This window comes from Acomys minous (genome assembly GCF_964271855.1).
Source record: "Acomys minous genome assembly, chromosome: 2".
Lineage (NCBI taxonomy): Eukaryota > Metazoa > Chordata > Mammalia > Rodentia > Muridae > Acomys > Acomys minous.
In genome coordinates this window covers 126576248-126648336 of record NC_140484.1, presented here as the reverse complement: position 1 = coordinate 126648336, position 72089 = coordinate 126576248, and the positions used below count along the sequence as shown (strand labels likewise).

General features: G+C 36.6%; 1 pseudogene across 1 annotated transcript; it reads left to right on the top strand.

Moving 5' to 3' along the window:
• The first annotated feature begins 38504 nt into the window (after window positions 1–38504).
• Window positions 38505–53133, top strand: LOC311578306 (queuine tRNA-ribosyltransferase accessory subunit 2-like; annotated as a pseudogene). Its single transcript has 5 exons — window positions 38505–38548; window positions 40052–40191; window positions 47575–47609; window positions 51998–52322; window positions 52542–53133. The product of its transcript is annotated as a queuine tRNA-ribosyltransferase accessory subunit 2-like (transcript).
• The last annotated feature ends 18956 nt before the right edge of the window (window positions 53134–72089 follow it).

The following is a 72089-nucleotide window of genomic DNA, read 5'->3' as shown; positions in this document are numbered from 1 at the left end:
AATTACAGTTATAAAGCAGCAAGAAAAATAATTTCATGATTGAGGTCAGCACAACATATGGAACTATATTAATGGGTCACAGCATTAGTAAGGTTGAGAACCCCTGAATTAGCTAAAAGAAGGAAAGGAACAAACAAAATCTCCAACTTTTTATCAGGAAACACCTTCAAATACAAATAGGTTGAAAACATTTTATGCTATTCACTTAATTATTATTATTATTATTATTATTATTATTATTATTATTATTATTATATTTAATATACTTGCTATATTGTTTCTGTGTGAGAGAAAGAGACTAACAGACAAAGATATATAAAAAGGAATATTAGAACATTTTGAGGGTAAGAAACATACTATCTCTACTATATATTTTAGTATATATTTCACAAGTTTGCAGCTATGTCTCCATATAACCATATCTTTAATAAATATCAATGAATTTAGCAATAATGTTAAAAGACTATTAATTACCCTACTTTTCAGTTTGTTATTTGAGCAAATAATGTACTTTATCTTAATTTTGTAGGAGCTTATCTAGTCTAGAGACAAGGTTTAGTTATCATGCTATCTCAACAAATGCTTACTATCACTTTAAGAACGAAAAACTGAAATCTAATTTGATGTGAAAATAGATTGTTATCTACCATCAAAACCAATCATGAACAGCTATATGTTCATCTCTCTCACATATACAGATACAAAATATACTATATATATATAAAATTTAATCTATCTTCTATAATTAGTATTATATTTTCTCTCATATATATCCTCATGTTCTGTTGACCCTGAATCATAAAAATTATTTTTATTTTTACTTCATAAATATAACTTTTCTACTCTTATAAATCCCAATATAAATACATGTGTTTTCAATGGTTTTAAGTAACCCCTGTGAAGAGAAAGATGTCAGGTGAGACATGGAAGGAATTGGAGGGAGAAGATAAAGGGTGTGAAAGCAATATATACATGAAAACAATGTATGCATACATGTGTGAAGTCTCAAAGCCTTTAAACAATGCATGTGTATAAATGAAAACAATGTATACATACAAGAATGAAGTCTCAAAAAAAAAAAAGCTGGAAAAGCATTGTTTAAAGGCCTTGAGAAAAATAGAAATAAAAAGAAACTACTTCTGCTCTAGAGAGTGAACTCATGCAAAACCTAGCTGGCATTATACTCCAATGGGGTAACATGGCTATTGCCTACTGGACCCTAAGTGATGGTAAGGCGTCGTCAGCTCTCTTTACCTTTGCTCGGTGTACCTTCCAGCCCATGCCAGAAAACAAGGAGAGCAAATAAAGGGAATGGAATGTATTTTAGAGAGAAATAAGGCTCCATAATTACCTAGATAACAAATCCTGAGAAATCTACAAAACAAAACAAATGAAGTGAATGCCTAGTTTGAGAGTTCAGCAAGATGTCTATGTATTGCGAATGGACAAAGGCTAGCGTTCTTCTCTACACTAGCAATGAAGATGTGAGAGCCTAAATTTAGAACAACAGAAAGCAAAATAATCATGTATATCATTTATAAATTACACACAAAATTTACATCTGACAAATTACAGTTGTAGTTACTAGAGATACAAAATAGATACACATTGGAAGATCAACACAAAAAAAAAAATCAAGAATTGCTCCTAAATTGTTATGCAGTTTAATAGTATTTCTTTCAAATTTTTTGTGGGTTATCTAAGATTATTTGAAATTTTATATACGGCAAAGGAACAGGTAGGTCAATGCAATTTTAGGACATACCGTGTTGAGAGGAATCAAACGATTGCTTTTCAGACATCATATAGCTTCAGTACTCTGTAGTATGAGAACCAGTGGACACACACACACACACACACACACACACACACACACACGAGTCAGTGAAGTAGAATGGAAAATTAAGAAGCAGACCCATATAAATATGCGAATGCGAAGAGATTCTTGCTTTCCAGATCAACATAGAAGTTAGTACAGGACACAGATGGGGAGGTGGGGGAGTATAGAGAAGAGTAATTTATCAAACCTCTATGATCAAGTCAATGGGCTTATATATATCAACACCTTCCTATTGCCAGTGAGGACTCACTGGTTAAAAAACAATTCAACAATCAAAGTACCAGTCCTACCACAGAAAATAAAGTGTTCTATTTATTCCTTCTGGATTATAGATGAGTCTTCAGGAAAGGCAATCACAGATCCTTGTCAAGTCAGCAACTTCCTGAGGCTAACCCTCCCAGTAGTACCCAAACATACTGGGAAATACTACTCAGCTATTAAAAACAAGGAATTCCCGAAAGTGGGAGGGAGGGAGGAATGGGAGGATACAAGGGATGGGATAACAATTGAGATGTAATATGAACAGATTAATAAAAATATATATATATAAAAAATCATACTGGGAAAGGATTAAAGTGTTCCTCATGGGGATGCTGAAGAGAGATGAAGCCTAGGTCTTTGTGGTTCTTACACTAGATGTTACAGTCCTAAGGCCAGGCTGGATATAGGATCTCTACACAATTGGATCACAGGTCTGCAAGGGCACAGCAGGACCACAAGGTCCTCCAAGCCCTGCTGCTGCTGCTGCAACTTCAGTACCTGCTTTGAGAGTAAAACCATGAAGCTCCCAAGGTTCTCAGCCTCTGGCAAGGGCTAGAAGGCTCTGTGCACATAGTGTAGAGGGTGGAAAAGAGGGCAAAGAGGCATCTTTTTGCAAACGTCCTCTCCTGGTTCCTTGTAATTATATCCAGAAGAACCCTGGAAATACTTGCCTTGCATTCAGAGTCATAATCTTGGAAGGCCTGCTATTTTTCTTTATGAAGTCCTCTCTCCATGCAGCCCCTACAGCACTGCACTTCCTTGTAGAAACATTGAGTTCATGCCTTTACCTCAGGTGGAAAGAGAGAAAATGAGGAATGGGCAGGCAGGCCTCCCGAGACATAATTAACTCCCTGTGTACCCTCTGTATTGAGTCTTTGAAAATGTCTCACGTATTTTTCTTTGGTGGGAGGGGGCATTGAAAATAAATTCAGTAGGTGAAAAGTCTTTTTTTTTTTTATTGGTGCTAGAAGAAGTAGAAATAAGCTGGAAAAAAAAGAACTTTGAATGAATGTCATAGTTGTGTGAAACCCAACTCAAAATAAATGAAGTCCTAAATCTAATCTGTAAAAAATTCTTACAACAATGTAAATTTTCAGGGTTTGAGGGAGACAAGATCTTTAGAGCCTGACAACAAAAGCATAACAGGGAAAAAAATGGGAAATTAATATAATGAATCTTCTCTACATTTCATTAAAATGTTGGCATTTAAAAACAACCTAGCAAAATACATCATGGAGTATATAATACTTAAAGTGTAAAAATATCAAAGATACCAAATATAGAAACAATAAAATTCAATAGTTAGCAAATAGCACAAGTTAATGATAGGAAAAGAAAATAAAAATATTCAGATCTGGAATTCAGGTATCAAAAATGTCACAAAGTGTTATGTAAAAGCATCATGCCTTTATGGAAAGGAGCAAATTTAAACTAATGTTTCAACATGGCTAAGAATGATAATAGGGGATCAACTAATACGGGTTAGGATCCAGGGAACTTGGGTCATTTGTATTGCTGTAGGATTATAACACTTGGCAACGGTCTAAAAAGTAATTTTTCAGTAAACAATAACAACAACAACAACAACAACGATGCATGCAGCTGTCATCAGCTCTCATCTGGCATAGTAAATGAACTCCAGGACATCTACCAAAGGAATGAAAACTAACACTTACATAACATCAGTATGTAGGGTGTTCATAGCTGACCCAATCAGGAGAGTCACTGCTGGAAACAACCAAGCTATGTCTTAATATAATAGTTAACAATTAAAAGAAACCACACTGTGTTAGCATTGTATTATGATGCATTTGTTATCACAAAGTGAACAAAAATACTGTGTAATGTGAAGAATATTTTTTTCTAAAGACTTGCTGGTTCTTTTTTTTTTTTTTAAAGAATATAACATTTATTTATTTTCTTTTTTTTATTAATTTATTCTTGTTACATCTCACTGGGTATCCCATCCCTTGTATCCTCCCATTCTTCCCTCCCTCCCATTTTCCCCTTACTCCCCTCCCCTATGACTGTTCCTGAGGGGGATTACCTCCCCCTGTTTATGCTCATAGGGTATCAAGTCTCTTCTTGGTAGCCTGCTATCCTTCCTCTGAGTGCCACCAGGCCTCCCCCTCCAGGGGACATGGTCAAATATGAGGCACCAGAGTTCGTGTGAAAGTCAGACCCCACTCTCCACCCAACTGTGGAGAATGTTCTGTCCATTGGCTAGATCTGGGTAGGGGTTTAAAGTTTACGGCCTGTATTGTCTTTGGCTGGTGCCATAGTTTGAGCGGGACCCCTGGGCCCAAATCTGCCTTTCATAATGTTCTACTTGTAGGTTTCTAGGACCTTCTGGATCCTTCTACTTTGCTATCCTCCTATGCTTCTCTCATCTAGAGTTATAATAGCCAGAACATGGAAATAGCCTAAGTGTCCATCAGTAGAAGAATGGATAAAGAAACTGTGGTACATATACACTATGGAATACTACTCAGCTATTAAAAACAAGGAATTCCCGAAATTTGTGGACAAATGGATTGAGCTAGAAATGACCATAATGAGTGAGTTAACAGAAGCAGAAAGACTCAAACGGTATATATACTCACTTATAACTAGACACTAGCCCAAGGGGCATGTCCCATGAAAGTCTTCACTTACCAGGAAACTGGGACAGAGGAGAGGACATCCTGCTGGTTCTTTTAACTAAGACTGATAAAATCTAATCTTAGTCCATGTCCTAGTTAGGGTTTTTGTTGCTGTGATGAACCACTGTGTCAAAATCTACATAAGAAAGACAGTTTATTTGTCTTGCATTTCCTCATTGCTGTTCATGACTGAAGGAAGTCAGGACAGGAAATCAAACTGCAGGCACGTGGATGCAGGAGCTGACGTATAGGCAGGCCATGAAGGGGTGGGGCTTACTGGCTTGCTCCACATGTCTTACTCAGCCTGCTTTCTTATCGAACCCAGGAGATCTAGTCCAAGAATAGTCCCACTCACAATGACCTGCGATCTCCCACATCAATCACTAAGAAAATGTCCAATAGGCTTGCCCACAGGCCAATCTTATGATGGCGTTTTTCTCAATTGAAGCTTATTCCTCTTTGGTGACTATTGCTTGTGTCACATTGACACAAATCTAGCCAGCTGACTACTGTCCTTCTCAACTTGACACGTAAACACATCCTTGCTAAGCTACAACCTTTTCTTTCTTGTTCATCCCAAGATCACACATTAACATGAGTGGCAGGATATAAAATATTTTAGAAACTTAAAATGTCCCACAATCTTTAACAAATTCAAACACCTTAAAATTCAGTCTCTTCAGAAACCATTTTTTTCAACATCTTTTGAAAATCCAAAATCTCTTTTAAAAATTCCCGAGTCTGCAACTGGAGGTGCCTATAAAATAAAAATAAAAAATAAGTTAAACATTCCCATACTTCAAAGGGAAAGAACCAGACCACAATCAAATCTAAACAAAGTAAAAGCAATGTCCACTGGTGTAAATGACTCAATATCCAACGTCTGGGATCCACTTAAAGTCTTCTGGGCTCCCTGAAAGGGCTTTAGTCATTGCTCTGTCTCCATTCTCTGCAGCACCCAGTTATTTGTCTTTGAGGCATCCATTGTCCCATTAAAGCTGTTTTTATTTTAGTGGCTCTGGTCCTTTGTTAACTACAGCTCTAGCTGACCAAACCACTGATTATCCATAGAAAAGGCCTGGTAGAATCTTTGCTTCTCACTGAGACTTCACAAGCCAGGCTTCCATCTTCTGTATTGCTCTCAACACTTTTATCTTCTAAGTTCCCAAAGAACAGCTCTTCGAGCTATGAACACTTAATGGTTTTTCAAGCCTAAATATTCAGAGTCCCTCTATAATCTTCCAAAAAAACACATGGTCAGAGCTGTCACAGCAATCCAGTAGAAATATAAGTCCTAGTTAGGGTATCTAGTGTTTCAATAAAATACCATGGCCAAAGAAATGGCAAAGGGTGGCCTTATTTGGCTTACACTTCTACACCGCTGTTTATCTCTGAAGGGAGTCAGAAAGGGAACTTAAACAGAACAGGAAACAGGAGCTGAAACAGAAGCCAGGGATGATTTCTGAACATTGCCTTGCTCTCCATGGCTTGTTCAGCCTCCTTTCTTTCATTAAAAAAAACAAAAAACAAACAAATAAACACAAACAAACAAACAAACAAAAACCCTCCATCCAGGGGTGGCACCAACAATGGGCCAGGCCATCCCCTCATCAATCACCAATTAAGAAAATGCCCTACAGGCTTGCTTATAGTCCTTATAGAGCTATTTTCCCAATTGGCTCCTCTCCAGTGACTGTAGCTACTAAGATGACATAAAATTAGCCAGCATAGTCCTGTAATACAAAACACATTCAACATCAGAATCTCTTCATTCTCTCATCCTCCTCTTTCTTCTTTGTCTAACCCTCCTCTTTCTAGTTCTTCCTCCATCCAAGGCGTATTCTACCATGAAGCCCAAGGTGGCTTCCAATTTATGACTATCCTGCCCTAGTTGCCCTAGCGCTGAGACTGCAGGTGTGGCCCACATCTGCCCTATATACAGTTTCTGAATGAGATCCACCCAGTTTGGGGGCTTTCTGTTTTACCCTATTAGTGAGGACCTACCCACGTACATCCTTCTTTCATCTTGATTGTGCTGAAACAGGTTTTGCCATCTTGGAATATAATTATCCCTCTGTGTTTCTTCTTCTCAATTTTTAAATAACAACTCTACATACTTATTTTACATAATATTTATGATTACTACAGCAGCACACAAACTTGTTAGATTTATAAGTAGATTTATAAACAAATGTAAGGGTACATACACTTAAAATGTGAGGTCATCTTTAGTTAAGAAGAATGAATATCTTTCAGTTTCTTCAAATTACTTTTGTGACTTTCTGGAGTGTCTGATAATTCTTTTTAAAAGACATTTTTACTAACTTTGTTCACGAAAATTTTATTACTATTCTTATTATTTAATCAATTTTATTACCTAACTGTATACCTAACTGCATGGGAACAGTTCAGCTTTAGATGATAATATTGCATCCTGTAATCTTATTGGATTTTTATTTTTAATATAGCTTTATCATTTATTCTCAATAGCTTTCTATGTATACTATCATGTCATCTGTAAATTAAGTTTGCATCTAATTCAAAACTATCACACTTGTCCTGATACAACTTAAAATGAATAATTACCTAGTGTGGCATTAGAATGTTATCTAAGATTTTGTTTAAGAATAGGTACTGAAAGGTATCACTTCTTTCTCTCCAAATAGAGTGCATGCACATGACCATGTGTGCATGTGTGTATGCACTGTGTATCATTATCAAGACTAGATAGCAGTGTAATGCTCATATTATTTAAAGTAAGTCATAAGTTTAACTTGGCATATTCTGGAAAATTTTTATAGATTTAGATTTATTGATTTTTCTTTCATATGGATGAGTGTTTGTCCTCAAATGTGTATGTGCACCATGCAATTCCTGCAGCCACAGGAAGAAAACATTGGATCTTTTGAAACTGTAGTTAGAAAATGTGGTCCACCATGTGGATGCTGGGAAACTAAACCTTGTCCGTCTCAAGAGCAATAAGTGTAGTTAACCTGCTGAGCCCTCTCACCAAGTCTTTCTTTCTTTTTTTTTTTTTTTTTTTTTTTTGGTGTGGAGGGGTTCAAGACAGGGTTTCTCTGTGTATCCTTTCCTGTCCTGGACTGGATTTGCAGATCAGGCTGGCCTTGAACCCTCAGAGATCTGCCTGCTTCTGTCCCAGAGGGCTGGGATTACAGGCGTACACCACCATGCACAACTCTCCAAATCTTTTTAACATTACGCTGGAAGCTAAAAGACACAGCAAATTACATAAAAGGTATAAAGTTTGAAAAATAATGCATTAATATTAATAGCATAATGATAGCATAGAAAATCACAAATTATCAAAAACAAGTTCATGACTTAATAAGAAAATAAGTAGAGTGTCAGGCATATGTATTTAAAATTTAAGTCAAGAGAGTTTTAAAATTTTAGAACATAATGAAATAAGAAGTAAGTAATAGGCAAAACCACCCGTTATATTAGATCTAGGCTAAAGGGATGAAATAAAGTTACTGTGGACTAGAAAGCTAAATATTGTTCATCTACTTATCTGATAGATTTGATGAAATTTCAATAATAATCATTGACAATATTTTAATAAGAAATGGCAATCTAAAGCTAAAATTAATAAGGAAAAAATAGTGACTTAGGGTAACTGTGCTTTAGGCTGTGTGTGCTATAGAGAAAATCTCTATCTGTTCTAAGACTCTTCTTATCCTAGTACAGCAGATTGCAGGAGGCCCAAGGAGGACAGGAAGGCTTTCAAGAATGTGGACACACCTCTCCCTCTCTCTCCCCCTATCCCTCTCCCTCTCCTTCACCCTTTGCCCTCTCTCTGGAAATTGTAACCAGAGATAGACGTGCATTTTATTCAGCAGGAAATATTTGTATTTCCAGATCAAAGTTGGGAGAGTAGAGCCTCTCATCAAAGAAGTTAAATTATATATACATGTTAAATTTTGAAGCAAGCCTTTTTCTTTTACTAGTAAGAAATACTCACAGGTTAAAAAAAATGATGAACAATTTTTTTTTGTTTTTCTTAGTATGATTATCAATCTTTCCTACTGGTTTAAATTTTTTGCCTATATTCTATAATATTACACAAAAATTTAAATTCTCTTATTTGCATACGGATAACGTATCTTCTCTATTTTACAATAACTCATATATCGGCATTGTTATTTCCATGGCACAGCAACTGTCCCATCTTCTGTAGCACGGTCCATACTCTGATAAAATGAGTACTAATTCCTCCACATGTCTAACTGAAGTCAATCATGGTGTTCTCTGACATTCCTTGGTGGGGTTTTATCACATTTCCAAAGGCATTTTTTTTTTCACTTGGAAGGGCAGAATGTTTTAGAGAAAATAATGCTAGGATGAGATTGTTCGATATGTGCACTAGTGAAATGGCAAGTGAATTTGCTAGATTAGGAAACATGCCATTTGAATGGTTTTGTGTACAAAGCTAAAAATAAGTTTTAATTTTTATTATTTCTAAGATACTTATTAAGCACCAACCATATGCCACACATTTTGCAACTGTGCTGGAAAAGGAACTAAAATAAAGCCAGAAGAAAAGTGCTTTATATTATTAAAGGTTATGAGAACATCAAAACAGAACAGTGTAAGAAATATTGACCAGAGAATAGAATGTCCTTTATATATATATAATCTACCCAGTAGTACTGTAATAAAACTTTATTGTTTCTCATATCAAGACAGACATTAATCACTAAGGTGTCAGAAAACACAATTTCTGAGTTCAGTTAGACATAAGGATGAGTCAACAGTCATATATTTAGATCAGACATCAGGGTCAGACATCTACAGTCATCATTTGGGACAGACCACATTACCATGAAAGTTAGATAGGAGAAATCCCAAGGGTAGAAGTCCTAGAAAGAACTGCAAGCACCCACAAATCCTGGGGGCAGGAAAAGATTCTGTTGCTGGAAATCAGGGAGTAAGTCTCATGTGCAGAGATTTAAACTTCAGGGTGAAAGTTAAGTTACTAAATGAAATGAGAAGTAAGCAATAAAATTCAGTCAATAGTGATGTTGTCAGTTTTCTATTTTTAACATTGTCTTCATTCAGTAAAGATTAATTTCACAATGAGAAAGAAAACTAACTCATGTAAATGGGATGAAAAATGCCACTGTTCACATTTGAGAGTACGTACTCATACACAAAACACAACACACCCCATATGTGTACACATGGACAACACACACAAACACACACACACACACACACACACACATATGTATATATAATTTACTTACCTTATTTATATCAATCTAGCTGAGTTTCTCAAACATGAACTTGAAGTGCTTCCTTTTCTTCGTGTTGAGAACACCTCAAAATTTGTTTTCTCACAATCACTCCAGTGATCTGACCTCACACCAGTTTGCCAAGGTCATTCACCCTTACCGATCTCCCGGCTTGTCCAGTGTTGCCCAACACCTCAACCCATCACTCCTCTATGAGTTTGATTAACATTACCCCATGATTGAAGGCTAGCTCACTGGGATTGACTTTCATTACTGAATCTCAGTTCTTAGCCCCTGGTCTAATTAATGTGTGACTATTCAGTATCAGACTGTCCATAGAATTATGCTAATTTTTGAAATTTGGAATTAATTTTTTATTCTTTATTTTTCATGTTTTATTATGTTTCTCTTTAGCATATACATTTATATTATTACACATAAAATAAATTGCATACTGCGATAAGAAATAGGATATAATCAGGAATTATATAAATGTTACATTCATAGTGATTTCGTTATTTGTATTTGGCAACCTTGAAGAAAATATTTTTCTATTTACCTGAGTGTAAAATTCTGAATGAAAAAAACAATATCTAACATATCTCATCTTTATTAATTTAAAACATTTACCTAGATCTAAAAACATCTTAACCCCTAACCAACTAAGCTTAATTGTAAGGCTAAACTATCTGGTCTTTAACCCCATCAGAGACTTGAGAAGGAATAAAACTTAGTTACCTGAATGAACCAGAAGTACAGGTTAGCTTAAAAAAAAAAAAGATAGAGGCAGTTTCCTGCCTGAACAGTCAACCAAAAGTCTCTATAATGTTGGAACATCATCTTCAGCCTTTGAGCCCAATATATCTAAAAGACATATTTGTGAAACAGGCACTATTGAGGACTTGCTTACCTTGTCTTTGCAGCTTGGCTGTTGACTCTACCTTCATACAAGCTTGCCCATTTTTAGACACAATTCTCTCTGTGGAAGAAACAAGGACTTTCCCCCCAGTGATTGGTTTGCCACATTTCAAGCCATCTCCATAAGGAGGTTCTTTGATGATCATCTTCTTTGAGGTAGGCTGGGTGTTGACAGGAGCTAACTTGTCTTGCTGTCAAAGAATCTTTAGAATAATAAAAACATTGTTAAATGCCATATTCTGTTGGCCTCTGAGGCTTTTTGAAGATCTTATCTATTTTATCTTATATATCTATAAAATCATATCTATCTGTTAGACCTAATATATATATTCTTGTGATTAAAAATAGACTAGTAAACAACATGACCATTATTTGCTCAACTAAAAATTACCCTGCATTACTTAATTATACTAAAAAGTCTGTAATAGCACTTTCAAGGTATTGGGAGTAAACTTTGTATTATAATTGAGTTGGATGGATACAATAACTCATATTAGAGTAGAAATATATGTTTGTGAAGAATAATCTAAAATTTGAAATCTATACCAATGTATCAAAATTACATTTATTTTGCACCAATATACAGAATTATATACCAAGTAATTGAAAGTAACCTTATTTGTGAGTAACAATAGAGGCTTTAAGTTGAGGAGTAGATTCAATAATCTACTTTTTGTTCTATCATCCCTATATATTTCTGTATCCCCTTCTCTCTTTTCTGATCCTCTCTCCTTACCTACAAAAGAAAGATAAAGGAAAAGAGAGACATCCCTGCAAATTACTCACTCCTGACCTGGGGTGGTAGTGACAAAAAAATAACAATACGGGACTCTTTCAAGTCCCTGTATTTTGAATGAGTCCACTTTAAATCCTGGAATTTATGTTTTAAACATACTGTCAATACTTCTTTTAAAATATTCATCCTGCCCCCTCTTCTCTCTCTTTTTCTCTTCATATGTGTGTGTGTATGTGTGTGTGTGTGTGTGTGTGTGTGTGTGTGTGTGCACATGTGCGTGCACCCCAGTACCCACTGAAGCTGTAAGAGTGTGACAAATGCCCTGCAGCTAAAACTACAGGCAATTTTGAAAGCTCCACTGGTGCTGGGAACTGAACTTGGGCTCTCTTCAAAAAACACAATTCCCATAGGGTATCAAGTCTCTTCTTGGCCCCTCAGTCACAGTCATGGGGGAGGGGAGTAAGGGGAAAATGGAGGGAGGAAGGAATGGGAGGATACAAGGGATGGGATAACAATTGAAATATAATATGAATAAATTAATAAAATACTAAAAAAACACAATTCCTCTCAACTGCTAAGCCACCGCTGCAACCCCAATGTTTGCCAAATATTTGCAGATAAACAAAGTGTCCACAATTTTATTTTGAGCATGTGTATTAACTTAGAGGAGATTTACAAAGTGCTAAAGCACTTGCCACCTGTCTTCTAGTCCTTGAAGGGAAAGGTTGTTTCTGTTTATCAAGGCTAGATGTTACCGCAGTTCGTTCAATAGAGTTTTGTTGATCTAGACGAAAATGCTTTTGCTTTTGTTGTTAAATGTGTTTTCTTATACTTTTGTGCTGCTATCTTTACACATGTAAAATTGGCATATTCTTTACCTACTCCTGTCATTATTATTTTGACAATATTTAGCATTTAACTCAGTGTTTGGTTTTTTTTTTTCTTTTGTTTCTGTTAGGAATGACCTTCAAAGTTCTCATGCTCAAGAGGCAGCACTCAACCCCTCAACTTCAGTCCTGGTACTCTTCTTAGCTGCTTTTCATGACAGATGCCACCATTGTCCTCGCCTTCTTTTCCTTCATCTGTCTGCTTTCTACAGTGGTGTTAGCCCACCAGTAGAACGCTAGCTTACTGGGTGGAGGATACATGTACTTATTTTGTGGGTCGCATGGGATTTTCTATTTAATTGAAAATAGATTTTTTTTAAAAAAATACAATATATCCTGATTATGGTTTCCTGTCTCTAACCAGCCCCCAATTTCCTATGCCTCTCCTTCCGTCTGGATTCTACCCTCTTCTGACTCTCAGAAAACAAACAAGGGTTAATAAATAATAATATATAATAAAAACCAAACCAAAACATATTGGATTTAGGTCACAGCAAGCAAACAGAATGAAAAGTGCCCAAGGAAAAGCGTAAGAGATTTACTCTCTTGTAATCTCAGGAATTCCATTAAACATAAGACTGGAAGCCTTAGTATCTACATAAAGGAGCAGTAAAAGGGAAATTAGAAAGAATAAAATTTTAAAAATAAAAATAAAGTAAAATTTAAATAGAGAAAAGAAAAGGTCCTGACAGGAAATTACGAGACAAAAAAAAACCACTGAAGATGTAGTTAAGTTCATTTTCTGTTTGCCTTCTGTTGATTGGCATGCAGGGCACCTGTAAGAGTAGTTTGTTTTTTAGTGAGACTCATTTAAAGAAAATTAAATTAGCACTGCAATTTGAGAATGCTTTTGTGTTATACATATAAGGATGTGTGTCCACTTTTCTTTTTAGCTCTAGAACCCCATCTGATGTATACCTCTTCAGGTCTTGTGCATGATGCCTCAGTCTCTGTGAGTTCATCTGAGTAGCGGTCTTGTATTAGGAGTCTTTGTTTTTCTTAGTGTTCTCCATTTCCTCTGGCTCTTACATTTTATGCCCCTCCTCTTCTGCAAGTTCCCTGAGGACTGAGGGAAGTGAAATCTGCTCAAGTTTCTGGTGCTTAAGAAGTTGGATTGCAGTAAGGGCAGTATCGTGATTCTCAGATGCTATCCAAGGGTCCTTTAAGGAAACAAACCATTGTGACTTTGGAGAAGAGCAAGAAAGTGTAGATGGGAGGATGAGTGGAAGAAAAGGAGTAATGTTGTAATTATAATGTCAGCATTTTTAAAAATAGAAAACACAAAAATGGAGGGAAAAGATATTGCTTAAAATTAAGTCACCATATTTTCAACCGATGAAGGCGAGCTAAATCTACCAACACCAAAACGTTGAAAGGGCACATCCGAGCCCCCCTAAGTGTCTCAGACTCAAGGAAACAAAAGCATCTGTGCTCTTAAGAAAAGTTCAGGGATTCCACACCTGAGAAATCAAAGCTATAATGACATTTCGTGAAATTGCAAGGCAGTCTGATGTATGAAAAATCCTTTGTAGTAAAAGCTGCTCTGACTGACTGAAAGCAAAATGACACCCCTTTCTGATGAAAAACACTACTCTCAGCAACATTCATATTCCATTCATGCAAAATACCATGCATTCAGTCTCTAGATCACAGACTGCACCCTAAAGAAAAAGGGTCAACTTCAGAGGAAAAAGAAACAGCAACAAAAAGGAGAAAAGGACAGATGATACGTACATACACATATATGTACTTACATATATGTGTACATATAAATGTACACATAAATACATATAATCATGCATATATTTATATATAATACATTAAACAACTATTTTGAATGTAAAAGTTTTACCAGTAAAGGATAATGTGAATAAATTGCATAAAATGAGGAATTTTAAAGCTTACATATGCAGGCTAATTCACAATATATAATTTTAAAATGTCATACATCATTGGAAAAAAATTCCAAGATCATATTAAGTAATTTATTATTCATTATGAGAATTTTTCTAGAACGAAGCACTGGATGAAGCAGGAAATTATAATAAAAAAGAAAAGCACATGAAACATGTATGGAAAAACTTCTCTGCTTGCTTAGTTGTTTGTATGCTTATGCTTATGTGTGTAGGGGGTTCTATGTGCAAACATGTGTGTCTGTGCATGTGGAATCCAAAAGCTGAGGTCAGGTGTATTACTCAGTGGTTCTCCACCTTATTGTTTCAGAAAGTCTCTTGCTGAACCTGGAGCTTGCTGGTTTCCCTCAACTGTTTGACCAGTGAACCTCTGGGATCTTCTAGCCATTGTCTTTCTTTTTTTTTTTTTTTAAATCTGAAGATGATAGAATTGTCTATTTGAAATGATGAGAATGGGGGAACTCTTCACTAACTTCAAAACTGTACAATCACGTCATATCCAAGTATATTATCTATAAAAATAAGAGAACTGGTTTCTGATTACTCACACTACAAGGTATATGATGCTGAGCATAGATTGTCATATTGAGGAGGGAGGGAAGAATGGGAGGATACAAGGGATGGGATAACCATTGAGATGTAACAAGAATAAATTAATAAAGGAAAAAAAATAAAAAAATAATTAAATAAATAAACAGGACTTGGAAAAGTGCATAACTATAAATTTTGTTTAATTTTCTGAGAATTTATAAGAATAGACATCTGACATCAAGGAAAAGCACTGCAAGTGTTACCAGATTTTAAGGAGTTAAAAGTCACAATTGCAGGGCTAGGAAGGTGTTGTAGTTTACTTTTCAGGGTAAATTGTTCTAATTCTCCACAGTATTGTGAATTCACTAATATAATTTTAGGATACATGATTAAGATCTTAAGACTCAATAGAATTTTCCAAATGAGTTAAAAATATAAATTTAGGACAATGTACTGGCAAATAAGGAGACAAAATTACTTAATACACAAAATGAAATTGCAAAATGGTACAAAACCTACATATAATAAAATAAGATCAGCAATAGTTTTCAGTAGGAGTTGAATAAATATTAAAATAAAATGACAACTATTTTAACATGCATATATGTAGATATAAACTCCAATTACATTTGCTTATTGATGGCTATAAGATATACAGGATAAGTTCATAAAAATATATCTGACATAAATATTCACAGAGCATTATTATGGTTATATAATGTCCAGTAATGAATGTTTTAGGAGATATAAGTATTACTGGAGATAAGATACTATATATTAATAATTTATTTAAGGTTAAAATATATAATAATATATTGGTATGTATCCAGGAACATAGATTCTTCCATCAAGCAGCATCAATATCAACTGATTTACAAGTAGAAAATAAATAACAATAATAAGTGTAGATTTTAAAAGACTACATTTTATTTTAATGTGTGTGTGTATGTGTGTGTGTATGTAACACCAATGTGCACACAATTATGTCAGGGCATACAAGTTGATGGTATGAAATGCACATAATCATTGGATAGCACACATATGAAGATCAGAAGAAAATGTTGATGATAGTCCTCTCCTTCCAACTAGGGCTTTCAGACTTCAGCCCTCTTGCCAGTCTTAGAATAAAGTTGATATTATACTTTGGTCCCTTTGATTCATTGATCAGAGGAGAACAAAAGACTCCCAATACAATATGTACTGTTGCTGTTGACCTTAGTTTCTTAGTTGTCAGAGCTTGGAGGTGGAACACTATTGCTGAAGTTATCACACACTTTGTACACCGAAATTGAAGGAATTGAACTAGAGCTTTGCTCTCATAATGTCTCAATGTCAATGCATAAGCTTGCAAGGAGGAAAGCATTCAACAGTACTACCTGGCTGCAATGACAGTAAACAGTAACAATAACCAGCATGGAAGAATATCCTCACGTGTTCCATAGTGGCACTTCTGTCTTGGGAACAACTAACAGCTGTCTAGTTGTACTTAAGGCCTGTTTTATAGGTGGCAACTGAAGCCTTGTGCTGCAAATCTAACAAACTACCTTTGGGGTGCAGGCAATGGATGGTAAGTGATGGTTACTGAGAGAGGGATGTTCAGCTTTCTCCAGGGATAAGGCCCTCAGAATATTTATGTTACCCCAACTGGTTATATCTAAGCATATATACATAAGAGCAACTGTAATATTTTTTAAGAGGACATGAATTTGTGGTGGGGCAGAGGAGGAGTTGGAGGAGAGAAAGGAGTCAATGATGTAAATATAATCATCATGTGTGAATTTCTCAAAAACGTTTAGAAAAGCATACAAAAAGTAACAAACAAAAATAGACATCTAAAATTTCAAAAATGTAATACTAAGCAACTATGGTAGAGTGATCTCACACAGTATTAGAGATGAACAAAGATAGACCACTGATCTACTTAAAAATGGAAATCTCAAATAAAATATTAAATGAAACAAGTATATATATATATATATATATATATATATATATATATATATATATATATTAAAAGATAACAATTGTCAAAGGACTAAAACTGTGGTTACCTCTGGGTATGTGGCAAAGGAGTATAGACAGAGACATAACTAGATGCTATGTATATATATCCATGAGTGAACTAGAGATATGCAAACATTTGTGTGTCTTGTACTCTATATGTATACACTATAACCCGTGCTTATTTCTTCTTTTGCATTTGGACTTTATTTTTTGATTCATAATAAACTACATACAGTAAGAACAACTCTGAAACAACTAGGAAAGCCATATTTGAAAGTTACATTCAAAACGTTTAGCTCATTTGTATTTGGCAACCATGAAGACACTACTATCTATCCATCTAGGTGAATCCAAAGTTTTCTACCTAATCCTTCTCTGTCATGTCTTGTACTTATCAACTTAAAAGACAAATTTCTAGAACTTAAATCCTTAAATCCTAAACAACTTAAGCCTAACTGAAACGATAACTATCTAGTCTTCACCTCCACTGGAGACTTGAGAATGAATAAAACTACTACGTAAGTAGGAAGTGCAGGTAAGCTCCAAAACTAAGTGAGAGATGACAGATGAGTTACCCATTCTCTCTCTATAACCTTGGAGCATCATCTTCAACCTTCTGGCCCAATATATCTGGCAGACGTAACTATGAAACAGGAAATATGAAGGACTTGCTTACACTGTTCTGGCAGAGTCTGGCAGTCAATTCAGCATGTATCCAAGTCTTGTCCATTTTAGACAGCATATTGTCTGTAGAGAGAGCTGGGGCAATTTTGCCCAGTGGATAACTTGCCATTTATGAAGCTATCTCCAAAAGGAGATTTTATGATGCTCATCACCTTCCATGTGGTATGCCTTAAACTAATACAAATATTGTTAAATATCATATTCTCTATGTCTTTGAAGTTTTTTTTACAAGTTTTAATTAAATATTTTACATATACATTTATATTATTATACATATATACAATCAACTACCTACAACAAGAAGAACCATGAAACAATCAGGAATTATATAAATGTTACACACATAATGTTTTGGCTATTGGTATTTGACAGCCTTGAAGAAAATTTCTTTCCTATCTTGGTGAGTGTAAAATTCTGAATGTAAATCAATATCTATCATATTTTATCATTATCAACTTAAAACATCTATCTAGACCTAAAAACATCTTAAACTCTAAACAACTAAGTTTAATTGTAAAAATAAACTATCTAGTCTTCAACCACATCAGAGACTTGAGAAGTAATAAAATTAATTATCTGAGTATACAGGGAGATGCTAGGACACAGAGCAGACAGGTCATTGAAGTTTTTGAGGACCATCTAGGTATCCATTTACACAGTGTATAATCACATCTCTCTATCAATCATCTATCTATCATCTATCTATCCACCTATTTCTCTATCTATTATCTATCTATATATCTATCATAAATCTAAAGAGGGAAACATTGCTTGTTTCTAGATATGTATTATCTGTTCAACTTAGGGTGTATATTTCTGTGAGATGCTAGATTAGTATCTGACATGGCCACGAGTCTCATTGATTAGCCCTCAACTTGTGTAAGTTAATTATCTTAAACTGTAGCTAGGCTGCCATGTTTGCCCTCAGGGGAGGAAGATTCATTTGGTCTTGATGTAACTTTATTTGCTAGGTTGGGGTGTGTGTGTGTGTGTGTGTGTGTGTGTGTGTGTGTGTGTGTGTGCGCGCGCGCGCACTATTCTGAGGAGAAGGGGAAATGGGAAAAGAGGAAGAGGATGGGAAAGTCAGACAGGGAAGAGAGGAGGGAGGAACTGAGGTCAGATTATAAAGTGAAATGATAAAAACATCAATATACTAAAAAAGAAAAGGGGTAAATATAGAAATATGATATACAAAATATATAGAAATGTAGGAGAAATGATAGATTATTGAATCTGCTCTTCAACTATAAGGCTATTTTTATTCTCAAATATTTTTAATTCATTGGTATAGAATTCTATATATTAAAACAGAAATGAGGTTATTATGATACGTGAGTGTAGAATTTTATATATTGATTTGACTTTATTTTTGATAAATAAATGTATGTATGTTTCTACTCTGGTATAATGTATTAGACCTATACAACTCATTTACAAATGTAAGGCTTACTTCTGGTACTGTTACAAGCTGCTATTGCATGTGATTATCTTATACATCCATACAGAGATGCAGGAAATGGAGGTACCTGAAATTCGCAGGAGATATAACAATCAACAAAATATAATTCCATGTTTGTAGTTGGCGGAATTTTCCTGCTATAGTTGCTTTGCCTTTTACCCATCTTCCTTTCTTTTATACACACTCTTCAAGACCACTGAATACATTTTTGCTCTTTCTCTTTTCATAATTTAAAATAATTGAATCATTGAAGACTACCAAAGACAATAGTAGCCACTGGAATTGCCATGAATATAATTAATAGCTCATAATAGTTTCTATTTTAATACATATGAACAGTTTTTTTCTAAAGACATTGCATACATTGCCTTTTTCCTGGAAATATTTAATGACACTTACATATTCAAAATAATAACCTTGTTTCATAAAAAAGCAGAAAGGCTAGGATCATTTGCCATTATTATGTCATTGGTACTTTACATAGGAGAAGAAATAACTGGAATAGTTGACACTCTTTTAAATGTCGATCATGTTTTTGAAAATACAGTAAATCTCAACATATACTAACCTTAATGAACAAAATAATTTCAGCACTGACATTCAAACTTGATATCAGTTCCCTCACAGCCAACACAAAGCAGTTCATAATTCAGAAACTAAATATTTCTACTAGTCAAAGAAATAACATGCTTTGCATGACTGAGTTTTAGTATATTTCTTATGTGTGATTTTATAGAGAGAATCTCACTGTTACAATGTCTGCAGTAACAATGTTATAGTTACTAAAATAGTACCTTTGTGTTGCTCATTTAGGTAGTGACTTTCAATAAAAGTCAAGGACTTATCTTTAGAAATGGAGCTTGATGAAGGTAAATTGCCTTAGCTTAAACTTAAAACCATTTGACAGACCATGATAGTTGAAAGGGAAATTTCTGAAAAAGAATCACTGGACACTTTTTTTCCTTAAATATTTTTGTTTAATTAAATCCCCAATGTTACTTAAGCAGTCAGACTCATTGTTAATTTAACCTAAGTCATTGAATAAGAAAATGTATGCAATAGATGTATGACCCAGAGTGAGTTGGAACCTAAATAGTCACAGTTAATCAGCAAATAAGTACATCAAGAAATAAGTAAATCTGGGACTTGGAGGGTAGCTCTGTGATGAATATGCTATTCCCTAAGAATGGGGACATCAGTTTGGGTCCTTAGATCATATAAAAAACTCCATGTTCAGTAGTGCTTGCATGTAGCTAAATCAATGATTATCACAGCTCTTAACCAAAAGCCAAGCTTTGAGTCTCATCTGATCTGATCGCCAGCTGGTGGAGTCTTTCATAATATATCTATGTTGGGCTAATATCCACTATAAGTAAACATATACTATGCAAGTCTTTCTGGGTCTGGGTTCCATCCATTTGCCTGCAAATGTCAAGAGTTCCTTGTTTTTGATAGCTGAATAGTATTCCATTGTGTAAGTGTACCACAGTTTATTTACCTATTCTTTGATTTAGGGACATCAAGGTTATTTCTAGATTCTTGCTATTATAAATAAAGCTGCTATGAACATAGTTGAACAAATGTCTTCATTGTATGGTGGGGCATCTTTCATGTATATGCCCAGGAGTGGTATAGTTATGGCTTTAGGTAGCAGTATTCCCAATTTTATGAGAAAGAGCCATACTGATTTCCAAAGTGGTTGTACAAGTTTGCAATCCCACCAGCAATGGAGGAATGCTCTTCCTTCACCTCAACCTTGCCAGCATGTGCTCTCACTTGAGTTTTTGATCTTAGACATTCTGATAAGTGTAATATCGAAGCTCAGAGACATTTTGATTTACATTTCTCTAATGACTAAGGACATTGAACATTGAAGTGTTTCTCAGCCATTAGATATTCATCTATTGAGAAATTTCTGTTTAGCTCTGTACCCTATTTTTAATTGGATAATTTAGTTTGGTGGTGCTTAATTTCTTGATTCTTTATATATTTGGGATATTAACCCTTTGTCGAATACAGGGTTGATGAAGATCTTCTCTCAGTCTGTAGGCTGTTGTTTTGTTCTGTTGACAATGTCCTTTGCCTTACAAATACTTTTCAGTTTCATGAGGTCCCATTTGTTAACTGTTGATCTTAGAGCCTCATCTATCGGTGTTCTGTTCAGGAAGTTATCTCCTGTGCCAAGTTCAAGGCTCTTCCCCATGTTTTTGCTAAAAGTTTAGTGTGTCAGGTTTTAAATTAAGGTACTTAATCCACTTGGAATTTAGTTTTGTGTATGGTGATAAATATGGATCTATTTGTATTTTTCCACATGTAGACGTCCAGTTGACCAGCACCATTTGTTGAAGATGCTATCTTTTTTCCATTGTATGGATTTGGCTTCTTTGTCAAAAATCAAGTGTCTATAGGTATGTGGATCTTTTTCTGGGTTTTCTCTTCAATTCCAATGATCAGCCAGCCTATTTCTATGCCAGCACCATGCTGTTTTTATTACTGTTGCTCTATATTACAGCTTGCAATTGGGATGGAGATTCCTCAGGAAGATCTTGTATTGTACAGAATTGTTTTAGTTATTCTGTTTTTTGTTTTTGTTTTGTTTTGTTTGTTTGTTTTCCATAAGAAATTGGAAATTGTCTTTCAAGGGCTATAAAGAATTGTGTAGGAGCAGGGCATGGTGGCATACGCCACCACTCAGGAGGCAGAGGCAGGCGGAGGACAGCATGGTCTAAGCTGGCTGGCTAGCATGCCACAGGCATTTGCCTTGTGCTGTTCCTACAGTATTGAGGCTACAAAGACATGACATCTAAGCACCCTTTTAAAATATAGGTTCAAAGGCTAGAACTCAAAGTCCTCATGCTTGTCTATCAAGGATGTTACCGACTGAGCCATCTACTAAGCCCATACAATAATGTCTTCATGAGTAATTAAGAATTGTGTGGGTTGGGGAGGGGTGGACCACTTCTCTGAGGAGCAGGGGAGGAGGAAGAGGGAAGAGGGACGAAAGGGGCTGCAATTGGTATGTAAAGTGAATAAATAAAGTATTGAATTAAAACAGAATTGCATTTATTATACTCAGCATCAGTCCATTGGAGAAAATTTATTTCCATTTCCCAAGAGCTATCCGTTGCAAATGGTTTCTTAGGTAAAGGTAGAGCTTTGTGTCTACTTATCATTCTCCATGTTAGGATCTTGTCTAGTTTTAACTTGTGTAGTTCTAATGCATGTTATCACAGCCTCTGTGAATCCATGTCTATATCCATGCTGCTTTGTCTAGAAGATTCTTGGAGTCATCCACTACATCTTGCTTTTATAAACTTTCCTCTCTTTTCTGTGTATATCCCTGGACTAGCACGGTGTGTACCTACTCATAAGTGGATGTTAGCTGTAAAGTAAAGGATCACCATGTTGCAACCCACAGACCCAGAGAGGCTAATTAACAAGGAGAGCTCCAAAATGGATACAAGGAATTTCCTGGGAAGGGGAAATAGAATATTCTAAGTAGGCTGAGGCAAATAGGGATATGAGCAAGAGGGATCATCCTAGACTGGAGAAAGAGAATGGGGTACAGATGACTAGATTTGGGGGGACATTTTAAGAAAATGTGAACACCTGGTGCACTGGCAACTCTTTAGAATCTAAGAGTTTTGTAATGGAGAATATAGACCCTGAATCGGTATCTTCTGTAACCAAGCAAGGCTTCCGGTGGTTGGTCTGGGACACCAATCCAGTCACAAAACCTTTGAGGTACAATTTGTTCTTCCTTCAGCACGTGCTTGGGTAATGGTGACAGAGAAATTTTGGGAGCAGGAAAGCAATGACTGGTCTAACTTGAAGCCCATGAGAAGGATGGGATGTCCAACACTGCCTGGCTGCCAGGAACCTGAGACTAGATAATGCAGAGCTCTAGAATAGAACCAGCATGACTGGCAAACAACAACAACCAAAACCAAAACAAAAAAAACAAGTCAATGAAATCATTCCAGATGATATTCTGCTATATTTATAGATCAGTGTGTAGCCCAATTGTCATCAGAGAGGCTTCATCAAGAAACTCATGGAAGCAGATGCTGAGACCCACAACCAAATATTGGGTGGGAAGGAAGGAATGTGGGAGACTGAGGGGTTGATGACACCAGAACACAGCCCACAGAATCATAGGGGTTCACAGAGACTAAAGTGATAATAGCAGGGTCTGAATGGGCCTGTGCTAAATCCTCTGCATATATATTATGGTTGGGTAGCTTGCTGTTCCTGTGGGTCTCCTGACAGTGGAGACTTTTTTGCCTACTCCTGGGACCATTGTCCTCTACTGGAGGATTTGTGCCTACTCTTTTTTTTTTTTCTTTTCATTTCTTTTTCCAGATAGAGAATCTCTGTGTAGCGTTGGCCTTGAAATCACAGAAATCTGCCTGTCTCTACTTCCCTGAGTGCTGGGATTACAGGCAAGTGCCATGTGCTTCGTCTTACTGTAACTTGTCATGCCAGTAATTTTCCTGGGAGGCCTGCTGTTTTCTGAAGAGAGAAGGAGGAGGAGTGGATCTGGAGGAGAGGAGACGTGGATAAACCGGAAGGAGTGAAGTGAAGGGAAACTTCAGTCTGGATGTGTATATGAGAGAAGAAGAAGGAAGGAAGGAAGGAAGGAAGGAAGAAAGGAAGGAAGGAAGGAAGGAAGGAAGGAAGGAAGGAAGACGAGAAAACAACTCTCAAAATAATTGCTTTGCTATTGGTAGTTTTTGTTAGACTGTTATTAATATTAACATTTCTTCTTTTTAACTCTGTTCTTCAGAAGTAAAACTATAGCGTTAATGGTTACTGTCGTCTAACATGAAACCTGTATTTAATAGGGAAGAAAAATATATATTGAAACACCTGTGTATTAATTAGCTCATGCCATTTTCTCTTAAGCTGTTGACATTTAGACATAATCATCTTTTCTCCAGAATTACCCAAACTGTTTAATTTTAAATAGGTCAACAATCAAATAAAAGATGTATTTTTCAGTTGTGCTTTATGTTTTGATACACTTGTTTTTTAATGAAAATCTACATTTATTTATTAATTTATTTTATGCGTTATTATTGTGGATGTTCCTAGTAAGGATCTAAGACAGGAGACAGTTCTGTTCTTCCACTGTGTAGGCTCTGGGTGTCAGGCTCATGCTGTCAGGATTGACTATAATTGCCTTTATCCACTTAGCCATCTCACAGAACCCTCCCTCTCCTAGAACAGAAGCTGCAATGGAGTCAGTTTTCCTTTCCTGATTTTCCATAGTGTATCCCTTCCATAATTGTTTATAATCTTTTCAGATGCAGAAGGTGAATCATTAATGAAGAATGGATGGACAGAGGCACAAGTGGCACATAAGTTGATAGTATTTTCCTAATGAACGGGCTTGAGCACTCTGTAGAAAGATATGCCATTAAATCTAACATTTCCTACTGTTAGACATTTTATGGAATTGGGTAGATATGTCCAGCCTGCATGATTTTTATTTTATTTTATTATTTTATTTTGCTTTGTTTTTTACTTATGCCAAGGATCTGACTGGTCACTGGAAAAATTCTTCATTTCCTTTCTGATCATTTAGTGTTATCCATTCTTAACCTCCAGAAACCTAATAAATGTAACAAAGGTATTTAATTGTTAGAATATATTCAAATAAAGTTTCTCATTTTGAGTACTCAAGTTTGAGTCTCTCATAATGAAAAGATAAAATATTTCCATGAAACACGTTTGATTTTCCTAAGCTAGAATGTTGAGCCATTTGTCTAGACGTGATTAAACTAAGGCACATCCACAAACCCATTTATATAGGGAGAGAATTTCACTTATAAATATATACAAACAGCTTACTTTCACATTCAGTATAACATTTTAAAGAAAAGGTATCCAAGAAAAAGTCTGTAATGAATAGAAATGGGCTATGTGTCTTCTACCTAAGAAAAAATATTTATTTTAAGTATAAAAATACAAATCAAACTAGAAATTTGTCACATTGTACATGACATAGGAAATAGTGTGAAAAACCAAGTATCAACATGCATTGTTGATGAAAGTGAAAATTAATACAACTTCTTTGGGAATGTTACTTATATAAAAATAATGATACTTGGATACTGACCCAGAAAATCCACAGTATAATTTTTCACTGCCAGATTGTTTTAAACAATCAATTAATAGCTATAATATCTGTATGAATGAATAAAAATTGTTTAACAAAACTGTGTTAAGTTTGTACATGACTAATTTTAGACTAATGAATACAGATAATTAAATTTTTTCTCACAGTATTCTGTTTCTGTTTTGTCTGTTAATCTCATGCTTTGCTTTAGCCGGTGACTTATGAGCAGAGTAGAACTCTAACTGCATTTGTGTGGTTATGTAACTTCCTTTGTGGTAGGTATACACACCATGGACAATACTCTTTGTCATCTCAGACACCTGAATAGAAACTTTGAAGCTTTTTGAACTCAACTACTAAGTAATACTCAGCGAGAGAAATGCTGAACGGTTTCACTTTTATGTGAAATCTGAACATATTTGAACTCATAAAAGTGAAATGTAGAATGGCTATTATTATATTCTGGGGTCATACAATTCATATAACGATATAGTCAGCTATGAGGACTGGATTCTGATGAGCTATGGTACAGCATGGTGAAGATATTAACAATGCACATTTCGCAATAGTTGATATAATAGATTTCAGTGCACTTGAAGTGGTAAGCAGCGAAATTATTCTTAGTATATTATTCCATAATGAATTCAACATACAGAACTATGTAAATAAAATTACCACTAGCCAAAAAAAAAATTAAAGTAGAATTTCAGAATGGTGCACCCATAAACTCAGTAATGGTAACTAAGTGATTAAAATTATAAACCACTAAAACCTTCTATTATGATTTTATAGCAGTAGATCAATGTTTCTTTTCTCTCAGTGGTCAGACTGATATTCTGGTTGAACAGTGCCTATATGATTTTTTGCTTATTTGTTTGTTTATTTGTGAAACAGGGTTTCTCTGTTTAACCCTGAATATCCTAGACTCACTTTGTAGACCAGGCTGGTCTCAAACTCACAGAGATCTGCCTGTCTTTTCCCCCACTCTCCAATTGCTGGGATCACAGGTGTATGCAACTGTGCCCAACCATTGACTATGTATTTAATAAAACTTTACATTCCTATGAATATAAAATACAATTAAATATAAAAAGAAGGTAACTTATATTTCCAGTGGAAATGTTATAATTTATTTTGAGATGGTAAAATACGATAGAGTGGTATATATCCTTATTTCTGAGTGTTCATTTTTGGATAAGGAAAATTATGCTAATATAGCATGATTCCTGAAATAAATTATTTTGAGATATCTTAATTCAATGGCAATGTTGGTTACTCCTACACTATATTCACACTAACAATAAAATTATATATATAGATATAGATATATCCACTTCAATAGATAATGTATCAAACAAAAAACGCATGTTAAGCACTCTGAAAAAATATATGTCTGTGTGTTTCTGTGTGTGTATTACTATACAACTGTATGTAAGGAATTCCCAAAATTTGTGGACAAATGGATTGAACTAGAAATTATAATGAGTGAATTAATCCAGAAACAGAAAGAGTCAAATGGTATACATTCATTATATCTGCACACTAGCCCAAGGGGCATGTCTCATGAAAGTCTTCACTTACCAGGAAAGTGGGACAGAGGGGAGGACATCCTATTGGGACTCCAGGTGAGAGAAGCATGGGAGAAGGGGGAAATAGAAGGATCCAGAGGGTCCTAGAAACCTACAAGAAGAACATTATGATGGGCAGATCTGGGCCCAGAGGTCCCTCTCAAACTATGGCACCAGCCAAGGACAATACGTGCAGTAAACTTTGAACCCCTACCCAGATCTAGCCAATGGACAGGACATTCTCCACAGTTGAGTGGAGAGTGGGAACTGACTTTCACACAAACTCTGGTGCCCCATATTTGACCATGTCCCCTGGATGGGGAGGCCTGGTAGCACTCAGAGAAAGGACTTAATACTCTATGAGTATATACAGGGGGAGGAGGTCCCCCTCAGGAACAGTCATAGGGTAGGGGAATAAGGGGAGAATGAGAGGGAGGGAGGGATGGGAGGTTAGAAGGGATGGGATAACAATTGAGATGTAATATGAATAAACTAATAAAATATATTTTTAAAAAGAATAATAATCTAATAAGTGTAAAAGTGGCTATAAACTTGAAAGTGAGGAAAGAATGGAGAGGTTTAAATGGTTTATCTGAGGGCAGATAAAAGGGGGAATGTAAGGGGCAAAGTGATGTAAATCTATTTCAATTAAAACATTAATTTTTAAAAAAATCCATGACTTATTCATTCAGTAAAATACATAATATTTCAAAGATAAATTGAGAAATTAAAAGTAATAAGGTACTCAGCTTGGCCAAGAATATTGTGAAATGTTTAAAAAATGCTAATTTTAATAGGATAATTAAAATAACCCATGATACCCTTAGATTTCATTTTATAAAATAACTTGTTACAAAGCAACTCAGTTTAGATGGTTTCCTGATTCCTCTTCATTAATAGGTAATAGCACTTGACATTTATTGAAGAATTAATATGAAGCAGGACATTTTCAGAGTACTTAATATGCATTATCCTGTTCCATACAATACCTGCTGAAGTGGTTGTGTGAATAGCTACCACTACACATGGTTCTCAGTTCTACCACGTTATTCAGACATGCTCAACAAATGACAAATAACCATTGTGCTTCTGGATCAGTGCCTCTACAGCTTCTTTTCTGATTAAGCTAACTTATGGTTAACTGTTTTATTTTTATTTTTAATTTTATGATGCCTTAAAAATGTGCTTGAAGGTAGAAATATCACTGAGGTCTGCATACCTATTGCCTAGCAGTCACATTGTTTGATCCATTGTCCAGAGCAAGATACATCCCAGTATTACAGATTCCAGGAACTGCTGTGCCCTGTTTACACTCAGTTCATCCACATTGGATGGGCTTGCCACAGAAATGGAGCTGCCTCCCTTCTTTGCAGTCTACTGAAGTTCATAAATACAAAACTGTCCTGTTCACGATACTTTCATCAGTCTGATGAATTCAGTCATTGTGCTTAGACAGTACAAATTGTCTAAGGTGAAGTTAGATTCCTTTGATTTTCTTGTAGTTAATATGCATCTTGTAAGAACATTGCTTTGAAGCTATGTAAAAAAATCACATCCTGTACCAGTTTTATCATCACTTACCAAAATGCTACTGATGCAGTTATTGTAGAATGAGGATTCTGTCTTCTCTGCTCCAAGTATTCAAACTCAGAGCCTCCCTTTTGCTAAGGTAGCACTCTCTACCACTCCACTGCATCCCAGCCCTTGGTTATTGTGTCACTTATGGGTTCATGTAAAATTACAGACTTAATCTGTCCTTAAACTCACTTCACATCTGACACTGGCCAGCAAACTGGGGTCCTCATGTATCTGGACCTCCCCACATGCTAAAATCACAGAATTGCTCAATCACATCCAATGCTTTTTCAACATAGTGAAATTCACATAATCTAAAATTAGTCATGGTAAAGAGAATGATTTGCACAGTAATATTTACATGGCCACAGCAAGCTGAAAGCAAATTTCAAAATAGTTCTCCAACCTGCCATAAAACCCCATGTCCATTAGACAATGGGTCCCCTTGTCTTCCTTCTCCATCTGTTCGGAATTGTTTTTCTCTCTCGGTGGATTGAACTATTCTACATGCTTTATGCATATTGACTCATGTAATGTGTAACATTTTGTATGTCTGCTTTCTTTCTCTTGTTAAAAAGTTTTCAAAGGTTAGCCATAATGAATTATTTGTAAGCATACATTATTTTTTTACTCCTGATGAATCATATTCTATTGAATCCTCATTTTATATTTTGTTTCTCTTTTCTCCCTTTGGCAAGTACAGTAGTACTGTTATAAGCATCACCATAAAATATTTGTTTCAATTTATGTGTTCAGATATTTTATGTAAGCACTTACGATCGGAATGTCTGTGTCTTTATAGAGTTCTGTCTTTTGGGGGGAACTGCCATTTTGTTTTGTTTTTAAGGAATTACTAACTTGCCACAACTGCATTTGAAAATAAAGAGTGAAGTTTCCAACTTCTGACTTTCCTTTGATGCAGTTACTATTGCTTGCTTCTTTCTGTTGTTTTGTTTCTATGTGTATGACCTGGTATCTATTTGCATAGTATGTGTTTCAGGTGGTGATATACTTGTGTGATGAATGTGCTTGTGACCGCAGGGTTACACATCTGTGCATGTGGAGGTCAGAAGAAGACATCAGGTGTCCTCTTTTATTATTCTTATCCTTATTTCCTTGGGACAGGGTCCGTATTGAGCCTTGATCTAGGTTTGTCCCTGCAAGCCTCAAACATCTTCCTGTGTCTGCTCCTCACAGTGCTGAGATTACAGGTATATGAATCCATATATTTTAAGTGGGAACTAGAGACCTAAACTCAGGTCCTTATGTTAACACAACAAGTGCCTGAGCTCATTTTCAAACCTCTTTTCAAAGTTTAAATTTGCATGTCTCAAATTTAAAAATGTTGAAAACTTTGACCACATTTAAGATATTTGATGCCATTGTTAACCTGGAGACTATGAACTATAAAGCCCTTTTTCTAATTGTGGTATGGCTTAGTCTTTGGTCACAGAGCTTTCTGTTTACTGTAAACAAGTAACTGTGGTGTGGCTCAGCACTAGCACATGCCATTAATACAAGAAAATTCTAAACAGGTATAAATAAATATAACCCTAGGTCAAGAGGCTGAGCAAGGGGAATTAATCTGATGGGGATTAAACAGATAGGAGGGTCACTGAGAAAAAAGGGGTTTTCCTTCTGGGCTGTGAGTTGAGGAGCTTTGGGGAATGTAAACTGAGTAGAAAGGGCTTTTCCTTCTGGGACATCAGCCAAGTAGGAAGGTCTGCTGGGTGCTTTCTCTGCCTCTCAGAGCTGACAACTTTTCACCGCAACATCTGGCTTTTATGTCTTTATTGGTAAAATAGAAAGATTGTGATTTAGTATTTAAAGCAATGCATGTTATCATTTCTTAATTTTCTTTGGATAAGTGTCCCTTAAGGTTCCTAGTATGTATATATTACCTGGGGTCATTTGCCTTTCCATTGTTGAAATAAAAATAATTTGTGTATTCTGGATACTAGACTTTTAAGAGATAAAAGTATTTTTGTTCCACTTATGTTTTAATTTTCTTAATAATGATGAAATTTAACTCATCAATATTTTATCATTCATTGTTTAAGCATCTTCTGCCATTTCTAAGGAGTTATTGTTAATTCAAGATCATGAAAATTTAGACTTAATTTCTTGTTATTGGTTTGAACACTTACATTTAGGAAATCCATTCATTTTCAGTTAATTTGAGTATGTATTGTGAGGTAGGAGTATATTTTGTGCTAAATTATGTGTATAGTATAATTTCACTAGTTTGCTAATAGCAGTTCAATGTCATTTAGCTTAGATTGCTCTTTATCTGGTGATCAATTTTAGTATTTCTGTCTGAAATTAATATCTGGGGTTACTTTTAGACACATTGCATTATTGCTTTAAATGTCTGTGTTCAAGAGAACATTGTTATATGTCAATCTCCATAATAAGCTTTAAATAAGAATAATTTAGAAAACAAACAAAAGAACAATTAAAATAAGAACCGTTAGCTTGGTAGATGGTTGAGCCATTAAGAGCACATGCTGCCCTTGCAGAGGATCTGGGCTCAGCTCCCAGTATCAACACTGAGTGGCTTTCAGTTCCCGTAGTTTTAGCGGCAGGTGATGCAGAACCCTTTTTAGCTTCTGTGGAAACCTTAACTCATGAACATCCCCTCCCCTATACAAACTTTACTTATCTGTCATTATTTTAAAATGAGGTGCAATTATTACTGCCCTCATTGTTATGACAGTCTTGATGGTTCCAGAACTTTTCTGTTTATAGGAAATTCAGCGGTGACTGTGTTTGGGGCCAGCTTTCTTTTCATACTTCAGTAGTGTACAACTAAGTCCAGTAGTTCTTAATACCTTTATTTATTATGAATTGTGCATGTATTCAGTTTACTGGCATGTGCCAGTTGACTAATTGCTCTGTGCGCTTAGCACATGATTCCGAAATGCCTTTACCAAAGCTTGAGTAAATATTTATTTTAATAGACCGATCTTGATAAAATTGTGAAAAATTAGTACTTAGACTACAGAAATGTGTTATTTCACTGTTTGGAGGCTGGAAATCTAGAGTCAATGTGCTCGTAGGTTTGTCTTCCCTCAAGGCTGCTTTCTTTTGTAGACAGGTTGATTTGTTTTTCTGAATGTGCATCTTTGCTATCTCTTCACCCTCTACAGACCACAGTTATATTTAATTAGTGCATGCACTAGGTCCTTCATTCCAACCCAATCATGTTTATAAATGTTTCATAACCAAAGGTTTGTGCTGTGATTGCCATAGATCTCCTCTGGATCATTCCCTCTATGACTGGATTACTCTGTTGGCCGTTTGGCCAGAAATTATGTGTGAAAGCCATAAATGGGATCCATGACTTGGGGGAGGGGGCGATGACAGGTTTGTTAAAAAAAAAACTTTATATTGCTATCTAAGGATATACATTGAAATGATTAGAAGGAGGCAGGGAGGGGTAATGTAAGAGCTGGGGAGTTGAAAGTTAAGAATGATCTTAAGAGGTGGGAAGGATACTGGCAACACTTACAAACGGGATCTTTTGGGTCATATGGCACCGCAGATTTTTCTTCCAGGCATACCATGTGTATTCCTTTCTACGATGTAGCAAAAGCTGCTATGTTGACCTGGAGAGTCATTAACTAATAGTGATAACAATGAAATAAAAAGAACAATACACGGAAGGCGAGGGTATGGTAGTAATAGAACTTCAACACTTCTTAGTGAAATAGACAAGGAGGCAGGGTTACAGGGCAGTCATTTATCTCTCCTTAGTCAAGCTGCGCGTGATCTTGTAGTAGAGTGTATGGGAGAAGGAAGGTGAACTGAAGGCTGAAATCTTCAGTGCAGCTTTTATGACATTTTAATTCAAGTGTAGTACTTGCAGCAATGCAGCTGTTCTGAGTTATTCAGTAATGAATCAAGGAAACCTGAATTTACCCAAGTTACCTTTGATTGGATCACTTCTTTGATCCATCCTTGATGCTGTATCTATTGATGTATAGTTAATATTGATTATCAACTTGACAGGTTTTAAAATCAGCTCAACAACAAGTCCCTGAAAATGTACTGTTTGTCTAGACCAAAGAGGTTCTATTCCCTGGGCTTGAATCCTGAACTTCATAAAAAAGAAACTGAACAAGAATAGTCATTGTCTCTTATGTACTAAATATGTTCTCTTTCCTGATGCTTCAGGGACCCATGCCACCTTGATTTTTCCATTGGGATAGATGATGTCCTAGAACTGTGAGCCAAAATAAGCCCTTTCCCCCATAAGTTGCTTAGGTCAGAAATTTTACACAGTAAGGAGAAAAGTAACGGGATAGTCCATGTGAAACAATGTGGATGTATCTGCAAGGCAGTGGAAAAACAAAATAGCTTGTAGGGAAAGAGTGAAACCGTCCACTTTACATTTTAGAATTCTGCTCACACCAAGTGTGGAGGATGAAATAGCTATTAAATGTCGGAAGCAATGTTAAAGGCTTGAAGTCATGCAGTTCTGCAGATAGACCAGAGTCCCTCTCATTGATATCAAAGCAACGTTTAGCCTTGCATTATATTTTATATTAAGTAATGGCATGAGAAATATCTGTGAATATCAAAAATGTGGGCACTTATTGATCAAATTAGGAGTTATATATCTAAATAAATGTTTCTATGTAGTGACCTGTGCAAGCACGTGTCTATTTTATCCCAATCTCACCTGTCAGTGTGTGTGCTTATCTTGATATGTGCGGGTTGTCTAATAAAGTCATCTATAAACTATATTAAAGCATTTTCTAAGTTATTAAGTTATATGTAACAAGTATTTAAAACATATGATTTGACACACTGTTCAAAATTCTGTTGCCAGTTTCCTGAGATGACCTAAAGGAATGTGGTTGACCTCAAAAAAGAAACCCCTGTGTTCTAAAAATGCACCCATTCCCTCAGGTGCTTGTAAAGGCAGCTTTATGCATAATCTGTTTTTTCTTTTCCTGTCTTAACACCACACGCTACCCCTTTTATTCACTTGATTCATTTTTGGAACCTTCTATGCGCCTGATTTCCTTGGTTACTCTTATTTTCAGGAGCCCAGTTGCTCTCGTACAAAAGAGTAATCAAATTGAATTTTAGGATTTGCTGTGAGGACTCATGAGTTAATGATTGTGCAGCTTACTTTAGCTTGGTGAAATTAAAAAATATTTTAGGAAGCTGAGAGTTTTCCTCCACCAGTAAAATGCTTGCGGTGCAAGAATGCGAACCTGAGCACCCACATTAAAAAATGATGTAGCACATACTTCTTAATGTTTTTTTTAAAAGTTTTAAGGGGAACAGGATCCCCAAGGTGACTGGATGGCCATCCTGGATCTAACATGCGATCTTCAGGTTCCAGTGGTAATTCTTGTCTCTCAAAGTAATATGGACAGCTCCCGAGATACAACACTCGAGGATTCAAGGGTAACATCTGGTGTTTACACACACACACACACACACACACACACACACACACACACACACACACAAAACTAATTGTTTCAGAGGAGGAAATGAATAATCAGATTGAATTATTCAACTTCTTAGTTGACCGAGATTGGAAACTTAGAATGGTAACAGGATAGGAAATATATATTGCAGCAGTAATGTTATGTTATGTGATGTGATGTGATGTAATGTCACATTCAGGTAGGTAGAGGGTTCATTTAGGGGCACAGAAATTCTGCAACACACTCCGGGTTTTGATGATGACCAGTGTTTGTCTTTCATTACACTTCATTCTGACGGAAATTGGAAATAGCAGAAAGCAAAATTTAATGTATCTTTAACATCAGTTAATACATTTATACTAACAAAAAGATTTTTCTACCAGAAATTCACAGAATACTTTATATTGGAGCAGTTTTTATTCTGACAGCTCATTGAGGACAATTTTTTGGTTCCAACTTCTGCTTCAAAAAAGTGACTTTGCCTCTATAGAACGAGGTAAAAATATCTAGTGGCTTATATGCAGCTGCCATCTACCCTCTCAACCTTTCCCATGATTCCTTGCTCTTCTTTTTCCTGTTCTATCTATTCTTTCTTTCTTAATATCTAGAACTATTGAGAAGTCTCTTGTTACATAGATATTTATATAGGACTATAGGATGGCTGCAACCTGGATATATACTTTGCCTTGATTAAAAGTTGCTCAACTATTTTTGTCATTAAATTAATTTTAGTAGTAGGGTATATTTTTCAATGGGTTAATTGCTTGGTACACAAATGTGAGGGCATGAGTTCAAATGTCCAAATATGTGGTAGCATCTGTCCATGATTGCATCATTTACTATGGCATGTGAGATAGACAGTAAAACACATTGAAATTCCACAAACCAACTACTCTGTTATAAATATGGAGGGTTTTGCTCTGAACTTGTCCTGTAGCACAAAAGTATGTTTACTCTCTCATATAAACATCTTACACATACATTAACACTTCAAAAAACAACAAACACAAATAAAAATAAATTTATATTAGATTTCTACCAATATGTTCCATTGATGGAACCAGGAGAACTTTACATTAGATGCTCTGCACATAGACATGATAATGCAGACATTTTTTTCTTGGTGCTAGGGATCAAACCTTGAGTTCTGCATATGATAGTCTAGTATTCTTTGGCTGACCATATCACCAACTCAATCTCAGACCTGCCTTAGAATTATAAATACATAGACTCTTTAACATTTGGTAAGATTGCCTTTGGGATTGGAACAATCCTAACTTTTGAAATATTGTTTATATTTATACAAAACTTCCTTTCCTGGTTTCAAATCTTAAAATATTTCTAAAAGCATTTCATGGCTTACAATACATTTTAGTAACCTTTGAAGATTCCAATGCTTATCTCTGATGATACAAATGAGAAGAAAGGGAAGAAACCAAATTTCATAAGTATAAGCAGTGTTACAAAGAGAAAGTTCTAGGATGAATTAACTAGTTTGAGTAGTTCTGTTAGTCAGGGTTCTCTAGAGGAGCAGAACTTATAAAGTGAATATATGAAGGGGATTTATTGAGCTGGTTTAGAAGCTGTGGTCCCGGCAATTCAACAACAGCTGCCTACTAGTTGAAAGCCCAAGTATCCAGTAGCTGTTAAGTCCATGAGGCCAGCGTCTCAGCTGATCTTCAGTATACACAGGAATCTCAAGGAAGTAAGTTCTAATGACAATGAAGGAATAAACTTTGCAACCAGAGCCAGGACAAGCAGGTAAAGAGCAAGAGCTTCTTCTCTGTCCTTTGTACAAGCTGCCAACAGAAGGTATCACTCAGATTTAAGATGGGTCTTCCCACCTCAAGAGATCCATATTTAGGATGAGTCTTCCCATGTCAAACCCCTCTCATATGTACTCATCCACTTGGCTTTTAGTTCCAGATGTGTTAAAGTTGACAATCAAGAATAGACATCACAATAGTCATATTTCATACTAAATATCATGCCTCCTTAACAAGTCTATGGATACTGAATCATAAATAGACAAAGACTGGATCTTCCATTTCTGTATTACTAACATCTGTGAACATTTGACTTCTGAACACCGTCTTCATTTTATTTTTATTTTTATTTTTTCCATTTTTTTATTAATTTTTTCTTGTTACATCTCAATGGTTATCCCATCCCTTGTATCCTCCTATTCTTCCCTCCCTCCCATTTCCTCTTATTCTGCTCCCCTATGACTGTTCCTGAGGGTGATTACCTCCCCCTTTATATGCTCATAGGGTATCAAATCTCTTCTTGGTAACCTGCTGTCCTTCCTCTGAGTGCCACCAGGTCTCCCTCTCCAGGGGACATGGTCAAATGTGAGGCACCAGAGTATGTGAGAAAGTCATATCCCACTCTCCACTCAACTGTGGAGAATGTTCTGACCATTGTGTTCCAGATCAAGAAGTTTTAACACCTGCTATGAGTCAATAATCATTCAACTTTAATCACTTAACAAAACAGAATTTAAAAAGTTTTGAGTACAATGTTTCTCTCATTGTTTCAGGTTTTTGTAATTTTTGTTTTGTTTTGTTTTTGTTTTAAAACTTTCTGTATGTGTAATGTTTCTTAAATAAGCCTCAGAAAAAAGAGTATATGTTTTCCATGTAAAATTGTGGCACTACCGCAGCGTTCCTTTTGCTTCATCACCAGATACTTCTATTTTTAATAATTTATAATATAGTTATTAATTTTTAGTGTTTTTTGGCATCGACAGAAGCATAATGAGTTTGTGGATACAAGTTTGTCCATATGAGCTTTCTTCTGTTTAAAGGGTCGTGTTTTCTTGGCTTCCTCCATTCACTCGTGCTCTTTATAGTTCTTCTGTGGAGTCACCTGAGCTCTGAGGCTACGGATTTCTGGAGACTTCTGATTTAGGGCTGAGCGTTCCCAGATCTATTTCTCTGTCTCTGTCTCTGTGTCTCTGTCTTTCTTTCTGTCTCTGTTTTTCTCTCTGTCTCTCTCTCTCTGTCTCTGTCTCTCTGTCTTATTCAATTATGCTCAAAATTTAGGCTACTTTATGACATACTAATAAAAAATATTCATATAAATAGCCATTAAAACATAATATAGGGTCTGAAGTGATAGGTCTGTTAATAAGATATTTGCTGTGTAAGTATTACAATCTGAGTTTAGTCCCCAGAATTCATATACAAAATGAGACATGATGGTCCATGTTTATATTCCCCAAACTGTGGCTGCAAACTGCTGAGCATCCCTGGGATTTGCAAGTCAACTATCATAACCCTAACATACTTTGTAGGCCACAGGCCAATGAGAAACTCTGTCTCATAAAACAATAAATAAAGCTACTAAAGAAAGAGAACCAAGTTTGCTCTCATTTCTATATGCACACACATGTATGCTTTAATGTACAAGAACACATCAGCATACATATACAATGAAATATAGCAACATCGAAAACATCTTTATTTTCCAAATCACTATATAACTGTTGGATATTAATGGGTGGATATAGGTTGCACATTAAAATAACTTCACAACTTAAAGCACTTTAGCAGACTGTATTGGAGGATGTGAAAAAGAGAATTGTTTTCTCTTATCTTGATATCCAGAAATGTCTTTGCTGAAATGGCAAAAGTCTTTCGTGAGGGGAAAATGGCTCAAACAAAAGTCATCTTTTGCTTTCTGTGTTGGTGGGAAATTTTCTGGTGTTTCAATGTTTTCTCAATTTGTACAATGTGAGAAAAGTGGTTTGATATTGATTTCCTTTGGTTGGTGATATTTCTGCTACAAATAAGAAGTTTTGCAAAAGCATAAACGACTAAGGATGATTGTTGACTACGTGGCACTGTCAGCCCCACTCTGCTTCTTGAGAAAAGATTCCTTGTCCTACCCATAATCCACTGAGAGTGCTCTGATGGTTTTCTTGTCTTTTCTAATGACAGGAGCTATGTGCTAGTTCAAAGTCTGTTCTGGAAAGAAATCCAGGTAGAATATTGTTTATAACAAGACAAAGTTTAATATTAATAAACAAATGAGTTAATAGTGATTAGTCTCTGATATTTCGAAAATATACTGTTTAATAACTAAGACAATTTTTTCTGAAATTAATTCTAACTCAACAAAAATATATTTAATCAATAATTTGTGTTTACTAATATAATTGAAAAGTTTTCTTATTCCTTAGCTAATGAAAGAATATGAGCATTTTTCTTGACATAGGCTTCACTGTTATTTCATCTCTTATACAAGTGAGGAAAATACAGTGAAGAGAAGCACTCAGATTGGACAGTGGGCTGGGTCATTTGAAACATCTCTGGCACCACATACCATAGCACAAAAGAAAGGATTCCTCCTTCCAATACCATTTTCAGGTTGCCTTTCTAATTTCAAAGACCCTAGACAGCCCATACCACTTGAGTTGGGCCTTTGTTGCACTTTATAGCATTTGATTTTCCAAGTTTCACATCTTCTACCACAAAGAGTCATTTCCTTATGACAAAGCCAGAAATACTTAGAAAATTGCAGTGACGGAAACTTATGGTGTAAGTACATACATGGGTTTAAATAAAGTGAAGGTCCCCATTGTTTTCCCTAAGTATGTCTTCTTTAGTATTGTTTTTTTTTTTACACGTTTTGGTGGTAAATATACTTTCTCATTCCCGAAATGACTGTCTTTGTAGTCTTTAACGTAACATATCGACAAAGAAGGTAAGCCTTCAGTATGTGGATTTTCACCTCTGTTATCCACCTAATATTTTTGGTGACTGTGGGAGCATTCCTGAAAGAGAAAATGCCATGAAAGATATAATACATAAAACACAGATCTAAATGTGTACATTGCTCATAGGAGACAATTGTCAATGTTCTCAATACATAAAACAAAAGTTGAAATGTGGAATATAATATTCCTTTATTAGTTAGTTTTCTGTTGCTGTGATCAAATACCATGAAAAGAACCAAGTAGGTGCTCAGGAAGAAGAGCAGCAGGTGGCAGGCATCATGATAAGAGCAGAGGGAGGAGAGATCACAGGAAGGAGAGAGGGAACTGAAAGTAGTGTGAGGCTTTTAGCACTAATAGGCCACGCCCAGTGAGGGACTCCTCATAACCTCTCCAAACAGTGCCCCAACCGGGGACCAAGTCTTATTAAAACATTTTTCTTTGGTTCTAATTCTTTCATATATAAGATCCCAACAGCAGTTTCTCTCCCTTCTTTCCTCCCAGTCCCTTCCCCCAACTCATCTCTCTCCACTCCCATCCACTCCTCCTCCTCCTCCATTTCTCCCCAGAAAAGGGCAACCAAACATGGCACATCAGGGTCTAGTAAGAGCAGCAATCTCCTTGCTTAGTAAGGCTGGAGGAGGCAATACAGTAGGAGGATAAAGGTCCAAAAAAGCAAGCAAAAGAGCCAGAGACAGTCCCTGTACCCTCTGTTCAGAGTCCCACAAGAAGACCAAGCTACACATCCATAACATATATGTAGGAGGCCTAGGTCTCTATGGTTGTTGGTCAGACACTGAGATTGACAGTTAGTAAATGGGAGCTGATGAAAGGGACCAAAATTTTAAATTCATGAGCATACAGGAGATATTTCTCACTCAGACAACCACAATCTCTTACATTTTTTGGTTGTGAACCTAGCCTTTGATGGTTGAGCCAGCTCATCATCTCAACCACCACAATCTCTTAGAATCTGCTTTTAGAATCTGCTTTTGTTGCTACTGTATCTGGACCATTTTCCATTTTTTTCCTTCTTGGATATTGTGTGTAGAAAATGATCCTATAACACTACACATTTTGAAAAAGGAATTAGGAGATCCAAGATGGTGACCGGGATCTCACACTGTGTCTGATCACTGGGACAACAGTGACTACTGCACAGTGACCTAAGGAACAAACTGAGAACTACAGAACACCAGTGCTGGTATTTCCCAGGTGGAGGGGTCCACATTGTATGGAACACAGCTGGGTGAAGGAGAGATAAACATGTTTTTGTTTAGATCCCCAGTGTGGGATGAAGAACAGACTTGTAAGAGAGCAGGTGATGTTTATCCCCTTAGAAGTCGAACCACGTTGTCTGGGAGCTTAGCTGTTAACAGCTGAAAAACATCCTTGAAAAAAATTCTGAAAGGACATATAAATGTGAGCCAAAAACAGGAGGTGTGGTCTTTGGAGACTTGGCATAGAGTGTCTGTTCATCGCTGGCTTTCCAGACGCTCCTCGATAGACCACACTCCAGTGAAGGCTTTGGAGCTCCAGGCTCCGGCTGAGGTTCGGGTTCCAGTTGCTCCAGGTTCGCATAAGAAAATCCTGATGGCGGTGCCAGGAGAGTTGTTCCTGGGAACTGATACCTGTAAGGTTTAATTTTTAAGTTCTTTAATCTTCTTTTCCTCAGGTTTACGCTAGTTGGCTTATAAGGAAGGTAGGCTCGTTTGATAAGTTCATAATAAAATAAAATTATTAAGAAAATTGAGCCTACAGCTGGGTCCAGCCTCTGAACCACCTGACTAATCTACAGAAAAGTCCCTGTGCTCCTGTAAGTGGGTGCACAGTCTCCAAAGTCTAGCCACTCACCTGCAAGCACAGGGTACCTGCGTTCTCCATGTGTCAGAATAAACTGAAGTCTACAAAACAACAGTGTCCCTGTCCTCTATCTGAGGAAGGGATGATGGGAACTGGAAGATAAGAGTGAGGAAATAACAATTGGGATGTAATATAAATAAACTATAATAAAAATAAATATTTAAAAAATTTTAAATAATATAAAATAATTAGTGTTTCAGTACTTAGAGGTAAGTGGGATTCAGTATCAACATAAGAACTGTGTGGCATATTGTCTGAGCTTTGACCTCTGGTTAAATGTAATTTTCTGGGAAACATGTTTCAAACAGTTTCTTCATAATTGATTCCTTGTTTCTAGAAGAATGTGGTGGATGGATAATTTTCTTCAAATCCTGTGAATAGATCAAATGAAATATTGACTTGGAAAGTGGCTATCTGATTTACAAATAAAGAAGACATTGTCAGTCTTGAGACTAGCTGGTCTAAAACCTCTCAAGTTGTTTCCCATCGTTCTGGTAATAAAATATAAGCACTATATCAATGGACCCCCAACCCTTCCTCATTGATGGTGCCATCTCCTCCTTTTCCTTGTCGTTTGTGATCCAGTTTCATGGTCCATGCTTGTGTTGTAAAGTGATGATGCACTCAGTGAGTCATGATCTCTACTCTACCTAGGCCAATCTCCAAGTTTTGGAAGCCCTGAAAAACAGAAAGGTTTACATCTCTCAGGTCCACAAACCAAATGGGGAATTTAAATTTTGTTGCTTTAACGGAAGTTATAAACATTGAATGTGAAAATAATTAATAGTTACTTTTTAAGAGTAATACATATTTAAAGTAAGCAGATTACTACAGGTGAATGTTAGTGAGGCATAATGAAGATTTAATGGGAAAAAGTACATTATTTTATGTCTGTGGTCCAGTGTGTGTGCACACATTGTTGTGTTCTATCTCAATAACCACATCACAAGCCCCTTGTGCATCAATAGCGATGCTGAACCTATTTGACATTAGCTCCATATAGAAGGTGACTGCTTTTGTCAACATATCTTCATAATTTAGAATCAGCAACTACGTAGTTAACTTACATTAATGCTGTAGTAAAATACCTAATAAAAGCAACTTATACAAGGAAGAGTTTATTTTTATTCCTGATTTTAGGGTACTATTATGCTGGGGGAAATGAAGGCAGTGGGAGCCAGAGGCAAAGGGTTATGTTTTATCACCCATCAAGATATCAAGATGAAGAATGATGAACATTAGCACTCAGATACCCTCTTTTCTGTCCTAGTTCCTAGACAAAAAAAATAGAAGCACCTGTGTTTAGGTGGGTCTTCCCAACCCATTAGACCTACCTAGAAGCCTTCTCACAGACATGGCCAGGCCTTTACTTCCAGTGTTCCTAAATCCTGTCAGTTGCCCAATATTAATTACCACAGTGACTTTCATGATACATAATTGAAATGCAAGAGTTCATGCCAAACAACCCAAGCACATTTCCTGCCATGATCCCAGAATGATCTCTAAAATTATATTGCTAAAAAAATGCAAATGGTTACTCTCAGTGTAACTAGGGCAGAAGTAATACTTCTCACATGAGGCAGTGGAGGTGAGGCATGACAAGAAGAGAGAAAAAGGCCAAATTTTAAATTCTACTTACACCTTGACCACACACATCCGTGCCTTCCTTCAAATATCCCAATGACTATGAATAGCCTACATATAAATAAGATGTGTATTAAGAAAGGTAAGGACTTGCTGGCCCTGCACAAACCGTGTGATAGCTCACTAGACCTAGGCAGCTGAGTCCTAACTGTGGACAACGATATCCCTATACCTTATTTCTTTCATAGACAAAATAGGACTAACATAATAAACATGAAAAGATGTTTCCATTGCTTGCATATATGTGCACATGTATGTAATGTATATTCTGAATGGTTTTAAAATCAAATATGGAGAACCAGGAAGAGTTTTTCTGCATCCAAGATACATATTAACTGACAGAATATTATTATTTAATTCATAATTTTTTCAATATTTATTTTTAAAAATCCTCTTTAGCATTTTTCAGCATGCCTCAGAGTGTTTGTGGTAACAAACCCTGTAACAACTTCATTGAAAATATGTTTTTTAATGATCTTATAAGCAGTTAATGGTTCATGCAGATCAGATTATTAAATTAAAATCAGAAAGTTGATTTGTTTGAACAGCTACCACCAAAAATTGATGGATCAAACATGATTGTCAGTGACATTTTACTGTCCTTAGTCAGAAACAACCAGAATATATTTATCTTGCTATTTTCACTGACATTACCGAAATGTTCCTCATTGTTTGACCAGCTAATGGTTGAAATATTTATGTTTCTTTCATCATAAAAGTCATGTTCTATTGACCTGCTTTACCCACCAGTGTTAGTATTGCAATATGAAATGAAATCATGATTGTATACCATTTTGTTCACTGTTTTAAAAAGTCCTTCTCTTTACATTGGATTAAGAAAAAACTTCTCTGTCTTGTTTGCCAGCTGATTTCCAGGGCTTCCTCTTTGGGAATAATTACCTTGCAACAAAGCTGCTAAAGCAAATGAATCCCAATTCTATATTCAATGCAGTTCACTATGGCATCTTAAGCTCAATTATATAGGTAGTTTCTATTCTCAATTCAGAGTCTTATTTCCTTATAGATTTCAGGGTTCTAATTTGTATGTTGAGTGACAGGTAATATCAATGCAATTGTCCAAAGGAGATTAGATATAGAGCCCAGAAGAGGCAGGGGTTGGCAATGAGGAAAACATTCATTACCAATTAAGAGTACCTTCAAAACTGTCTTTGCATTGGTGTCAGTGTATTTTGGATAGGAAGCATTTAGTTAGACTGACATTAATTTTTTTTTGTTTACAATCAATTTTGATTCACTGTTCATTATAATAAAATAGAAAGTTCATGGAACACTAGAGCAAATGCCTATGGATCGGAAATATCATTTTGCACTACTGCTCAGGGCAGCAAATGAGTTAAAATCAGGGGTAAGAGCAATGTAGAAAGGCATACATTTGAATCACTGTTCTACCTCTGCACAACGAGAGCATTCTGCAGCCAAGGCTTTTAGGACATTCAGCTCTCAACTTGATTTATTCGCCGTGATAAGGGAGTTCAGATCCAGAAGTTAAGATGTGATGAGAATAAAGGCATTAGGCACTCAGCTGACCAGCTTTCCAATAGCACGGACTTGAAAGTGCTCTGAGAAATGACTTCGAAATAGAATTCTTCTTGTTGCTGAAGTCTGACTTTGTTTCAAGGTTGTAGTCAAAAGGGAAATGTTTAAGGAAAAAAAGACAACACTGGCTGGAGAGATGGCTTAGGAGTTGTAGAGAGCTCACTGCTCTTGCAAAGGACAAGAGTTCAGTTCGTAGCAATCCATATGGAGAATCATTGCCGCCTCTAATTCCAGGAAATCCAAACCCCATTTCTGTTCTCTGTAGTATATCAAACACATGGTGCACTTACACATACCCCATCACTCACACATACATGCAAACTAAATAAATATTTCAGTATAATACAATACCTTTTTCATTATTTCCAACTTAGCATTCGAGGTTCCTGAAGTAGACCTTGCAGCTAATAAGAATTACCATACAATTTCAGTTCAGAAAAAAAAATAAGTGATTTTAGAAGCAATAGTTGTTGGTTGAAAATTTATATAATCATGAAATAAAATGTTAATTAGAAAATCACCTCAAATAACATAAGCAAGAAGCATTAAAGTTAATATATTATGCTCTTTAAAGTACAGCAATCAATGAACACAAGAAAGTCTATGAGGGGATGGGGAATTGACTCTGGATTACATGCTTACCACACAAGCAAGAGGACCAGGGTACAGCTTCTCAGAATATACATCAAAGCTAATCAAGCTACCGCCATCAGCCTCAATACTTTCTTAAAAATCAGGGTCCCTGGAGCAAGCTAGCATGCTAGACTATCAGAATCCCTGAGCTCAGCGTTCAGCTATGAAGCCCTGCTTCCATAAGTAAAACGAAGAGTGATAGAGGAAGACACAGCATCATCTTTGACATTCACACACACACACACATGGGTGGATACCCTCCCCTCAACACACACTGAAAGCAACAACAAATTACCCTCAATCAAGCTTACTTTCCAAGAATTTTGAAGAAGTAGTAGTGGGCATTTTGGGGACAGCATAATACTCCTTATTTACAAATATGCAATGTACAGTTATAGCAATATATATGAATGTCTTATTAGGGGGCTGGAGAGATAGCTCAGAGGTTAAGAGCACTGACTGCTCTTTCAAAGGTCATGAGTTCAATTCCCAGCAACCACATGTTGGCTCACAAGCATCTATAATAAGATTTGTATACATAATAAATAAATAAATCAAAAAAGAGAAATCTTCCCTAAGAAAAATTATTTTTCACCTTTATGTACCATTGATCTACTTCTGCCATTTTATTGTAAACATAATGATGAATAGAATAAAAGTGAAAGTGGGAGGGGGTGGAGATGCTATACAAACAGTATTTTGTTCATTTGTAATTGCAGAGTGACTTTATTAGCTTTTTGTTATTCACTTTTCAATGTCACTTTATTTATTTGTTTATTTATTTTTGTTTCTTAATTTATTCAGATTACATCTCAATTTTATCCCCTTGCTTGTCTCCTCCCATTCCTCCCTCCCTCCCTCCCTCCCTCTTTCACCTTATTCGCATCCCCTACGTCTGTGACAGAAGGGGACCTCCTCCCCCACCATCTGGTCACAACCCATCAATTTTCATCTTGGTAACCTTCCTACTTTTTCTCTGAGTGCTGCCAGGCCTTCCTACCAAGGAACAGAGGTCAAATATAGGACAGTAGAGTTCATGTCAGAGTCAGTCACTGCTCTCCTCCACAACTGTGCATAATGTCTTGTCCCTTGGATAGATGTGAGTAGAGGTTCAATATTTACTGCATGTATTGTGTTTGGTTGGTACAGTACCTTGAGCAGACACCCCTGGGTCCTGATCTACCCATCATGATGTTCTTCTTTGCAGGTTTCTAGGACCCTCTGGATCCTTCTATTTCCCTATTCTCCAGGACTCCTCTCACCTAGAGTCCCAATAGGAGGTCCCCACATCTATCCCAATCTCCTGGTAAGTGAAGACTTTCCAGGTACATTCCTATTATGCTAGTGTCCAATTATAAGTGAGTATATACCATGTGAGTCTTTCAGAGTCTGGGTTAACTCATTCAATATGATTCTTAGTTCCATTCATTTGCCCACAAATTTCAGTATTTCCTTGTTTTTAATAGCTGACTAGTATTCCATACTATAAATGTACCACAGTTTCATTATCCATGCTTCAACTGAGGGACATTTAGGTTGTTTCCAGGTTCTGGCTATTATGAATAAGGCTGTTATGAACATGGTTGAGCATATGTCCCTGTGGTGTGGTGGAGCACCTCCTGGGTGTATTCCAAGGAGCGGAATAGCTGGGTCTTGAGGTAGCCCTATTCCCAGTATGCTGAGAAAGCTCCAGATTGCTTTCCAAAGTGGTTGTACAACTATGTACTCCCAACAGCAATGAAGAAGTGCTCCCCTTCCTTCACATCCTCACCAGCATGTACTGTCACTTGAGTTTTTTATCTTGGCCATTCGGATGGGTATAAGATGGAATCTCAGTGTCGTTTTTATTTGCATTTCTCTGATGACTAACGATGTTGAGCATTTCTTTAAGTGTTTCTCAGCCATTTGATATTCCTATCTTGAAAATTCTCGGTTTAGTTTGGAACCCCATTTCTTCATTGTGTTATTTGGGTTGGTGGTGTTTAATTTTTTTTATCTCTTTATATATTTTGGATATTAGACGTTTGTCAGAGGTAGGGTTGGTGAAGATCTTTTCCCAGGCTATAGGCTGTCACTTTGTTCTGTTGATAGTGTGTTCTGACTTACAGAAGTTTCTCAGCCTCATGAGGTCCTATATATTAATTGTTGACCTTAAGGCCTGGGCTGTTGGAGTTTTGTTCAGGAAGTTGTCTCCTATGTCGGTGAGTCCCAGGCTCTTCCCTAACTTTTCCTCTAACAGATTTAGTGTCTTTGGTTTTATGTTGAGTTCTTTAATCCACTTGGACTTGAGTTTATGCATGGTGATAAATATGTTTTTTTGTTCCCATATGAAGTTAAGAATTGATCTTTCAATTTCTTTAAAAATTGTGTAGGCATTTTGATAGGGATTGCATTGAATATGTAAATTGCTTTTGGTAAAATGGACATTTTTACCATGTTAATTCTCCCAATCCATGAACAAGGGAGATCTTTCCATCTTCTGATGTCATCTTCAATCTCCTTCATCAAAGATTTGACTTTTTTTTCAAGCAAGTCTTCCACTTGCTTAGTTAGAGCTACTCCTAGATATTTTATGTTGCACTTGTGGCTATTGTGAAAGGTGTAATTTACCTAATTTCTTCCTCTGCACAGTTGTCATTTATATATAGGGAGGCTACTGATTTTTTTTTAGTTAATATTGTATCCAGCTATTTGGCTGAAAGTGTTTATCAACTGTAGGAGTTCTCTGGTGGAATTTTGGGAGTCACTTATGCACACTATAGTATCATCTGCAAATAGGGATATTTTGACTTCCTCCTTTCCAATTTGGATCCCTTTGATCTCCTTTTGTTTTCTTATTGCTTTAGCAAGCACTTCAAGAACTGTATTGAGGAGATATGGGGGAAAGTGGGCAGTCTTGCCTGGTCCCTGATTTTAAAGGAATTTCCTTGAGTATCTCTCCATTCAGTTTGATGTTAACTATTGGACTGCTCTATATGGCCTTTATTTTGTTTAGATATGTGCCTTGAATCCCTGATATCTCCAAAACTTTAAACATAAATGGGTGTTGAATTTTGTCAAATGCTTTTTTTACATCTAAGGAGATGATCATGTGTTTTTTATTTCAGTTTATTTATACGGTGGATTACATTGATGGATTTTCATATATTAAACCACCCCTGCATGCCTGGAATGAATACTACCTGTTTATGGTGAATGATATGTTTGATGTGTTCTTATATTCTGTTCATGAGTATTTTATTGAGTATTTTTGCATCAATGTTCATAAGAGAAATTGATCTGAAATTCTCTTTATTTTTTGGGTCTTTGTGAGGTTTAGGTATCAAAGTGACTGTGGCCTCGTCGAATGGTTTGGTAATGTTCCATCCATTTCTATCTTTTGGAGTAGTTTGAAGAATAATGGTATTATCTCTTTTTTGAAGGTCTGGTAGAATTCTGCGGTGAAACAGTCTGGCCCTGGCTTTTTTTGGTTGGGAGACTATCAATGATTGCTTCTATTTCTGTAGGAGAAATAGCACTATTTAATTCGTTTATCTGATCTTGATTCAATTTTGGCAAGTAGAATCAATTAAGAAAATTGTCCATTTCCCTGAGATTTTCAATTTTTGTGGCATATATGCCTTTGAAGTAGGATCTTATGATTCTTTGTATTTCTTCAGTGTCTGAAGTTATATTTCCCTCTCCATTTCTGATTTTGTTGATTTTGATAGTGTCTCTCTGCCTATTAGTTAGTTTGGCTAATGGTTTGTCTATCTCTTGATTTTCTCAAAGAACCAGCTCCTGGTTTTGTTGATTCCTTGAATTGTTCTCTTTGTTTCTAATTTATTGATTTCAGCCTTGAGTTTGATTATTTCCAGATGCCTACTCCCCTTAGGTGTTTTTGCCTCTTTTTTTCTAGGATTTCCAGGTGTATCATTAAGTTGCTTATATGAGATGCTTCCAATTTCTTTATAAAGGCACTTAGTGCTATGAATTTTCCTCTTAGCACTGCTTTCAATGTGTCACACAAATTTGATTTGTTGTTCCTTCATTTCCATTGAATTTCAGGAAGTCCTTAAATTTTTTTTTTATTTCTTCCTTGACCCAGATGTCATTAAGTAGCAAATTGTTTAGTTTCCATATATGTGCAGGACTGTTGTTATTTCTTTTTTTTTTTGAAGTCCAGCCATAGACCATGGTTATCTGATAGGATACAAGGTATTATTTATCTTCTTGTATCTGTTGAGACTTTCTTTGTGACCTACTATATGATCAGTTTTGGAGAAGGTTCCATGGGATGCTGAGAAGAAGGTAGAATCCTTTGGTTTTGTTGAAAAGTTCTATAGATATCTGTTAGATCCACTTGATTCATGGCATTGGTTAGTGTCATTATTTCTCAGTTTAGTTTCTGTTTCAATGACCTATCCTTTGGTGAAAGTGGGGTGTTGAAGTCTCCCACTATTAATCTGTGGGGATCAATGTGTGGTTTAAGCTTTGTTAATAGTTCTTTTACAAATGTGAGTCCCTTGTATTGAGAGCATAGATATTCAGAATTGTGATGTCATCTTGGTTTTCTTTATCTTTGATGAATATGAAGTGTCCTTCCTCATCCCCAGTGTGGCTGTGTGTCCCAAGTCTCACACTCTGCCACTGTGGCTGCGCAATGTGTCCACAGATGTCTAGGCCCCCATGTGACACCTGGGCTTTCTCTGGACTGGCATGGTGTGGTTGTGGGTGGGAGGTCTGAGGACATGTCCACCTGTTTCCCCAAGATTTCCCTAGGCCAGGAGCTCTGATGCTTTCCTGCAAGGATTTCAGTCCCAAATACTGAGTTCACACTGCCAAGTAAGGCCACAGTTCACAGCTCGCAGATCGCAGTCAGCATCCTGTCCAGGCTCTGGGGGCTGGTCTGCTGTCCTTCATGGAGTGCTGGATGACCAGAGGTCTGACTAACCTGTGGTCCACACTGTGTGGATCTCTCTCATCCTGTTATCCCCAGCTCCAGTGGTCCGTGGCTCCCAGTAGCCTAAAGCAGCATTTTACCCAGTCCCCTCTATGTTTGATTGTTGATGGCCTGGGGAAGAAATGCTTACCACTGAGATAAAGTTATTCTCACTGTACCCCAGAAAGGAAGCGATAAAAATTCTTAATGTTATTTTGTAATGCAACTAACGTCTTTCCCTTTTTTGGAAAACATTTTATGTGTATGAGTGTTTTGCTCTCTATATTTATGTCTGTGTATCACATAATACCTGGTAGCAACATTTTTTTTTTTTTTTGCTATTTCAGTTGTGATCTTACATCTAGCACCCTCTCCATTCCAATCCCTTCCAAACCCCAAAACTAGGTAATAAAGAAGGTTTATAGGGGAAAGGGACATAGACCTCTTTAGACTACTTGCTAATGATTAGGGATGTCAAGTTCCTTGGGGTAGGGTTGATCTTCACTGTCAGGATATCCAATTTTTTCTACTTCATCACTTTGCTCATGACCAGTTGACAAACTGCAACAACACCAAACAGAAACACCAGTCTTTTTCTTTGGAACACCCTCAGCCCCTCTCGGGGCTCTGGAATTTATACTCTCTCAAAAATCACCAGAATTCCAAACATAAACTATCTGCAGCTGGCAAAAACAAAACAAACCAACCAACAAAACAAACCATCCCTTATGGTGTGCAAGGCAAATCATAATCACCTACTGTGAGGCCGCCTCTTATCCTGTACTTGGGATTAAAACAAAAAGATATTTACATAACATAACTGGTTTGTAAAGATATCAAAACTCTCACTACAACCCTGGTGCCTACAGAGGCAAAAAAAAAAAAAAAAAAAAAAGTCATCATATTCCCTGAAATGAAAATACTGTGCAGTTCTGATGTACCATGTGGGTGCTAAGAACTGAACCTTGGTCTTATGCTAGATCATAAAAACATATTTCATGAAAATCAAAGGCTACTGTACAGCCCTCATGGTACCCGTTATTTGAAGGTGACAGTTCTTTTAGTACAGTGATAACTTTATTACTAATCCACCTTAGGCAAATATTACAGCTTGTTTGGTTCCAAGTATCCTGCACAAGAAACATTTTTTTGAGAAAAGGTGCAAAAATTTAACAGGGTGAGGAGAGTGAAAGGGGAAGATTGCAGAAAGGCAGAGCAGAGGGAGTATGCTTAACACACAACGTACACTTTCACAAACTTGTTTTGTGTAACAGTCCATGTGCAAAGAACATACATCATGAACACCAAGCTATAGAATATGTGAGCATGCCCGTGCGTTTCTGATGCATATTTGGCAATGACAGTTACAGATGGCGTACTATTAGCACTTTTTACAAGGGTGATGTCTGCTAATACTCACAGATGCTTCCTTTAGCAGTTGACAGAGTTTGCGTTCAATCTAACTCCAACTGGACCCAGATATTGCTCTTTTGCACATATGAGCCATGATACTTAAGGAAGGTTATATCCCTTAAAATAAAATTTACAAATTAACTTAAAATGTGTTATCACATTCCTACTGAAGGTCAAAAACGAGATAGGAAGCACTTTAGCTTATAATTCACAGTAACTGACTGGATACGACTTTTTTTATAAGGAAATTTTAGTCAGTGCTGACTCGTGTGTTCTTGTGCTCAACATTAACGACAGTTTAAATTGCTGAGCACAGAGGCAGCTAGTGGAGAAGAAGGCAACCTTTCCCTGAGACTCATTAGATCTGATGTGCAGGTCAAGAAGGTGAAAAAATGGAGTTTGTCGTGAATGACTGACTGTACGCGCTAACGTATTTTAGGAAATGGCTTAACAGAGTTCATTGTAAAAATCCAACTCTAAACATGCCCATCTAATTCTCAGCCAGCTAAGTTGTAGCTTGTGCAAAGTAAAAGATGAGTAGAAGATGTCTACCCATAGCAGCAGAGAAGAATTTACTAAAAATCTCACATGGGAGACTGCCCATTCTCTAGGATGTGGGCCTTGTCCTGGGTACTTTTATGTGAACTGGACACTAGCTACAGTTATCTAAATAGAAGAAGCTCAATTGAGGAGGTGTCTCTCTATGATCAGATGTATGGTATTTGTCCTAATTAGTGGTTTATAGAGGAGAGCCCAGCCCATCATATGTGGTGCCATGCCTGGGCTGGTGGTCAGAAAGCAGACTGATCAAGTTGGTAAGCAGCACCCACCATGGCCTCTGCATCAGTCCCTGCCTCCAGATCCCTGCCCTCTTGAAGTTCCTGTCCTAACTTCCTTCATAGTCAGTGATAAGGAACAGTAATATGGAGGTATAAGCCAAATAAACCCTTCTCTACCCAGTTTGCTTTTTTGTCATGGTGCTTCCTCATAGCAGTAGAAACCCTAAGACAGCTCTGCTTTGTACACATACAGGCAGCACAGTGATTGCGCACAGTGGGCTAAAGAAAAAAGAGCACATGATTTAGGGAAAAATATAGTGGTGAGATGGAGGAAAATTAAAGAGGATGGAACAGTGTATATATAATATTCTCAACCAATTAAAAGTGTTTAAAAATACTAAACAGGGAACACATATTAGCTGCTGCGAGGAGGTTAACGGTCCTGAGAGTGTGGAGTATCATAATCCACCGGTTTCTGCCAGTTCAGAGTCTCTCCAGTGAGATTCCAGGTCACATACATCTCAGAACGAAAAGGACTTCCTTTCTCCCAGCCTCTGCCCTAGGGTGAGTTGCTCAGCTGGAAGTTTTTCTGAATTTACCAGAACCTAGAAGAATATCTAATGATGTAGCTGAGTCTCACCGAATTTGTTAGTGGTTGTTGTCTAGGAAAAAGACCAAACCTGGGCAAAGCAAGGGGACTGCACAGTGGACATCCCTGGCTGTCTTCTATACACTAGGACTGGCTCTGCCTGACGCCTGACATATCAAACACTTCATAGTATCCACGGGCTCCCAGACACGGTCTAAGTCACACTATCACCCCTAGCAGAACATCATCAAGTCTTGGCAGAGTATGAGAAAGGTATTGAAAGATTTATAGGCATGCCAGAATCGCTCTTCTATTCTCTGCACTATCTAGTCAGCCCCAGCCCAGCTAGTTTCATACCAAGTAAGTCTGTGTCTGCGTCTGTGTGAGGTTTTGGATGTTGAGAGGAAACGACTGTCTTTAAGTTGATGGCAATTCAGGAGGCCCTGCAGCCAGACTGGTTCCAGTGACTATCGGATGAGGAGGCGTCTTGTGCAGAAGCAACATCCACCAAAAGGCCCAGGAAGTCTGTGCATCCATCACTTGTGTTCCTGGACAGCTGTTTGTAACTGCAGGGAGATTCTGAGGTCCTTCAGAAGAGTGTGATCCTTGGAGTAATTGAAGGTGGAGACATGATGGAAGAGGTTGGGGTCCACATAAGAGACAACCAAATGACCTGTGGGAAGCTTCCCTTTGGATGATTTTCAAGGGAATCTATCAGTCACAGAAGCCAGGTTACGTTTGCTGTCATCGGTCACTGCAGAGCTGCCAGAGGACAAACCAAGGCTCATCTGTGGTGTCAGCCAGCCAGATGAAGCGCTTGAGTGTTTTGAGAGAGGAGTGAATTCATTTGAGAGGTTTTTTTCCCCATATCAAGTGATCAGCAGGGCTGTGCCCTGACTTTTACCCTTTGATTGCCAACCGAATCATGAAGAGACATTGTTGAAAAAAAAATGGAATCCAAGAAGAAATAAAATGCTTGAGTAAAATGAAGACAATGGAAGCAACTGGATGCAACCAAGAAACGATATCATTTGAAATTAATCTGAAGGGGAAAAAAGTACCAGGAAGACTTTGACCCGCTCGTGAGGGTGCTCCAATTATTGCTGTAAGAATCCCACTCACGCATACATCCACCATCTGCTGGTGACCAGCGAGCTCCTGGCCCAAATCCTATAACTTGGAAAACGACTTCCAATTTTCCTGCTCCATCCGAGAAGCACTGAAGAGTGTCATACTAGCACAGTCTTGAGAACTGGAAAGTCCAAATCTGCCTCGTCTCTAAAAAGAATAAAGCGGCAGAAACCTGAGCTCTCAGTGTTTATGGTGGGGATTAAGACCATCTGCCCAGACTGCCCACAGGAGCAGAGGGAAGGCCTTCATCAGAATGACTTGAATTGTGACTTTTGATTTTTCTAGACTTATTCCGCCAGTGGGTAGAGAGTCATTTAGTTGAAGACAAAAGCATTAGATGTGAGAGAGACTTGAAAGGATCATGAGGTTCTAGGAATTATTGGGGTGGATGCAGGCCGAGTGGAGATGAATTTGTGGGTAGCTTGTCATAGCTGGAGGCACAGCTATTGCCTGGAGAAGTCGAGCTGATTCAACCAAGGGTTTAGTTTGTTTCTCCTGGTGATCTCAGGGGCTTTTGAACTTAGTGCTTCCATGGTGCTGCGGTCACTCAGACGGGGCTTTCTTGACTTAATCACTCTCTATTGAATACTCGGCTCAAATAGTGCTTTTGTGAACAGTTCAGTTGACTTCATTTGGCTACTTGTGACCTGTCTTCCAAATGCCACTATGCTAGCCAGTTAGGAACCAAATTTTGCCTGGCTACTTGATCTGGCTGTGCAAATCCAGCACGACCTGCCCCAGGCTCATAACCTGTAACTGCATAATAACTAGCTCTTTTGCTTGGGGAAGATACCTTTGCTGTGTGTTGAAGTGGCTATAATTCTGGCATGACAGTAAAAGATCAGTTTCCATTCCACCCAAGTGTAAACTCAGGCAAATCCTGACTTTTCCAGGACTGTTTCCTCATGAGTGAATGCTGACAGGCATAGAGGGTGGGACCAACTGACTCTGCTGGAAGCAATATGTTTCGAATCTCAACCATACTCAACACCCTTATTTATTAATCACTATTGGCCCAACTTTATGTTGTTGTTCTTTTCTTAATGCAGCAATAAGTTTGTCCTGTGGGTTTTGAAGTGCTTGGTGAATTAGCATACTCAGACCCTGAGGTTGGTTGTCCTTCCTGGGTTCTCTGTAATTCTCCGTTTTTGTTGGTGGCATAACAGAGCTTTCTTGTATGTGTTTTCTAAATGTATCAATTATTTTAAGGAGTACATAAAACATATGCATATAACAGCAGTTTTTATAAAAATAAATACAATTTAAAAGATTCAACTTTTGTTGGTATAAGAAATGCATTTCTTATATTTTATTGGTTTTCAATCTGTAGTGGCCATTACTGAAAATTGTATATAGTAATTCTGTAGTTACTGTATTTTTATGTGTTGGAAGTCCAACTTTGCATTTCATTTTTGTGGTATGACTTCTTTGTGAATGCATAGGAAAATTTATTGAGACAGAATTTCTGTTCTCCTTGATCTGTGTTGAATGTATTTTGTACTTGCTTATGTGTTTGTATTCTTGGCCAATACTAATCCCATTATTGAAGGATAATTAGTAAATATGCAAGATCCATATAAATATATGAGTTTTATATTCAAAGCACTGAAAATTATTTTAAACATTGTTAAGTTCCCTGGGTCTTTTTCTTATCAGCATATTTGAAAAAAATCTCTCTCTTTATGTTGTAAATGTAGTAAGGACAATAGCCAATAAACATTTTAATAAAAAAGAAAAGATACTAATACAATACTAATAATGGAGTGATGATTAAAAGCCACATTCTATTTGTCCAATGGATCTTCAAGCAAACATTCATGATCATCCCATTGAATATAATCAAATACACCCACAAAGAAGCTGACAATACTGCTCAATAAGCCTGTTTTTGTTTTGCCTTATTTTGTTTTAATCATTTGTTCTCATTCCAACAACTCAATTTAATTCCAGCAGAGTTTGCATTTATGACACTTCTTTACAAGTGCATATATCACATTTGTTTATAATTTTCCTCTTGCATCATTTCTATTTAATTTTTTCTCCAAAACATATTTGGATTTTTAGGAATATGGACTTCTTTCCCCTTGTTTTTCTATTGCCCAGTGTAGGCCAAAAGTATTTTCTTGACAAATTACTTACAGAGAGAAAACTGAGGGATATGGGTTCTAATAACTTTATATAAATAATATTTCATATTTACTCAAATGTGGAGATAAATGACTTCACATTTACCAGCAAGAAGCAACAGTTTGCATGAACCTCCCTCCTGCTACCTGTCAATAGCATCTTACTATACCTAATCCATGTTACAAATTAACAAAAGTGATATGTCAGCATCAAGGGAAGCTCAGTAAGAGTATACCATGTTAGATTTCATCTTCATGTCTGAATTGTATCTGTACATTGTGACCTTGATTTTTATGAAACTGGGCAATTCTAATGATTGCATGTGTTCATAGTGATGTCTATATCTCTTTCTCAATGCTATATTTATATTGTTTTCTTCCCCTTTTGTCCACCTGTAAGATTTTTAAACAATGAAAAACATGATGTCCACCATTCTCTACCTACTTCCTTACAGACGTCCATAGTATTTTCCTTTGCGAATCACATCTCCTCTAGAATGAGCTTAACCAAAATACAGTGCTTGGATTTCTGCTGCACATTCATCCCATATTTATGTCGGTCACCACTCTCTCCCACCGTAATCTTTAAATGTTCAATGAGGTAATTTTGAACTTTATCTGCCACACAGATAATTTTGTTTCTTCAGTTTTCACCAGATTCCCAACCTCATTATTTAGAAAAATCACATAAGACGTGTAGCTACTGCCGCGATGTACTGTGTGTTGGTACATGTACTCTATTATACACACAGAAACATAGTATTCTACATAGTGGCTTTACTAGTGTCTGTCACTCATATTAATAACCCACCATTAAAACTGCTGACAAGCTATTCAATTGTTAGGTTTTCAAATCACACATGTAATCCCACATCATAACATCTCACTGAGGGGCAGACAAAGTGACTAATCAGAAAAAGATTTGAGAGAATGAGTCAGAGATACGATATGCACAACTCTCAGGAGAACAGACAGGAGAGAAAAGCGACTTGAAGAGTGCAGAGAGAGTAGGGAAGAGCTTGTGGAGACAATACAGCAGAGTTGAGAGTTCAGTACAAACTGGTTCAGTTCAGTTGAATGTAGTTGAGTTTGTGAGTTAAATTCACGGAGGTGAAGGCAGTTATTCCAAGCAGAACAATTTAGTGAGAAGTAGACAGAAGCCAGTTTGAATCACGCATGTTGGAGAAGAGTTTTGAGCCAGAATAGTTGAACTGAACCAGCCAACCAGAGCTCAAAAGGAACTAGAAAGGGTGGATTTGTTCAGCAGTAAGTCTCAGAGGCTGAAAGAACTCTGGGCCTAAGTTAACGGAAGCTGGAAGCTGGAAGCTGAATTCCAGCTCTGCACAAGATTAGGTTGTATGGAGCTAGAAGTTTCCAGGCCTAAGCCTAAGTACAGTTAGACACACTCTGGGCTCAGCCCAGCCCATGTGTTTATAAAGCTTGAGTCTGCTCTTATCTTATCCCATCATCTGAGGAAGTAGAAATAACATTTACATCTTTCTATCAGTTAATGTTGGTAACGTTTTTGAGTTATAAACATTTTAGCAAATGCAGGATGCTTTGTATAACTTATGTTGAAAATTTCTAATGAATAGTCATGTAAATAATTTTGGATATATTTATTTGGAACCTGTATATTCTCTTTGTTCAAGTGTCTTATCTACTTACTTTTAAAATTTATTTTCCTGATTGCTAATTTTTAAGAATGCTGTATAAATTTGTATACAAATTTTTTAACAGATATGTCTCATATATATTTTCTCCAAATCTCTGGTGTTAGCCTCATTTTGTTATAGCTTATTCTACAGTGCTAGTGTATTTTGAAATAAATGCAGACTCATTTTCTTTCATGAATTGTACTTCATTCAGGTTTCAATGGAAACTGCATGAAACCTAATTTCTTCTCATTTACAAGTTCCTCTAGCATTTCTACTATTTTATGTTTTGCATAAAAATAGTAGCTCTATGATCTACTATAATATATTGACTATAATTCAGGGAGGTAGAGGAAGGCAGATCTTTGTGAATTTGAGGCCAACATGTTCTACAAAGTGATTCCAGGACAGCCAAGTCTACAAAGAGAAAACCTGCCTCAAAAAATCCAATATAGATATATATTTTTATATAAAATGCAGTTTTTAGCATAAGACTACAAGTATATACCATATGCCTAATATTTTATAGTAGTATATATAATATTTATATGTATATATGGTACGTATTTGTAGTCTTATGTTGTCATAATGAATGTTCATATGGCTGCAATGTGCTGTAACCTTTTTCTAATTGCTATCCTCTCTCAACTGAAGGGATGTTGCCACTTTAATAAGATCGGTTCACTGTATTATAGCTATAAGTCTATATTCAAGTATTTTTATTGGATTATTTAGCTATTTTCTCATGAGAAATTTTCTATTTCTAATACCTTAGCTTTATAGTAGTTATTAAAATAAGGCAGCATGAGTCTCCCACCACTGTGCCTTTTAAAATACTGAGTTTCTTCTTCTAGGTACTTTCTTCTCTTCACTTTAACGTATATATTAAGCATATATGATTATACATATATATTAACATATATAGTCATATATGTGTTGATATATATGATTTCTGGGTGTTGTGGTGTATGCCTTTAATTCCAGCACTTGGGAGGCAGAGGCAGGAAGATCTCTGTGAGTTTGAGGCCAGCCTAGTCTGCAAAGGAAGTCAAGGACAGCCAGATCTCTATTACACAGAGAAACCCTGTCTCGAAATATAAAATAAAACACAAAAAAATGATTTGCTGATTTTTTTTATTAGGTTGTGTTAAATTTATAGATCAATATGACAAAGATTAAAATTTTAGTGGTATCAAATTTTCTAGTATAAGAACACAAATCATCTTTACTTATATCCTTTTATGATTTATCCAGAAGTATATTGTTTCCATATACAGATTTTATATTATCTATTAACTTTATGCATAAATATTCCTCTTTCATATAAAAAATAAAATGGTATGTCTTTTTATATTTTAATTTTCAATAATAGATAATACCAGTGTACCAAAGACTAATTGACATTTATAAAAATTTGACAAAAATTTTTTCTTTTCAAAATTAATTTATTTACTTTACATCGTGGTTACAGCCCCATCCTTCCTCACCTCCCAGTCCTACCCTCCATCCCTCTCCCTCCTCCCCCTCCCCCTTCTCAGAATAGGAGAGCCCCACTTTCAATCCATCCCAGCTCATTAAGTTGCATCAGGACTAACCATGTCCTCTTTTCCTGTGGCCTGGCAAGGAAGTCCCACCAGTGGGAAGTGATCAAAAAGCTGATAACAGAGTCTGTGTCAGAGGACACCACTGTTCCCCTTACTAGAAGACCCACATGAAGCCTTAGCTGATCATCAGCTACATCTTTTTACTGATCCAGTTCATGCTTGGACCTCTGGGCCCTGGTTATTGCCTCTGTTGGTCTCCTTGTGGGGTTCCTGTCTCTTCCAGAATCTTTTTCCCTTCTCCCCACTTTTTCACAATACTCCCATACGGTAGGTCTTGGATTGGGCCAGGCATTTGTTGGACAGTCTCTTAATCTCTGCTTTATCTGGTCTGTCTTTATCCCTGCACATCTTGTAGACAGGGTGAGCTTTAGGTTGAAGTTTTTGTGGGTGGGTTGGTGTTCTCCCTCTGCTAGGAAAGGGTATCCTCTTCAGTCGCTATGGCCATTGCTACTAGGAGTCTCTTCCATAGTCCCCCTCATGTCCTCCCAAGAGCCTACCCTGACTTAGGTCTGCAGCTTGCTTTGACAATGTTATTATTAGGATTTTCCTCTCAAACCATTGGGAGTGTCTTTATTATAAAATTTTAATCTGTTAAAACTACATTTTTTTCTTCCCTTAAATACTCACATTGTATTTCATTTTCTGATTGATGGTGATTAGGTATGTAAAATGCACTTGTTTCCTGCTCATGAATCTAAGAACTTAACATTAAATTTCTTACCCTTTTGTCACATTACTCAATATCGTTGATATTTTCATGTTAAGAAGTTTTACATATTTTTTTGAAAAAGCGGGAATAGGTGTTATGTTTTGTCAAATGCGTTTTTCTGCCTCAATTCATAGGATCATATCATTTTTCTTCTTCAGCCTATTCATGTGGTAGAGAAGACTGATTGGAACTGGATGTTGAACCAACCTCTTGTACCTGAAATAAATCACTCTTTGCCATCATGTATAGATGTGTTTATATACTGTTTGACACATCTTGTATACATAACTTCATTTGTGAACGTTTTTGGTAGGAGTTTCACATCTGTGAGCACAAGAAATAGAAATTTCAGTTTTCATTCTTTCAGTACTTTATTTGTTACTGGTTATTTCCTTTTAAAGTTTTAGTCATCTTGGGTTTCTTTTTGTTTTTTTGTTGTTGTTGTTGTTGTTTTTTGGTTTTTTTGGTTGGTTGGGTTTTTTTTCTTATTTCATGTAGGATGTTTATATTTTCTAATTAAAGTCCCTCTCTAGATTCCATCTCATCACTTTCTCCCTTCTATCAGCCTTAAAGAATGAAGTAAGACATTTCTTTTCCAAACTGTTCTTATAGATAAATAAACAAATCTAAACATTTATTTTGTAATTGAATTCTTTTAATTTTTAAGAATCCCAATAGTCATGTCTTGGTCATCTCTTGGTCAACTATGTTCATAGCAGCATTATTCATAATAATCACAAACGGGAAATAACCCAGATGCCTCTCAATTGAAAAATGAATAAAGAAAATGTGGTACATTTATACAATGGAATACTATTCAGCTATTAAAAACAAGGAAATCATTCAATTTTCAAGCAAGTACATAGAACTAGAAAATATCATTCAGAGTGAAGTAGCCCAGACCCAAAAAGACACACTTGGTATGCACTCACTTATAAGTGGTTATTAGACATATAGTGCAGAATCATCACACTACAAGTCACAGGCCCAAACAAGCTAAGTAACACAGAGGGCCTAAGGGAGGATGTTTGACTCCCACTCAGAAAGGGAAATAGAGTAGACATTGGAAGTGGATGACATGTGGAATCTGGGAGGGAGAGGCTGTAGTAACATGGGAATGCGGGTGGGGATAAAATATGAGGAGTGTAGGAAGAAGTGAGAAGGCAGGGAGAGAGAAGAGAAACAAAAAGGGTACCTGTGGGACAAGCTGGAGACCTGAGAAGTCTGGGAAGACAAGATAAGTCCTGGGAAGATACTGGGTCACTCTAGCTGAGACTCCTATTAGCAGGGGACATGGAGAATAAAGTTGCCACCTCATAGCCAGGCAGGATTTCCAGTGGAGGGTGGGAGACATCAACCCACTTACAAAACCTTTAACCTAAAATTTACTGAACCTACAAGAAATGTAGGGAGAAAGATAGCAGAGATTGAGCGAATGGGTAATCAATGACTGCCCAATCCTGAGACCCACCCCATAGGAGATAGCCAGCTCCAATACTGTTAGTGACACTCTGATATTCTTGCATACAGGAGTCCTAGCACGGCTGTCCTTTGAATGGAAGAGTGAGGAGAACGTTAGAAGGACCTGGAGGGGACAAAACCCCACAAGAAAACCAACAGAGTCAACATAGGCCCATGGGGGCCTTACATAGACTGAAGAACCAGCCAAAGGGGAGAAAATGCCACAAGAAAACCAACAGAGTCAACTAACATAGGCCTATGAAAGAGCAAGCATGGACTGAATCTAGGTTCCCTACACATATGGGCATCTTTGTCTTTATGTGGGTTGTCCTAGCAAGGGAATCTGGAGCTGTCTCTGACATGGATTCAGTAGCCTGATTTTAGATCACTTGCCCCTAGCTGGGCACTTAGTCCTGGTGCAATTAGATGTGCCGGGGTAGGTTGGTAAGGAGGGGAGGGGGGGAACTCTTCTTTTCTGAGGGGAAGGGAAGTTGGAAAGTGGGGAAAAGGGGAAGAGGGTGGGCTGTGAGGAGGAAGGGGATGAGTTCTGGCTGTAATGTAAATAAATAAATAAATTGTAATAAAATTTAAAAAGAAATTTAATTGTTTCATTTATTATATCAACTGTTATTATTATTATTGTTATATTGTATTCTTATTCCATTTGTGTCTGCTTAAATTGTGTCTCATTTTGTACTTCCCATCAACTCTTCTCTGTCATGCCGTGTAATATCTATGTAACTCACATTACTTCTCTGTATGCAGTGGTTACCAATACAGTTCTATACTTTATCCTGTAATTATTTGATTTCTAGGACTATTAGCAATAAGTCAAAATATTTTTTTCTTTGATCTGCCCCTTCATACTTGAGTTTCATGTGGCTTGCTTATGCAGATTTGTTTTAGTTTGTTTATTTTTTTTGCTTTGTTTTGCATGGTTTCATAGCCACTGTGAGTTCATAGGTGCAACTGTCAAGAAGACACTGATTCCTTGTAGTCATCTACCACCTTTACACTGATCCCAACTCCTCTTCCATCATGAATGCTGAGCCTTATGAGTGGGAGGTGCAGTATATATGTATACTTCAGGTTTAGCATTCTGCAATCCCTTATCCTGTTCACTATGGTCAGTTGTGGGTCTCTGTACAGAACATTTATTAACCATGTATTTAAAATAGAAAATTTACAATATTGAGAGATGCGTTGATCTATGGGTATAATAAGTTATTAAATGTCTGTTTAATATTATGCCCATTTAGCAAAGTAATAGAAACAGATTCTCCTATAAGGCCTGTGATCTCTGTAACTACAGGTCTTTGGCCCTAAAATAGCACCATGTACAGCCTTCATCTTGTGAAGCAGGACTGAAAAACAATTAAGTAATAGTTTATCATTCCCATGAGATCTGTGACATTATTATGCCAGTAGTTATTTCTTGCCAGGCCTGTCAATATTAGAGTTATCTGTTGTGTTTTTTCCCTCCCAGCCCCAAGCTCCTGGAATAATGACTCATGAGAATCAAAATCTATTTTTTTCAAATTCCTAGGTCATATATCTAGGCTCTTCTCTGACTAGCTCATAGCTAAAATAACCTATCTATACTATTCTATATTCTTCCATGTGGTTTATTACTTCTATTGGGTACCATATGTCTATTCTCCTCTCATCTTGCTAGTGAATCTCTCCTAGCAGACTCTATCCCAGAATCCTTTCTGCCTGCTGGATGTCCCACTTGCTGTTTTCTGCCCAGCTATAAATCATAGGTTTTTCAAACTGACAGGTGATGTATCCACACAGACACAAGAGATTCCTTCTGCTTTTCTCATTGTCCACAGCTGGGTATAAGTGATGCTTATTTTAATGCTTTGGTAGAGTACATGGCACTATCTAGTGTTATAGAAGCTATCTCCTCAGGATAAGTTTTCCATGTCAGAACCAGACTGATTGCCCTATGCTCTAAGCCTGAAATTCTGACCTGACTGATACAAAACTTAGTATCAGTAGCGGCCTCAAGACATCCATTCAGACTTTGACCCGAGTGTGTATAAAATGAGGTTCTCGGAAGTGAACACTGCAGTTTAAGGATCCACGTGGTAAATGACTGGATATTACAGGATGAAGGCTACAACCTAAGTGGTTGATGGTACATCCAGTTTAAAGACCTTATATTAATTTTCACCAAGAGATTAATTTCATTCTATTCATGTGAATCAGTGTGTTTGCATGTGGATTTGCACACATGAGTGCAGATGCTCAAGGTGGCCAGCCGAAACTATGTACCTCCTAGAACTAGAGGTACAGAGAGCAGCGATCTGATTGACCTGAGTGCTAGAACCTTAATTATTTTCCTTTGGAAGGAAAAGCATTCCAATCTCTGATTCACTTCTCTGGACCTAGTACAGTCTTGGAGGACCAGGACTCCATCAGAAGTTTCTGAAGCTCCAAACAAGAGTGATCCCACTTAGTGAAGGATGATTCAAGATTGCCATAGCATAGCTTTATCAGCCGATTTACCAGCTACAGAAAGCTATGGGTTGGGCCATCCCCCTTTAATTCTTCTTACTCATTATTCCTTTTTAGTCCAAGCTGGCAGTGTCCATACAAATTGAAGAATCTCATGTGTTCTGTGAGGCTGTCATGAAATTATTTCCAATTATTATGTGCTTCTTTTAAAGCTTTTACTTATTGTATTTATTTCTGTTTTTAGAAGTATTGGACAGTCTGTAGACATATGGGTGGACAGCTTTCTCCTGTAGAAGTAAGAAACAATTGTCTCAATATACACCCTCTTAGAAACAAAACCAAACCAGAGCACACTTCTCTAATGATTATCGATTTTGACTTTTTTTTTTTTAGAATCTCAGCTAATATTTCCAGAATCTTCAATTTTTGTTTTCCCCCCTCAATATTACTTTTTCCATTCTATATCTTTCCTTTTGTGTGATAGTGAAAACATCAATAAGAATTCAGGCCAGTTCTTCAATTTTTTTTACAAAGATACCTTTTCTTGGATATCAAACATTATTAATGACACTTTATGTATTTCACATAACACATTTTTGTTAAAGACTCTGGCATTATAGGATAAGTAATTGGTCATTTCTTTGTATTTTAATAGCATGTTTCTCATTTCTTTCTGAATAGTTTTTTTTAATTATTTATATTAATGGTGACTTTGTTTTACCTTGGTCTATATAATGAGAAACACACAGTCTAGGGGCCAAAGTACAGACCTTTGGCTTGAAACTCAGCTTATGGAACGGAAATCTTGTTAGCAACATGTCACCTATTGTCAAAGCTCCACAAAAGGATAACAACTATTTACTTTAAATATTCCTGCACCTATTTGCAGAGGGAGCCCTGCTTTTTATTGAGGTAACTGAATTAAGAAAGGATGGCCTAGACTGCTCCGAAAATGACTAATATTTGAAGCCTCCAGATGTCACCATGGTGACTTAATCAAAGTGACTTCTCTAGTGGGTCACTGATAAAAAGCTGCAGGTCTAAGTCAGTCTCAGCGGGTCTCATAAATCCACAACTCGCAACCCTTCCTTATTTCCCCAGTTGCTGAATAAGTAATTCAATTGTCAGATACCACAGCACTCTCTCCCACTACAAGATGAAAAATCTAATAACAAGCCCTACTTCTTGTTGATGTAATGAAGTCATAAAAATCAGAGAGGTATCCAATTTCAAGAAAAAATGATAGAGAAGAATTGATTTTATTTTCAATACCATCAGTAAATTAATTTGTATATGAGATTAGAGGGCTCTTTGAAAATCACAATGAAAGCTATAAAAGCTGCCTGGGAGAAATATAGCTTCCACACCAGGGGCCTTGTTATGAAACTTTAGTAAAACCAAGAACATCAACAAAGAATTGTAGAAAACACTCTGGAAAAGACTTCATTGGCAGAAAATTGAAGAACAGAACTTAACTGACAAAAACTATATCCAAAATAAGAGTTAAAATGTATTATACTTTTACCTACTAGTATAGAGAGTCTTGTTCATAATTGTACCCTAAATTAGTCTTCTGAATAAATGAATGTACTCAAATAAAGTGTTAATGTCATATTTCTTCACCGTATTCTGTTGTCTCTCATCTGTATGTTTAAAAAGTCATTCTTGTCCATTCTTCCCCATGCTTAAATATTTCATTACAAAATTCAATAAAGAGACGAAGAACAGTAGACATTCACACTTCTGTGTGAGTCAAGAATTCAAGTTATACAGAGCTGTTTTAGAGGCTAAGTGGGTGAGAAGAACAGCCACAACTAGAGGTGGTACCATTGGTGAAGGATTACTGCACAATGAGGGGTGAGTAATGCTTTTATACAGCTGCTTAACTGAACCCCAGGATTAGCATATGGTTTATGAATGTGATATTGAGGCAAGTAGCTTCCCACAATCTATACACAAAGGCTAAATGAATATTACAAGAAAAAGGATGTCTTTTGAAATTGTGAGTGTGTGTGGTGTATGCAAAAGTAGATGTTCATGTGTGCATATGCCTAAGTAGGCATATGCTCACATGTTTGTATATGCATGTGTTGGTGTGTGCTCACATGTATTCACATTCTTGAGCACAAAACTCATGTCCTCCATGATTTCCTCCATGAGTCCCAGAAATGGGTGACCTTCAAGTCCAGAAGCCTGGAAGACCTCTTCATGAAATAGTCAACGTGAGTATCATCAGTAATGAAAAAAAGTCATCCATAATCCAGTGGGATGCAATCAGCATTCAGAATACTATGTCACATACCATCTAGTAAAGTATGTATAAATTAATCTTCATATGGAATTATAAAGTCACACATTGAGAGATAGCCAGCAAAATAAGTGTTCAGTAATCATTTAACCACAAAGTAAGGAATAAGAGAATGTTTGTAATGAAAAAATTAAAGATACAAGCAAGGCAACAGACTATGACGTTTGATGTAAAACTGAATTATTTCTCAAAACAAATGTGATCTGAACCACTGATAAAGTTTCAGTGCAGAGATGAATTATTATATGTTGCTCAATGTGACAAATGCTGAATAAGAAATTAGCACTCAGAACAAGGCTAACAATACTTCGAGTTTCTAATAAAATCATCTAGTTTTATTTGTGTATATGCCCTATGGTTTTAAAATTCAGGCAACATTCTTTTATTTTTCATCCTGGACTAAATAAAAGGAAGGACTGAGGAGAAGTCAAGTGTTCTTTCCCTTGGTTCTGTATCATTAAAAAAAAACTAACCAGACACTTGGGAATGGTCTTGGCACAGTTTGGAGATTTCTCTTTTTTAAGACCATGAAAGTGTGAGGTCACTCGCAAAATATCAAATTGTGGAAGAGATGTGTCTCAGGGTATTCCTAGAAAAGATAGAAGAAAAATGATGCTGTGTTTGGATATACAGCTTAGTGTTTAAGACCACTTATTGTTCTTCCAGAAGACCAGAGTTCAGTTCTCAGCATCTACATGCTGCAGCTCACAACCAGCTATAGATCCCAGGAGATCTCATGCCTTTTTTTCCTTGGTTTTCATGGCTAGGCACATATGTATAACATGTATTATCACCCACACACATTTAAAATGTAAGTAAATATGATGTCATCATGTGTGACATGTATGAAATAATAATTTACTTATTATCTAACTGTTGAAGGCTGATGTGGAAACTAAAGCAGAGAAGAGTGAATTCTCTTTCTTTGACATGAAACCTGTTCATTCTTCTGCCCCACAAAACTCGTTATTTATCACACTTGATTCTCACACATTTAGAATAATTTTGAAATTGGTATTCCTACTTCTCTAGTGTATGAAGATCATCAAGTGAGACTTTTCAGCCTCTGTCATTGTGTAAAGCAGTTTCAATACTAAATCTCTTCATGCCTCTTTAAATATCTCAAGGATCTATTTATTCGGGGAAAACTTGATTAATTCTTTAAGCAAGCTTTGGCTGTGATTGCAGTGTATATCATGTGTTCATCTTAGAGTGTTAGTGTATTTTATACGTAAGATACAACTTTTATTGCATAAAATTACCTTTATTGGTTTCATTTTGTAAAATTATGATCACTTCCAAGGGAAAAATAGAAATTTGTACAAAAGTGGCTTGAAAACAACTTTTGTCTGAAATATTATTTCTGGTAACTGGTTTTCTAAGTATCATCTGAAAAAAAATGGTTTTGTAGAACACCTTGGCAAGACTTTAAATACTGCCACACAACAATGAAGTAGGAAGGAAGTGGGGACACGGAAGTAGCAGCGATTTCAATAGGAATTGTGGCTGTCTCCCATTGCTACCGTCAAACTACCATTAAATTTGGTAACTCATACCAATGTGCATGTCTAATTTCACAGTTCGGCCAGGCAGAAGTCACTATGGTTTGCTAGGCTAGCACCAAGACATTAAAATGTGCTATTTACTCCTAAAAAAGAAATCCAAGAAACATCTATTTTCTTGCCTGTAGCAGGGTCTTGAGAACACCTGGCATTCCTGGCCTAGGGCCTTTCTCTCATTACAGACAAGCAATTATTGCACCTCTCTGGCCATTTTTCCATTCTCGCTCTGTCTAAATGTTATTCTGACTCCTTTTCCCAGCTTCAAGTTACCTCCCCCGACCCCGACCCCAACCCTGTGCTTTCGTTAGCTCTAGCTCATAGAATCCTCTCCTTACTATAAATAAGCAGATTTGCAGCCTTAATTCCCTCTGAAAACCCAATTCCAGTTCTTTACGTAGCCTAAAACAATCACATTTCCTGGTTGTTTGAGGTTTATCTTCTTAGAGAAGGGCAATACAACTCTGTCTACCACAGGGTTTCTTTGGGAAAACAATTAAACCATTTAATTATTAAAGAATGCAAAAACATATGAGCAGAGGAGTAAAGTGTCCCCCCAGTGTATAAATGCTTTATTAATGGGACTGAAGAACAGGGATACAACTGTTGCTGAATTAAGTAAAATAACGAAAGATTATGTATAGGTAAGCAGAAAATGATGGTGTGGAGTGCTGTGACTCTCCCAGGATGGCACTCTTAAGGAATCCTTGTATAAAACTCCCTTAACACTACTGGAAGGAAAATTCTCTGAATCTGCATATATAGATATTGGCATTGATTTACCTGTTTTAGTATCCGAACATAAGAATACAAAGGAAAGCTTATTCAACAGGTTACAATTTTAACATTGCTAGCTGTTAACAAGGTAGAATCCTGTATATGTGTGTGTGTATATATATATATATATATATATATATATATATATATATATATATATATATATATATATATATGGAGTTAGTTCCTTACCGTGAGATGCAGAATGCCATGGTCCTGGTAGTGGTTAACAAAATTAAAATATTATGCCTCATATTCCCAGTTTCAGTTTCCATGTTGTAACTCTGGATAACTTCAATTCCTGTTACTTATAGCGAGAAAGAGAACCCGAAAATGGATTGTTTTCCTTAGTACCATAAGAAATTGAGAACTCACGCAAAGTTCCACAGATATTTCTAAAAGGCAGGCTCATGCAGGAAGTCAAATGTGAAATCCAGTTATCTGAAGCAGAAACTGAAGGGATGGACTCTAGAGAGCCTGAGCATGGCAAACATGGCTCTCACCAGCCTCTCTCTTTTTCCTCCATTCCATCTGCCTTGCTAAAAATTATTAGATTACATCTATAAAGCTAGCCACCCAAGATCTATTCCCTTATTTGGTCACTTTCTCCTCCTGAGACAGACTATCAAGGTCCAGCTATCAAAATATTAAAGTCCAGCAGTCAAAAGTTCCCCTCAGTTCACCTAAGTACCATACCCAATTAAAACTGAACATCTCATCCTAACACTGGGTTTCCCCTTTTACCTTTATAAATTGTGACTTCCCCATGGGTCACATCTCCATCCTCTGTATCCAGAATCATTCTTTGGTCCAACTTCAGGATAAATACCCTTTTCCCCCCTTCTGCTTCATCCTCTAGAGCTGAAGGAGAGATAAAATAAGAATTAAGAGCATAATCCAAAAATTTCTCTAACACACTTAGACACATTAACAGAAATTTGTCTCTAAGAACAGAACACTGTTTTTTCATTCTCTTATGTTTCTAGAGTTCACTAAACAGAACTACTTTTTAAAATATTGAAATTATACCTCAAAATTTTGCAAACTGTCCCAGGAAGAGACACAAATCAAGACATTAGAGATGTGTGAGATCACGGTTATCTAAAACAGCATAAATATTAACAAAAATTAGAGAAAATGCTTGAAACCAGAAGAATTTTATGTCTTTATTAGGATTTTGCAATGATGTCAGCCTTGTTTCTATCTATCTATCTATCTATCTATCTATCTATCTATCTATCTATCATCTATCTATCTGTCTATTTATCCATCTAGCATCTAGCATCTATCTAAGTCTCAAGCAGAGTTTTTGTTTTCCTTAAATATGATCATCTGACATATTTCTGACTTATAACAAAAAAAATGACAAAACATGTCCACAAGGGGAAATATAAGACTCAAAATCAAGTTTAGCAATGGGATATGTTAGAATACTAGAGAAGGTAAAACAACTATAATTACTATGACAAGCGCTCTAAAAAACTAAAGATGCTAGCAATCATACATCTAGCCTAACAGTTTTAGGAATTTCAAATGAGAAAGAAAAGAATATAAGACAAATGAGAAATGCACCCAAAGGAATGGAAAAAAAATCTACATTTAGAAATGTTAGACCTTAAAAATGATAGAAATGCTTACTGTGATGGGCTCCTCAGCAGTTGTGAAAAGGGAATAGTTATTAATACAAATGGCAAGTTCTCAACTTAAAAATGGGAAAATGAAGTTAAATGCCTTTAAAATGTATGCAACATATCCAAATATACATGATAAGAAGAGAAAACAGGGTCAGAATAGCTCTTGAACTTTTATGTCACAGTGGGTATTTTTCAAAAGCAGTGAAATGCGGCAAAATACAGATCCTGGAATCTTAACAAGTTGTTCAAACTGGGTTTTCTGTCACTGCAGTGCTGAAGACCAAAAGGCTTTTTAAATTTTTATTAGGATTTCTGAATATTGAATATACATAATGGTAAATATTGGATAATATTTATACCCAAGTGCAAAGTTCCGTATTTGTGGCACAGTTTACTTATCCAGTAATTAATGATATTTTAAAAGTCACATATTATTCACTTATTTTACATGTGAGTGCATGTAGGAAAGGGGAAGGGGGCAGGTGCCATGACTCACATGGGGACAGCAGATGACGTACAGCAGGAGTCATCTCTCTCCTCTCATCATATGGGTCCTGGTTGGCAGGCTTGGCAGTAAGTGCCTACACCTATTTAGTCACCATGCTGGGTAAATATTTAACATTTTAAATAATTTTGTCCTTGAAACAAAATTTCAATGCATCAGCAAGCCAAAAGAAAAAGGAAAAGTTTCACTATTTAGCCACTCATGTGGACAATCTTCGGTTGTTCAGAACTCCATTATTACTGACATGAATTCATATAACCTTGGTAGGCAGACATTTTATTTTACTATTAAATTTGCATTGCTACACATGCAGTATGTGAAATAAAATCAAATATAGCAATATGATATTTTAGAATACTAAAGAAGATAAAACAATTATAATTACTATGTGATTATACCTTAACTTCATAGTAAACTATCATCTATTATTTTGGTAGTGGAAACAGGATGTGTTCAGGTAGTGGACTCAGAGTAGTATGACTATAAAACAGAAACAGCACGTGGAGTCTTCTCTTCCAGTTATTCTCAAGGCTGAGGCAGGAGGATCACTTGAACCTGGTGCTTGAGACCAGTCTAGGCAACACAGAGAAGCATTATTTCAGAAGCAAAGCCCAAATTAAGCCAAATACAACAGAAGGCTTCATCTCCACCTCTGTCACTGTATATAGATTGAAGAATGACGTGGTTTGGAGGTGATAACCAACACTAGAAGCAGCTGAGGGAGTCAGGACTGAACTGCAAGGGTAAGAAAGCAATCTTATCCTTAGAGACAGGTGTTAGATCATTTCCGCAGAGCCGTCGGCCACATAAGCAAAGGATTTTGTATTATATGTTTCTCTGATACTACAAAGTGCTATGAGTTTTGACCCTATTAACGATAGCAGGCTGCTTTATTCTGTCAATATGCCTGCATATTTTTCTTTGCTCTTATCTAATAAGCACTGCCAAAGGCCTGAAGCATGACCAGAAAGGCACAACTGTATATTTAGTCTCTGTGTTCCAAGAATTGTTAAGATGTTATTCATTAGGCAAAGGAATGGGTCTGATTCTTGTGCCTTCTCCTGGGACTTCTTGTTGTTACTGGCATGTCTGGCCCAACATCAATACAATTTTTTAATCTTACTATATTCTATTTTGTGTTTTTAAAAAGATGTTATTTATACAAAACTTGTGTTGAAAATGTTCTGAACTAATGCTTCTATTGATTGATGCTTGCATGTTCTTAAAAGAAAGCATTTTTTATATTTGCTTTTTGTTGATGTAAAATGTATGTGGGAGAACATAGCATAAACATCATTCTGTGGGTTGGAGGATGTGTGTTGTGTTTGTAACGTATGTTTGTGGTGCATCTGCATACATGTGTATAGGAAACAAAATTCAACCTCAAGAATTGGTTTTACTTTTTGAAACAGTGTATCTCATTGGGACCTCTGAATTACCAACTAGTCCAAACTAGCTGCAAACCCTAGAAATCATCCTGCCTTTTCCTGTTCTGCGCTGGAACTATGCAGCACCCTACTCAGCTTTTTATGTGGGTGCTCTGCTTGAACTCAGGTCCTCATGCTAGCTTTCCCTTGAAGGATGAGCATTAACAGTCATCAAGAAATCATCATCCCCCCTCCTTGATCTGCAGTGAGCAAGAGGTACTGTTACAAAACATTAGTTAAGCCAATCAGATGCCTCTGGAGACATCTGTGCTGTCTTGATAGCACACTAAAGAGATAATAAGAATCTCATCGTTTTAAACAGCAAGTGTGCACACTTAGGATCTCTCATCAGGATCACACTTACGTGCCCATCAGTTAGCATGTCCCAGCTTGGTTGTTTTATGTTCTGCATCTTTAATTCCTTTAGAGTTATCTTTCCTGCTTCAGTCAGTGACATTTGGGGCAATAACTCCAAAACAAACGATGTTTCATCAGCAGTACAGAATTGTTCTGGTGTCACAGTTTCATCAGCAATGACCTTGACAAGCTCATCAATGCATTTTCTCCACTGTTTCTTGATCAGCAGGTGCCTTATGACTACCAATCTCTGAAAACTGAATGTCCTGTCCTTTTATTAAACTTCTTCTGCAAGCCTTTTGAATTATTCACAGTTCTCTTCAATGCTAAGTTCTTCATGATAGACCTTTACTTTTTCATGATCAGCAAATTATCAAATGCCATAACTATGATGCTGAGCAACCCTATATTTCAAA